This window comes from Lipophrys pholis (assembly GCF_963383615.2).
Source record: "Lipophrys pholis genome assembly, chromosome: 12".
Lineage (NCBI taxonomy): Eukaryota > Metazoa > Chordata > Actinopteri > Blenniiformes > Blenniidae > Lipophrys > Lipophrys pholis.
Genome location: NC_137641.1, coordinates 22,814,404 through 22,886,492, shown reverse-complemented (window position 1 = coordinate 22,886,492; position 72,089 = coordinate 22,814,404). Strand labels below are relative to the sequence as shown.

At 41.0% G+C, this 72,089-nt stretch overlaps 1 protein-coding gene across 1 annotated transcript; it reads left to right on the top strand.

The window, feature by feature from the left end:
• The first annotated feature begins 20,334 nt into the window (after window positions 1-20,334).
• znf462 (zinc finger protein 462) lies at window positions 20,335-70,756 on the top strand. Its single transcript, XM_080476836.1, has 13 exons — window positions 20,335-20,644; window positions 47,076-47,326; window positions 47,518-52,736; window positions 53,252-53,386; window positions 55,720-56,141; window positions 57,845-57,963; window positions 59,146-59,343; window positions 63,686-63,941; window positions 64,027-64,166; window positions 65,199-65,422; window positions 67,277-67,616; window positions 68,668-68,806; window positions 69,551-70,756. The coding sequence occupies exons 2-13, from the start codon at window positions 47,116-47,118 to the stop codon at window positions 69,771-69,773; spliced, it is 7,626 nt and encodes a 2,541-aa protein (XP_080332962.1). The 5' UTR covers window positions 20,335-20,644; window positions 47,076-47,115; the 3' UTR covers window positions 69,774-70,756.
• The last annotated feature ends 1,333 nt before the right edge of the window (window positions 70,757-72,089 follow it).

Genomic DNA, 72,089 nt, shown 5'->3' with positions numbered 1-72,089 from the left:
GGTTTAAGATAAAAACAAGACATACTTTATATTCATTGCTGAGGTCAGCCTCTTAATAAGCCAGTCTTGGACTTGTTACATTAGATTGGATTTGTCAGCTCTTGATGGAAATGTAAAAAAAAAAAAAATGTCTGGGACATATGGCCTTCTTATGGACTGCAAAACAATTTTGTCTTCTCTTAGCAGGAATCTCTATAGATTACTTTATTTACTGTGTATGTATTCAGTATTATTTCTTCCACTTTACGACACATGTCTGACTCTCTTACCTTTTAATACCACAAAAAATATAGCCCCATCTTCGCGGTGACATTCAGCACGACTAGTCATCAAATCAATAACTTCATAATGACGCCCTGCGAGGATTTCGATAGAACAGCAAGAGGATCAGACTTTTGAAAACCTCTGCTTCTGCTCCATCTCACCAACTCACAAGGCAGGGACAAAGGCGGCAGCCATAACCCAGATTCCGGCACTGCAGCCATTCTCACACTTTTTTTTTTTTTCTCAGATAAAAATCTCAACCTTAAAACATACCTGCTGCAAACCCTCCTGTCTTTTTCACCCAGTTACATCAGCAGCTGCATGTGTACAACCTGAAAGAGAGGCTCCTGCCATTTGGTCATGCAAAATTAATGAATGTAAACTTTTTAACTGACAAACCCGGGTGTTTGTTTCTGAGTCTAAAAGGGAATACAGGCCGATGTATGTGTATATTTGCTCAGAGGGAGGATGTGGATTACAGCTCTGCTACCTAGGTCTAATGAGCAGAAACCTTAATCCACACCTACCAGCTGCTAATTCCTGACTCACCTTACACTTGTTTACAAACTAGCACTGAGTCGATGTGTGATGGCAGCATGCAACGGGTTCATGAAGGATGGTATATCCATATATAAAGGTTGGATGAAGCTTAAAGGTTGTTAATATGTTCTAGCTTGTTTACTTTCTTTCCTCCATCCTCTATCCCTTCTTTATCCAGACGAGGATTGCAGGAAAGTTGAGCCGCTCCCTACTGGCATCAGGCAAGAAGCAGATCAGATCAGAACAGATCAACGGTTCATTGATGGACTCGTGCTCGGATTTTGTTCAAATGAAACAAGCAAACCGATTGGACTTCCTACATTATGGTTCTCGGGGGGCGGGCGGCATTAATGTCTGCCTCTGACTGACAATATCGTCACATTAACAGATACATTTTCTTTATTGAGCCCATGAGAGGAACCGTTATGACACACCATCATAATTAAAAACTGATTGGGAATAACAGTGAAATATCAAGCAAGAGTGCAAATGTGTCAAGCAAAACACATAAAATAACAGTAGTAAAAGCAGGGAATTTTTTTTTTTTTATTAAAAATGAGCAATTAGAGCAAAGTGAGAGTGACTAATATACACAACCGGTACATTGATGTGTACAGACAGACAGTGGTGTGTTCACCCATCAGCCATCTCCTGGGTTTTCTTTACATTTAGAAGACCGGTTCACAATGTTCCCTTTGGTCAGACTTCTGCACATCTGTAAAACACCCCATGACCTCAGAGGCATCAGGGAATTTCTGCAGAGGCATAATTCAATGTATTGCTGGACACCTAAAGATGGAGAGAGTGAACAAACACAAAGAAAGAAAGAAAGAAAGAAAGTAGTTTAGTCGTATTAGTCGATATATGATGGTAAAGTCCTTTTACCATCCAGCTGTGTGTGACTGTGCTGCAGCGACAGCTTCAGCTGTACCCATATGAGGCTCATCAGCAAACCAGCCAGTGTCTTCAGGATACAGATATCGGTGAATTGAGCTAAAGGATTGTATTAGTGTCTGTGACTGGTTCCGTGTATAATTCATCTTCTGATACCCGCCTTTAAGCATCCATGCACTCAATCAGCCCTTCAGGTCACGTTGGACTCTCTCCAGTTTGTCCTTGTCACTGGACCTGACGGCAGCCTTCCTCTTATTTCACAGAGACATCAGGCAACTAGCAATCTGAGGCCTATAATTATGAAAAGGCTCAACATGTCTTGGTGGTGTTGTGGAGACAGAATAGGAGGTAGTCAATGTTGCAGTCTATAATGATATTTTCATCATCCTAAAGTGAATTGTAGAGCACATCCCAGTCAGAGTTTCAAAGCCTTTGTGCTGGGCCTCACTGAACTTCAGAGTCCAACTCCTCACAGTCCCTATGGGGGCGGGCTGGCTTCGAACAGCAGGAGGGCGGGAACAAGATGACGCTGATATTTGACTGGTTCTGTTTTTAATGTATCGTAAAAGTCACATAAACGTTTAACCTCTTTTATGGCACCCTGCATGTTTTAGGTTCACAATAATGTATTAGGGTAGTAATAAGGTTACAGCCTAGTGTGACAATCCTGAACAGAAAAGACGTGTAAGAAATCGCAGTTGTTGAGCCTTAATGTTCACGTGGTGATGAGAATAGGGACCCTAACTGGAAGGTGAATAAGCACAACAGGTTTCACACACACTTTTAGCAACATTTGACTCATTCACACACACTGACTGACAAAAGCAACCGAAAAGCCTCATAAAACACAGAAAAACCAGACAAACTACAAATTACATGCTCTCAACTCCAAATGTGTACAGTAAGGCGACTCGGATTCTGCTTGTCAATAATTGTCTCTGACGGTGAACAATCAACTTTCTGTATATAGCTTTTCTTCTTTAAAGCTCGGTAGCTTTGCTCTCTCGTCTTCCACCTCTCCTTTGAAATGCAACGTTACCAGCTTGTGTGGGCAGGGGAGAAATCACATTAACAGATAATAGAAATTAAGATGTGGGCCACATTTCGAAGCTTCTCCTGTCAGGTACATTAGCACGGCGGTGTTGATGGGACAACTAAGCAACACCCACAATTTGTTTTCACAGACGTGGTTAAAAAAATGTTTTAAATTTTTTTTTAAAAATACCACCACAATACTTTATTTTTCATTGAAATGAAACAAAGAGAAGTAAAAATTTTAGGTAAAAAAAAAAAAGATTGGCATTTGCAAAGCATCATACAATTGCATGTCAAAGCAATGCCATATTGATACGGAGATCGCCACACTTTCCCTCACAAACTTTCCTTCACATCCACTCGTATACGTATACGTACATGCGGGTTGTGAGCCTTTGTGAGAAACCCATATAGGTTATCACGTTACCAGTCAGATGGACGTCGTCGTTGAAGAGCCCTGCTCACAGACACACCATTTTATTTGTCCTTATAATTTCGGCTTACTGCGCCTGACAAGTGTGATGTCCTTTTACACACCGGCTGAGGGGGGAGAAAGTGCTGACATGGACACTTGTCCCATGAATTTTGTGCCAGCGACAGGAATGTGCTGACACCACCAACTGTCTCAGGAAGAAATCTCAACAAAGAAGTGAAATTAAATGCCGACAACTTCTTCTGTGCTTCCTGGAGTTACAGACCCGCTTTAATATTTCATACCTGCTTTTTAGTCAGGTCTTTTTTTATTCATGTCTGACCTGATGAGAACTGGGTTCAAGGGATGAAGGAAGAGGAAAACGAACGACATTGTTTGCATTCTCGCCACACAGTTTTCCTTACCAATATCAAGAATTGCTTGATTATCATTAACTATCACTTGTATTTTCTTGTCGTTCATGAAACAAGCATTTGGAATGATTCATAATCGCAAGTTGTATGTCCAAAAACAATTAGACTAAAAAATTAAAAATTATTGACAATCCAATAATACCAATGTGTACCAGTCATATCGGTTTCATTCAATTCCAATACCAAAAAGGTTGAGATCATATTTAAAACTACCACAAAAAATATATTTATTTTTGCCACAAACCCCTTGGGTCATTAAACAAAAGGTCAACAACATTATTAGAGATTTAAAAAAAAACAAAAAAAACCCCAGCAATAACAAGATTTAAAATATCGAAGAATTAAAAACAGTTAGTGATAAACTACAACATATTGTAACAATGAAGGAGAAATGTTCCACAGTGGATTATTCCATGTATCCTGAAGCAGCCGTCGTTTTTTTTTTTTTTTTCCAGAAATATAAGCAACATGCAGCTGGTGGTGAGGGAACACTATCTTCTCTCAGAGACTTTAAAAATTAACCAACCACAAAAGAAGGTGAATCCACCAAAGGATTGAACATCAACCCTGAACATCACCTGTTTACCAGCGGCCCTTTGCATACATAACTAGCATAATGTCAACGCTCATTGAGGCAAATTTTCTGGTGATCAAATGAACATTAAACAGTTTCTATGGTGTGTAGACTGACGAGGAGAGAGCCTGTTCAGCTTGTTATCTGTGCAGAGTTCACAAGCCTCTATCTCTGATGGTATGGGTTTACATTTGTGCCTATAGTGTGGGTATCTTACAAGTCTGGAAAGGCAGCATCTGCTGAAATATTTAATGAATAGAAATAAATACAGTATATGCTGAAAAGTATTCAGAGGTTCCATAACATCACCGCGATGTCTGTTGCAGTGATGATGTCTCACCAGACTGGCTGTACTGTACATACTGCTGAGAGAAAGAAATATACAACACATTTAAACTTTGAAAAAGAAGGAAATGTTGATTGAGAGGTTGAATATTTGTGATGATGAGTGAAGTAAAACAACAAAGCAATGTGAGAGGAATGGCCACACACAGGAAAAAAAAATAAAAATGTAGGTCACTATGTGGCCTGGAGTCTTGGATTAGATTTCAAAGATTCGACCTGAGGGAAAAATTCACCCCAATATGGATATCACAAATACTTGGGCTCTCATCTCAAACTGACATGGACATTTGCGAACATGATTGACAGTTATCTTTCTGGGAATAGAAACCCAGTGGTACAAAATCTAAATGTACATGAATGCTATTCTGATTCTCCTACACTAATAGAGAGAAATTTCAAGATCCCCATAGAAGACTTCAGCCCGGTGTTTGGTGTGGTTCCCCCCACTCAGGATGCCGCATGCTTTTCATTTATTTCTCGTGATTGCATGACATCCTTGGTGGAGGGATGTGACCTTGGAGAGACTGTCGCATCTTGTAGCACTGTGGGCGCATCACAGCTATCCTCCTTCCGTGCCGTATCCCCTCAGATGAGGGTGCTACAATACAAAGGCATTTCAAAATGGGAACGTACAATGTTATTCTCCCAGTGCCTTCATATTTGTTTACTGACAGCTGGCTGTAATAAAATAGAATTGAAGGGAATAACTCATCTGGAATCCCACCAAAACAAAACCCCTCAGAGGCTTTTTGAGAAGACAGTAAGTCAATCTGTCAGTCAGCTCAGTAGTGAATATCCTGTGGATATCAGTGTCTGTAGTGTATTCATACCAATACCACAGATTTGGACCTATACAATCTTTATGTTCACCTGTGTACTTAAATTGGTAGAACAAAAATATTTAGTTACACTCAGGGTGTCTTCAAGGAAGCCCAAAACATGTGTTGTTGCATGTTGCGCCAAGAGGCTGAATCAAAATTAATTTGGCAATCATGTGATTTCCATAGCACACCAGCAGATATGTTTTCATTTCTGAAAAATGTCAACATCCATAATTATGGAAAGACATGTTCTATTTTAAAATATAATGTGTCCGAATTATTTTTGTTTTTAAATACTATTAAATTGCAAATGGCATCATAATGACATTTATTTAGTACAAATATCTCCTCGTAATTCAACATATACAAGAGCACAGTAATTACTGCTGGATGGACACACTCTTTCAGTTGATCAGGTAAAAAGCATGAATATTACTAACTACTACTAACTACTTTTGGTATTTAACTGTACCTGTTCCTGTGGTTACTTGGTTGGGTTGTAAAATGCTTGACTATTATAGGCTTTTGTTTAGAGTGTTGCAGTCGATATTATATTTAAAATCGCAAACAGTCCAGTTGACCTTGGTTCTGTAATACCGTCACATTACACTGTGGATAAGTTATACGAGCTTCAAATAATGCCAAGGCCTCAACAAACAGTGCAGTAATTTAGTACATTTATGTTTAAAATTGCATTTTTAGGATTCAGATTTTCTAAAGTGGTTGTTCACCATCTGATAAGCCTTTAATTGCACCAATCCGCAACCCAAAATTATATTCCTTAATCACCAATGCACTTGCTCTGTTTTAATAGAGGATTGTTTTGGTCTAAATCCCCACTAAGTGCAGTCTTACACTTAAAGGAGTCTGACTGGCGGTATTTATCATTTTGATCTGTTTTTATTTACAGTTGTAGAAAAACACTAGAACTTGAAATTATCCATACAGAATTTGTGCTATATAATCCATCAAAGTTTTATATATAAGCTGGGCCTCTTCAAAGATCAGGACACCGCAAAATATATTGCAGCTGCTTCTTTATATAGACACGAGCAGTGTTTTGCCAAATCTACAAAAACATATTGGATCCAGTTCTTTTTTATGAATGAGATAAGCGCTGGATGCACAACCAGTTAACATAAAATTTAATAAGGTGAAAAACAAACAACATTGGAATTATGTATGATGGTTCCAGGAGGAATTTAAAGAAATAATCAGGTACTGAATAAGGAACCAGATGCAGAAAGGTTGGTGATGGCATGAGAATTGTGTTTCATCTATTAAAACACCAATATAGAAAGAGACAAGACAATGTTGAATCATTTCCTATTCCAAATATCCAGTATATTCAGTATATTACCTTTTTCTATAATGATCACACAAATTATGCACAAAAAGTAAAGGAAATAGTTTTTCGTGAATAATTTCTATAACAATTAGTGCTTCTTGACAAAATATTGTACAACATTGGAAATCCTATTTCAAATGGTGCCATATTTGCAAGGAACAAGAGGGATGAGCATCTGAGTCTGTAGATTGCGCCCCAGTGCTCTCTGGCAAAGCCAAACAGCTTTACTTTGCTGATGCTTCTTGATTGGTGTTGTTTGGTGGATTGTGTGATTAAAGTATGAAGAAACAATTCATATAGGAAATCTATCAATTTATTCATTTCTCAAACTTTGTAGCGTTTGGAAGATCCACAACAGCCCAGCGCCTCCTCATCATGGTGGTCACCAGCCTGGTGACACACTCAACCAACCAGCATTTGTCACATGATTGTGTTGGACACAAACACACACACACACACACACACACACACACACACACACACACACACACACACACACACACACACACACACACAAAACCCAGCAGTGTTTCACCACATTATCGATCTGCATTCAGCTTGTTCCCAATGAATGAAAGCCTCGTTTCTCCAGTGACGGAGATGCTGATCACACTACCTCCACCATTGATGAGATAACCCTCTGTTGGTCAACTCTTCAACATAGTGTTTTCAGTGTCCTGTCCACACTAGATCTGGACTCATCGTTGAACATAAAATTCTACCACATGTTTAAGTTCCAGTGCTGACACGACCACTGCAGTGGTTTGATGATGAATAGCAGTCATGGCAGGCCTCCCAGCAGCCCTAAGAGACTGGGGACTGACTCCATTAACTCTGTTCTGGACTGAGCATGAAGCCATGTTCAATATCTTCCTGCGAGCTGTGACTCAGAATCTCTCTCCAGGCCTGCCTACAGAGTGCAGACAGGATGTGGAAAAAAGTTGTCTTGGGACATTCGCCATGTGGTTTGTCTCCAACATCACATTTCTTATTGAACTTGGCCTTCATTTTACAGATGCTGCAAGGGCCCATCAATCAATCCATCCATCCATCCATCCATCCATCCATCCATCCATCCATCCATCCCACTCCAACAGATTACTATAGCATTATCCAGGCTCACAGCCACTGACAAAGTCAGTCAGGCACCTGATTGGCAGTACATGTGGACTCCAGAAGTACAAAAATCAGCAATGATACCAAACAAAGTTGTTCTTTATTGGCTTTACTTAACTCTGCTTAGCCCACAAATGCATACGTATTACACATTTGGCACTACAGTATTTAAGAAGGAAACAATCAAGCTCTGGTATGTTATAAGACATATATTGTATGTAAAGAAGAAATATTCCTATAACAACAACAACAACAACAACAACATCAATCTACAACACATAAATGTCATCATTTTTCGTGCTTAATTTATTCACAGCACATGTTGATTAAGTGATTCATATCGAGTATGTTCTGAAAGCACATCAAGTAGAAACCTTCTCTTCAGCTGCCAAAAGTGTTTGAGTCTCTGTGCTATTAGTCTATGGAGGTATTCCCTGGAAAGTCAGCTCTTCACACAACAGTACGAATCTCTGCAAGACAAAGATGGCGAATTTGAAGAGAATTGGTCGGCGAAAGCCAAGTGAAAAACATAAAGATGAATATATCAAATGTTTGTAAGTGATTGGGCTGTGAGCGTTAGATATTCCTGTTGCCATCTTGTTTGTCTCTCTCCTGCACTCTCAACTCTCCTTATATTAACTGAGATGCTTTTAAGGGGGACTGACAGCAAAATGGATTAAATGGGTTTGCTGACGGAATACATATCAAATCTGAGGGCATGCAATTGTGGGCTGCAGCATTTGCAAGGCTTATGGCTTCTGCTGAGGCTATGGATCCATCATGCCTTGCCTGCTCTCCTTCTCTCCTTCCTATTCAGATGTGGAAGAAGAGGGAAGGAGAAGAGTGAGAGGCAAAAGGAAAGAGCTCTTGATCACCTGCTTTGTCTGAAGTGAGTCACCTTGCAAATATATGAATAGCAAATGCAGGAAAAGTAATCTGGTGGCGCGTTGGTACACCCTCCCATTTGCATACCTGCCAGCCCCTGTAGTTAGCGCCTGCATTTCAGGACTTGGCACCTCAAATACGCAAAGGTATGCATATATTTTCTTCTTTTTTTTCCCTCAACTATGTTGTTTTCTTTTTCTATCTTGCATTTCCTTTGTCTACTTCACAATCCTGTCCATCTTTCCCCTCCTCTATTTGCTTCCCCTTTTCTAAGCCTACCCCCCTCCCACCTCACTCATCCCTTTTCCTTCTGTCTCCCTCAGACATCAGGGTGTATTTCCCCCCCGGCAGGATGCATGACAGGGGAGCAGGTGGAGCAGAGAGCAAATGACAAATCTCTCTCTTTCTCTCTCTCTGCATCTCTCGCTCTCCCAGTGTCCTGCCAGGGGCCCTCCACTACCTTCCGTCCTCCCTCCTTCTAGCACCTTCCCATCCTATCTGACCACATTGATATTCAAATCTACCCAGGCTGCATTCCTCCTCCTCCTCTCACCAACAGGGTCTCGCCAAATATCAGTATCACCAGGGATCCTTCGTCCCGGGGTGGACATGTAGAAAAGGAAGAGCATGTGTTGCGAGTTCTCCTCTGAAGACTCGTCCAGATCGTTCACCTGCAATCTGTTTTCAAAAATGCTAAGGTGGTCAAGATAGTTAAACTGAGGACATCCTCCACCCTAAAGGAGAATTAATTCCACTTCCTTGCCTTAAAGTTCTGTGTATATGATGTGCTCTTATACGTGACTGCATCTTGCGTCTTCTACAGAAACAATCCCCAAAAGAGAGATGACAGAGGAAAGTGAGAAAACACTGTTTGTCTGTTTGTTGTTGTTACTGTCATGGTCCCACATGACATGCGAGTGGAGCCAGCATCTCACATCTGGCCATGAGCAATCATTATCTTTGCCTTCTTCTCTCTGATGAATCTGCCCCAGCTCCTTGCTGAGGAGCTGGGCTTTATTTAATGGGCTCTTTCAGCTGTGGTTTGCTAGGCGGAAGCCTCTTACAAACCCATTTAAAGAAGGGTCTATGGATTTCATGGCTCCCCGGGCGCTCTCTCCTTCTTTCAATAAGGTGAAGTCCAAGGCTTTATCCATCCGTCAATGGACCAGGGGAACAGTGGATGCAGCAGTTTTTAATCCCAGAGATGCCACTGTCCACTGTATGCTTGGCTGTACTCTGATATGAGGGCCTCTTTGCGCTGCTCTCACCTGGGGACTTTAAAGTTCCTGTGGCAGAGCAGATTTATTGTTGCATAGATGGGGATAAAGACTGTGCACCTTGGACCTGCAGACAGAAACACAGATAAAAGGGCTGAAACACACATACAGGTTTAAGATGAGAGCATGTCTAAGCAGTTCTGACGTGTTTTACACAGTATTGAAATGTATTCATGGTTGTAAACTTTTTTTTTTTTCCGCAACTAATTTACTTTCAAGAAAGTTATGAGATGGATGGAACAGATGGAAATCAGCCTTGTGCTAAACCTGGCATATTTACGGTAGCCTCATGAAGAGATTGGTTGTTCATTAATATGCACTGTCTTGTCCAAATAAACAAAGAAATGAAATGAGATGAATGAAATATGTATAAGTGCATTATAGCCCGGTCATGTCTTAATGGTCGCAACAAAATGCGTGAGTGAAAAACTAAAGGAACCAGATGCACCGCAAAGTGATTTGCATAAAAGTACAACAAATTACATAAATAAGATGAATGATCAAACACAAGCATGGCATATATTAAATCTTGCTTCATAGCATTTAAAACAATGAAACATGCTCATTTTGAGATTTTTTTTTTCTTCTTAAAAGTCCCAGACAGGACATGTCGAAAAAATGTTGAGGATGTGAAGTGAAAATATCTATATATAAATAAATAAAATACATTTTTAAAAATCTTTCACACCACATTTCTGACAACTTTAGGAATTTGATGGCAACAAACTCAAAGTGTTGCTGCCGTCAACTATTCAGGTCTGGTGTTATGTCCTCTACAACTACTGAAGCAGGAGCGAACGCCACTGGACAAATTAACAGCATCAAGTATGTTTGAATGAAAAATGGCAATGAAAGCCAAAGTCAACCCGCTGACTGGATTGCCATCGCTAAAGCACTGGTTTTGATCTACGGGCTGTTTGATACAGTGCAAAGACAAACCATTCATGGAGCTTGTTCAAAACCATCTCACCAGTAATTAAAATTATAAAAAAAATAAAACACCATCTATACAGCTGTAATATGATGACAGCATGCCAGATATAACAATGAAAACCACATATATCTTCAGGATAGAAATAATAAGTCAGTGAAAGATGACTTATCTCCAGTCTATGTGCTTTATTTGCATTTTTTTTGTTACATTCTGGAAGACAACCGTGATTGATTTGACTGTTATGGTTTTCGACTGAACAATAACAATAAAGATGAACATTGATGATCAGAGTTATTGCAATCCAGTCAATGGGAGGCTCTCTGCATCAAAAGTTTTCCATTCACTTGGTTTATATATTTAAATTTTGATTTTTTTTTTTTTTAAAAGGGGGAGGTTGACATTCCACAATCTACTGTTGTTTGTAGCAATAAATAAAAATAATAAAGACCCTTAGTATTTTGTTTCATTTGCTAACACTTGTTCCTTTACCTTTTTTTTTTTTTTTTATTCTGTTTCTGTCGGGCACATACATGCCTTAGTAGGTAGGGACCAATCAATGTATAATTCAGTTAGTTAGTTAGACTCAGATAAAATATGTGGGTCTTTCATGAATCAAAAGCTCGAAACATTCACACCTCTTATAGAAATAAAATTATTTTCTATTCTCGGTCTCTTGATTGTGCCCCAGGGAATTGCAGGGCAGAAGTTAATGGTATTATCAGAGGCAATCACTTCACTGAGGTCAAAGAACGAGGACTTGAAAGCAATAAATCTCCCCCCTCAATGAGAAAATATCCATCAACACTCACATGAAAGTACATGCCACATACCCAAAACTGAATGACATTTGTGTAAAAAAAATTAAATAAAAAAGAAAGAAAAATGGAAACAAAAAGAAGTGTGCAAAACATTTCTGCAGAGAATTGCATCTTTGCAGAGCTGAAATGCCAAGATATCCATCTGTGGAAAATTGAATACAGCTGTGTAGTTGCATGCCTTTACAGATGGCATCGTCAGCAGGTTGATCCAGACAGAAATATCTCATCAACTTGTTGATGGATTTCCAAGAAATGCCGCAATGGCTCTCGTGATACCCAGAGAATAAATAATACTTCAATATCGCTCCGACTATCACTTCATTTCTTTCTAATTCTGTGAACTAGTGACTAGGTTTGGCGAAGACGAATCCAACAGTTTCATAGATACCTTGAGTATTGGTTAATTCTATTGTTTATTTCTGGTAAGTCATGATTTCAAGTGCCATAGCTCAGGGTTTTTTTTGTGTTTTTTTTGTGTTTTTTTTTTTTGTGGGAGAATAAGACCTCTTTTCATAAAGCTGGAACCGCATTGTACCCCAGAAACTCTCACGCTGCATGTCCCTCACATAAATCAGACAATTTCACTTGAATTTCCTAATTAATAACTTTCACAGCAAACCATATTATAGCTAATTCCTACTGGGATGCATAGGAAATAAAGAAATATAATTTTTTTTTTTTTTTAGTTCATTTCTATTTCACTTACAATCAATTCAACCATAATTCAATACAAAACGAGTCAAAGTCTTTTCCTCCAGTTTTGATTTTGGCACAAATAGTCCAAAGAAAGAATCCCACTGGAGAAGTTATGCCACTGACAACTATGTTTTCCTGCTGACGGGCACCTCCTAATGATCTCTGGTGCCCCACACTTTCAAATCCACTGGTAAATCTAATGAACTGAAGATGACTGAGGTGATTATTTCTATTTAAGGTGATCATTAACTGTTAGAGCTCAGTCCCCCCCGATGAACAATTTAACTAAATCTTGACCTTGAGTGTGGGTGTCCCATGACATCTAGTATTAAAACTGATATAAAATCTTGCCGTGTTGTTAGATTTAACTTTTCCAAAATGTCTGTTTATGATAACGCTTTCAGATACAAATTGAGCCAAATCTGCGGCCAAGTTTTCTTTGTTCCCCCACTCGCCTCTCGTCATTCCGAGCATTTTTGTCTTACAATTCCAGTCAAAGCACTCCTCCGCCAAGGTACAGCTTCACAGAGTCTTGTTTAAATAAATACCAGTACATAAATATTAATGCATGTTTTAGTGAGATGTGGGCAAAATATGCCCTTGCGTGCTATAATTACACTGAAAGAAGCTGTAATATTAGCTTTTATTGCAGTTATTTATTCAATCCTAAATTAATAATCGCAGAGGTGACTTGATGGAGGATGTAAAACAGAGTTTAGCACCCTAGCAGCGAGGAATAATACTCGGGATGTAGATGTACTTATTTGTTTGCATCCAATCCACAGATCAGTCCTCATTTCAGAGCCATCAGCAGCAGAGGAGCCGTCAGAGCCAGCCAGCCGTGAGGGAGACGAGGGAGAAGCCGGGCTGGCAGAGCCATCCTTCAGCCCTTCAGAAAGGTGATACATCCACTGATAGCATCTGCAGATGAGAAGATCATAGCCAAATGAGCTGTGGAAGGGTACGTAAATGACGGGGCAGCCGTTTGCTGACGTGCAGCTTCTGCACCGTCTAAACCATGTCACTGAAAAATATATTTTATTCCAACGTTTTCACACTTACAAATTGCACGATGCTGGTAAAAAGGTTGGAAAATGTGTCTATTTCGATGCGTATGAATAAATGGCTTTACATTTGTTATGTGCTGATTGAAGTAAGTGGAAATGCATATTTTGTCTGGTTCACTTTAACCATTTGATTGTTATTTGCTGAAGGACTGTGGAAATAAATAAAAAGCAAAGGTGTTATGCCATAAGATGTTCCTAACTTGTCCACCAATCCAAGAAAACATGAAACTGTATGCTGTTTTTTTTGATTTGGTAAAAATGTTGTTTGAATATTAAATTCAATTCAATTCTACTTATTTACATAAAACCAAATGCAACACAGTCATTTCTAGGTGCTATTTACAGAGACAAACCCAGCAAGTATGTTCATAAGGGAGCATTTTCAGCTTTCATATTGTAAGTAACACGAGAATGTTTTGTTTTGTTTTTTTTGTTTTCTTTTGTTTTCTTTTGTTTCATCTCAAAAGAATAAAATGAAATAGGTGCTCTCAGTCTGTTACTTTTTTTTTTTTTTTTTTACACCAAAAAACTGTTGTGTAGCACCAAATATATTAAATGCTCTTTTTCAACGGAATAGTTTGAGTTTGGACTGTTGAAAATTGCATTCAGATTACACAGTCAGTATATCCATTGTTCATTGTGCGATTTTGAAACGCTACTGTAAGTGCGGCGTAACTATTGTACTGCCTGTTCCCTTTTGATTCAGAAGAAAATTTGACATAAAACTGCACAAGGTAAAATAATAAAAGACCAGATAAAAGCTCAGGCACCTGAAAGACTGAAAAGTCTATTTATACCTTGAAATACTGTTTATATGTCTTGTCATTCTTATTCAGGGCCATGTGGAGATCGACATGCACTATGGAGACAGCAAGGAATTGACACAGTCACAAGCAAGCATTGAAAACAGACAAAACCATGCACTGCACTGTCTTTGGAAAGTGTTTATCTTGTAAAAGGTGCATTTTGATTCTTTCATTTTGCATAGTCAACATCAGAAATAGGTTGGACATGTCTTTTTGGTTACAGTTTGTAAGCTATTCAGAATCCTAAGAAGCTTCTCCTTTGTCTTTTGGTTAAACCCCTCAGGGGAGGGGATCATCCACATCCATCTCACCCAATGCCCTGACTTTTCTATTATTAAAACAACTATCCCCATGTCTTCCTTTAATACATCCATGAATCTTCTCCGAGGTTCAACATCCTTTGTCGATTATATCTACGATGTCTCCTCAGCACATGTCCAAAACATCTCAACTCGGCCTCTCCAGCTTGACCTCAATAGGATTCAGCCTTAGCTGTCCTTCTTCATCCATCCTGGTCACTGTTAAAATAAATCACTGCATTTATTTTTTTTCAATGCCACCTCTTTCAGCTTTCTCCTTCTTACACAGTGCCATGTTGTAGCAGGCCTCAAGACTGTTTTGAAAAGCTTCCTTTCAGGTTTTGCTTCTCTCCCAGCCATACATATCCTCTGGACCAGCTGCATTTCCTCTCTTCCTCCCCTTCACAGCTGACCTCACTTCCTCCTAGTTCACTACACTCCCTGATCTTCCATCTGTGCTCCAGCTTCGCTCATTTTCCTAATGCGTGAGATCTCTGAGGTACTCCTCCCTTCTACTCAACACACTGTTCCTTCATCACAAGTCTTCACCTCTGTCATTGCCGCTGTTTCCTTTGCTGAGCCTCCTACCTAGTTCCTTCACCTCCCTTGTGGTCCCACTTGGTCTTAAGAGTCTTCTTCCTCTGAATAGTCTGTTGAACTTCCTCATTCCAACACCAGCTTCCCTTGTCTTCTTTCATCGGGCATGTTCCTGCCAGTTTCCTCTCGCAATCTCAGCTGTAATGCCCTCAGTTAGCTTCAGAGGACCGAGACTCCATCTTTAGTTTCCACCATTTAATCTTTGGCTCTGGCTTCACTCGCTTCTTGTATTTGTAATCTCATTTGACAAACTATAATCCCAGGCTGCCTTGTTACATTCTCCTCTGGTACCTTGTAATAGTCACAGATCACTTTCAGGTGGCATCTTCTGCAAATTATGGAATAAACCCTCAACTTTCAACTTCAAGCTCTCGTTTTTTCTTATCCAATACCTTAACATAACCTACAAACTCCTGCCATCCAATTTCCACTTGCACTCTGTGGCTCAACCGCATCAGAGGCGGTTGTTCTTAGCCTCGGCCATGACCAATCCTGTATGAATGTCATAGTCAGGATTTGCATTTTTATTTTAATTTTTGTTCACCACACGTTTTCCTGATGTAACCCTGACAACACAGGAAGTGGCCCTCCGGTTTGGACAAGAGCGCTACTTTAGTATTTTCAGTGTGAGTGTAATTTTTAGATTGTTTGTTCCAGTGAAAAACATTAGGTAAATAACCCCAGAATAAACTCAAGGACACACAAAGTCTAATTATACTTTTCGTAGTGAAATCACTCTCAAGTTTGAGTTTTATTTCTATTTCCATTTTGGTGGTTAGTTTATACAATGGTGAACATAACTTTTCTTTCTTTCTTTTTTTTCATAGTGGTGGTTGCTATTGAGCAACCAGATCATGGTGTGGGTTGGGGTTATAATATCTCCATGAAAGCAATTGTTGCAATGATACAAAAAAGTCATCCCAAACAAATTCAAGCATTTTAACCGCTTTACTGACTATTTAAAAGGCTTAACTGAATAACACATTAATTGAAAGGTTAATAATTCATCAGCATTTCTTCAGTTAGACACATGTTATTGAAATTTGTTTGGATGTAACATCACTGTCAAAAATAAAATCCCTGCAGGCAAAATGCAGCTGTTTTATTTTCAATTCATGCACATTGTTTCAGTTTTGTTTCATGATTTAAGTCTATCTGTCAAAGCAGAAGTGTCTTCTTTTTTTTTTTCAGAGACACAGACATTGTGAGTAACCAGTCATTGTCGACTGGATTGAATGGAAAATGATCAGAACTGAAGTGACTGCAGTAGTTCTTGAATAGTTACCTGTTTATACTGTGTGTGTGCAGTGTTTGCCTGTGTTTTTCAAGGGAGAGGAGTTAGAGAGACAAGCTGCAGTGTGATAAGGCTTTAGGTTGAAAGCAGTTATCCATGAAAACCCACACTATCGCCACAGCAGTCATTTTATCTCCTTGTATCTCCTCTGTCCCCTCTGCACAGGCACATAGGTCAGACACCCTGCAGTGTTTGCTGACCCACACAGGACTCCACCGTGTCTCAATCTTGGAAAATGTTCAACAGACTGCTTCCCATATTTCAACATTTTGAAAGTTTATGAATAAAAACAAATAGCTAAATTGAATATCCTTAAAGATATTACTTTTAATACAAAAAAAATCAATGCTTTTCTGCCATCTATAAGATTTTCCAGTTAAACGTTGATTTACCCATATGTACCAAAAAAAGTCTCTCTCCTTCTAATTCTGTCCAGCCCCCCCCCCCATCTTCTCCTTCTCTCCCACCGCTCAGACCATCTGAATCCCTGGCGACGTGTCTGTTTTTAGCTGTGCTGGGTGGAGGCCTGACACGGTGCGAGGGGGAGGCCGGAGCAGTGGGGATGTCCTGGTGCAGTCTGTCCTACGCTGTACGCTGGACTCCTGGCCATCCCATATTAATCAGATTTGCCGCAGCAGCCATATGTCCAAGCAGCATGATAAACCCCGGCTGCTACCTGGCACTCGCAGGGCGCGCTGTCAACACAGTGTGTCTGTGTGTGTGTGTGTGTGTGTCTACAGCGATGTGTGCATTTCACACGTTGTTCCTCCAGAGACATTCCTTCAAAGATCTGTTGAGACGTCAACATTTCTTGACATGAAAATATCTGGCTGTCTTTATGTTTCCTATAATTATCAATTCAAGATGCTGTGAGAATTTATAAAAAAACCAACAACAACAACAACAGGGCACTGAAGGTAATTCTGAAGGAAGAGGAAGTCATTTTGGGGCCAATTGATAAGTTGCCACAGTGTTTGGGAAATACATGGGGCTGTGGACGTCACTGCGACAGGAGAACTGGCACTAATGGAAAAGCATTAACAACGGCTGATTCCTGTTTCCATCTGTCACCTTATGCTTAACAGTATATTATATCTTTCATGTTCGTGCATGATTCATTTTGCAAAGGTGTGACATTTTAGACACTGCTTATATCACACTTTTTATCAGCATTGTGGAGAATATCCACTCCACTATTAGCACCGGAGAAATGGATTGCAGGTTGATAACACAAAGACTGACTGAATTTAATTTCCTATCTGAAGTTTTCTATTAAATTCCACCCAAAAAAACAAAAAAAAGTGCATCCCACGATCCATAATTCATAAGTGAGCCACGCAAAAGGCAACATCAACACTTGTCAAACATGATTAACTACGTCTGAATCTTACACAGATTTAATTCCTCTGTGTCTCTGCCTGTATATCAGAAAACCATCATGAGCGGTGTGTGCAAGATTTGTGGCTTGGATTTCTTTCATGTGTTTGAATGTCATACTAACATTAAAAAAAAAAAAAAAAAAAAAAAAAAAGCACCTTACACAACCACTTTTTCCCTTAAATTAAAATAAACTAAACTTAAGGGACACAGAAGAGTTCATGTCCCTGTTTGAATAATCTGAGCAGATGTTATTGTTGCCATCTACTGTCTACTTAAGACAAGAACTGCATCTGACAATCACATCATTCAGACAAAGTAATATTTCATTACGTGAATAATGAGAAATGATAATAAACTTTATTCACAATATTTCACAGGAATGATCATATACATACAAAATATATCTTCAGCTACAAGAAGAACATGAGGTCTTGCAACAGATGGCACTGCCTCCCACCCTGTCACAATCCCCTCCAGGGCATTGATGGAGTCTTGTTGTTAATGTTCATTGGATTACATAAAAATACAGAAGCAAATGAGAGCTTAAGTCCTTGAAGATGCTTAGATTAACTAACCTACTGAGAAGGCTTGGGGAAGAGAGCACAGTCTTAAATGCAAAAAGCTGCAGTATCAAATACTGACCTGGATTTGTTTGTTTTGTGTGTGTGTGTGTGTGTGTGTGTGTGTCACTCGAGTGTAATTTTTTGATACAACGATATCAAAGGGGAAAGATTCTATCATGCAATACTTTAAAAACTAAATATATGTCTGATATATTATCAAATGGCATGCACATATATAATGTAGCATATTTTGCTGATCAATAAACATCAATAGAACTAAAACATACTCAGATGCTCATATTACTTTAATTAAGCGGTACTTGTACTTTCATTAAGTTTTTTTTTTTTGAGAATCTAATTTAAGTCATATTTACATATTTAGGTAAAATTAGTCCATGTCAGTTACAACCCTTTGAAAACAGTTTATCCTGATGGGTGTTATATAATGCTAATTATCCATCATGTAACAGAAATACATCTGATTGGTTCCAAATCGAATGCACAGAAAAGAAAAACAAACCCAAACACACACCAAGTCCAATAAAAAAAAATAAAAATCTAATGCGAAGGCGAACAAGGGGAAGTAATGGTGTGACCCCCTACAGTGTGTCTTATATATGTTCTGAAACGTCTGTGTCACTTTCTTCAAAAACAGTGTTTGAGTGTGCTGAGAAGAACGCATGCTGCTTTAAATTTAAAGGGTTGTGACGGCAAACACTGATTTCTCCAGTGCTGATTCACTGCTCAATTTACATGGGGTGATAAACAGTCATTTTTGAAAGTACTCATGCTGCAACACACACCCAGAACAAGAAAAGCACACAGTTACACACACTGCACTTTGCTGGTTTTAGAATGACATGTTACTACTGAGTCCACATTTTGTATTATTTTATTCATTGTTTTTTTAAGATTGGGGTGGGGGAGGTGATATATATATATATATATATATATAGATATATATATATATATATATATATAGATATATATATATATATATATATATATAGATATATATATATATATATATATATATAGATATATATCTATAGATATAATTGTTCAAATGTTAATAACTAATACATTTAAGCCCTGTACAAATTTCCAGCTCTCCTTCCACCTCCAGCCATAACAATAACCAAACTATCACATGCTAATTCTTCTAAGCAAACAAATAATTTTATTTGATACATTATAATCGCTCAGTCATGCAAGGTACATATACTCTCCTTCTGACTGCCCTGCAGACACCCACCCTCCCATACACCCTCCCACCCAGCGTGTGCCCCCTTCCTGCCGCTCCGCCCCCACCCTGCCACCCACCCATCCTTCAGCCACCCCTGACATACATCTGAGCAGGACCCTGCACCTTTTGTCTTGGGCTCCCTCTTTGTTAGCAGCTGGTGGACAGAGCAGAGCAGTGAGATGCATGCATGCATACAGTAACAGTTTAAGGATCAGCACAATGCACCACAACAGGGATGTTCCCCATTTATTTATTTGAATGTAAAGTAATCAAGTGAGAATAATTTAAAAATATAATAATAATAATAATAATAATAATAATAATAATAATAATAATAATTTATGCTTTTTGAGTTTATTTGAATGAAGATGGGAAACCCTTATGAGAGGTGGGTTGGTTCATTTAAAACACATATTTTGGGAAATGGGATGATGGGTATAAAGTCAATATCTATCTATCTATCTATCTATCTATCTATCTATCTATCTATCTATCTATCTATCTATGTTTGTATGTGGCGGTGTGTTTGGTGGAGAAGCAGCATCACCATCACCAAAGTGAACTGCAGATAACCTCATGACGTGGCAGACATACTATGCACGCCTATATAAAATTCACGGTGGCCGCATGTGTCTGCTGGTGGTCTGAGCCGCTGATAAGGGCTTTGCGGACTATCTGACTTCAGTCTTAGATGAAGGATGAGCTTCTCAGGCATAGACGTTGTCCATCCTGCTGATGCTCCCTCGCCTCATCGTAAACTCTTGTGCACCCTCTGGTGCTTGCTAGTCTCCCAAACTTCTTTGTGTAGCCTGCTTTGCAGATTGTCTTCCTTGTCTGTGTGGTTGCTCATTATTCAGAGACAGACGGATCTCAGGTCATCTGCAGCTGCAGCAAAGGAGAAGCAGGAAAGATGGCGATCATCCATTAGACCGACCGGGCGCACGCATGAAATACGAGGACAACTTTTGGGAGGATCGCTTGAGGAGAAGATTGTACCCAGTGAGTTTTTTCTCTCTCCATCTTGCACTATATTTCCAGTTTCGTCAAGATTTCGGCTGGGGCTCTCAAGGTCTGCGAGAACGTCGGTATGGTAGATCATGGGATATAATGGAGCGAGCGCCTCGTGAGTGACCTGGAAAGAGCTGATCTCCCCGTTTCACCCTTTTTTTTTTCTTTTTTTTTTAGTCCAGGTCCAGACGAGTCGGCAGTGGAAGTCGAGGGGAAGATATATATTTTCTTTTTCTTTTCTTTTTTTTTTTTAGTCGGGTGGGCGCTCCGTGCCGTGGCAACCCCAATGCAGCCAAAGTCAAGTGGGTCTTCTCGCTTCCCAGTTAAATATCCATAAACCAAACGCAGCGCGTCCTCGCTTATGTCGCCTTTCGGTTTGTTGTCAAAAGTGACACAAGGAAATGGACGCGGCGGCGTAAGAGAGAGGCTCGCCTGCGTGTTCCTGGCGGAGTGTTTTGCTATTCTGACATGTCTGGTCAGGGGAATTACTGGCCCCGGCTGTGCGTCCCCTCTCCGGCCGCGCGTGCTGCTGCTGCGCTCGCTTCATGGAAGAAGCCATTGCACGGATTGCTTCTCCTCTCTCCTCTCCTCTCTTCTCCCAACCAGCCTCCATTAGCGACACACAGGAGCTGGCATAGCCGCTGGTCCTCTCTCTCTCACACACACACACACTCACACACACACACACACACACACACAGGCACACACACACACACACAGACACACACTCATGAAAGCCATGTCCAGTGTGAGGAGGCTAAATGTGCCCCCCCCCCCCCCCCCCCCCTCCTCCCCTGCTCCTCTCTCTCTCTCTTTTTTGAAGAAAAAAGGACAGGATCTGGTGGTTTCTGGCTCGGTTGTCCAGTGTTGGAGATAGACATGTTGATGTTCGTGAAATGAATCCCCCCCCCCCAAAAAAAGCGCAGGGTGGCGTTTATAATTTCATTGTAACGTTTTTGCTTTTGTTCCTTATTGCTACATTGTTGCCCCCCCCACCACCACCACCACCCCACCCCCTGCACTGTTGTGGATGCCTTTTGCTGTCACTGGTCTCCAGTCAGGTATGTCATTACTTGTAGGGCTTCACCATAAAATGGAGGAAAGCAGATGAGTCTCCAAGGAGAGCCCTGGAGTCAGACAGTCAGGATCCCTCACGCCAGAACAAAGGTTGTGTTGAGAAATGATCCGGCCACCTCCTCCTCCTCCTCCTTCTCCTTCTCCTTCTCCCCTTCTTCTTCTCCTGCTCCTTTCTTTTCTTCTTCTTGCCTTTTTCTTCTCAACTTGGAAGTTTTAGTCTTGCAGAGGAAGCAGAGGAACTCTGAAAAGTGAGGTTGGATCTTTAAGTGGGGCTTTCAAGGTTAACTTCTCTGTTTTTAGCTCCTCCAACTCGCTGCTGGAACAACATTCAAACAGTGACCTGTGTCCTATGTGGGGTTTTCTAAGGCTGGGAATGGAATATGCGTTTGTGATTGTGACGGCTGACACATGGATGAGATGTGCATTTTAATGCTGAATAATGCAGTATTTTGACCATGCGGCTAGTTAATGTTCAACAGCTCTCTGGTCTCTCTTCGGTCCGAGCGTATCATTGTGAAGTAGTAACTGTGGCAGGTTTTAAAAGAAGTTCTCCAGATGATGCTCCTTTTTTTTTTGTTTGTTTGTTGTGGTCATATGTGATATTGAACGATTGGCGTCTTTATAACTTTATATTCGATAGCAAACTTGTCTCTCACCGGGACGGCACATGTGCTTGTTAGTGCGAGGTCATACTCTTTGGTGGTTTGAGTCCTTTTAAAAGTTCCTGAAACTACTGGATTAACTGGCTTGACGTCGCAATGCACTCCGGGTCCTCTGCACAACCTTTGGATGACTTTTTGCACAAATATCCTAAAGGTGTCTGTTGACCAGCATGTCAGGAGAGTGAAGGAGGTGTGTTAGCAAGCTGTGGTGTGTTTGGTGACTGGTGTGTGTGTGTGTGTGTGTTTATGTGTGTGTAAGAGAGAGAGAGAGATGGAGTGTGTGTGTGTGTGTGTGTGTGTGTGAATGTGTGTGTGTGTGGTTGTGCTACGCTCTGCAGTTCCCCTGGCCACTGTGTGAAATCTTGCTGACAAGGAGACTGTGAGCTTGACACACTGTGCTGCGACAATGCTGGGGCTGAGAAGAGCAATCAAAATGGTGGCGATGCTCCTTCTCCCTGGCGTGGCAGGGCAAACAGGTTCTCAAGGAGGAGCCGATAGAGGACAGCCGGGGCGGGAATCTGCTGTGGTCGACACATTTCCCTCGCAGACGGAAGGCGAAACAAATATAGTCTGCCCGGATGTTCCGCAAATGAGCGACATGATTTAAACCCGGAGGTGGTTGTGATGTTTGATATTGATGAAGGCTCAGAGTCTGCAGGGGTTTGCCCGCCGTGTGACACTCTCGCTGCAGTTCCTGTAGTAACTTTCACAAGTCTTCAACACATTCTTGACCTGTTCATGCGACACCAACAAGTAGTTCGTTTGCGTCTGACAAGTGGCCCCAGACCCTCTGAGTCTCCAGGTTCTCATGCATGTCACGGTTTTATTTGACAAACCTTATGTTTTTGGCGGTAATGACGGCCATCGGTATGAGAGTTAGACAAAAAAAAATCACACAGCCCGAACAAGTATGCTGCAATTTTTACACTCAAGGTTCTGCATTGTCAGTGTAAAGATGATTGTTCTATTAATGCTTTTCTCCATTGAATGTCCTTGGATTGTAAACTGTTCATCAGACTCAACTTCGTATTTGATAATATTACCTTGGACTAACAGAAAGTGCTATGATCTCGTTTTACGGCGTGTTTAATTGATGAAGGATATAATCTGTATTTTTGAAGCTGAGGTTTTTAGGTTTTTATTTAAAAAACAAAGCAGTGTGTTAATTAATTAAACAAGCTGCACTGACATGCAGAAAACCTACGAGGAAGAACTACAGCTCACGTGGTCGCCCTCGGTGTAACTGTGTGATACATGTTTCTAAACATGCTTAAGATAATGCAATATTTATGACATGTTTTACAGTGCACTGCATTATTCAGATCGTCCTGGACACAGGCTGCAAGAGTGTCATGTCATACTAGAGTACAACTAATGATTTTGTCTCTCCGAGTGGAGCGGCAGGTGAACCTTGTGTGTGGGGGCGCGAGTTTGAATCCCAGTTATGTCAGAAAAGGCATCAGACCTCAGAACTACACAAGTCTATGGTGCAAGTTGCAATGACTTTTATATGTTTGACTTGAACGTCCAGAATCAGTGACTGCAGAGACGTTAGAATGTTACCCGTGCATAAAACATTTAGTACAAATTGCTGCTGCAATTCATCTTTATGGCGACGGGTCACAACCGAACTGTGGCAGATAGAGAAATAGAAATTACGTAACTGGATTTTTGCAAGGAATTTTGGGATTACGCTAAAAAGCTTGACAGGGAATATGAGGGATCAAACCAGAGAGACTTCTGTGATGGTTTGAATACTGGAAGGAAGTGCTCGTGAAGCTCTCTCTCTCTCTCTCTCTCTCTCTCTCTCTCTCTCTCTCTCTCTCTCTCTCTCTCTCTCTCAGTCACATTGGGTGATGCACTCCTCCATTCTTCTCTACCTGGGGCAGTGAAGAAGGCTGGGGAGACGCACAAAAGCAAATTGAAATGCTCCAGTGAGTGCTTTCTTGACATGATGCATGGCTCATAAGATGCAGCCTGGCCCGGCTGCTACACTTGCAAGTGCACTGAAATACACAGACCCAGATCCAAAACACCGTAGTCATTAGAGTACAGCAGAAAAACAAAACAAACCTTACTCCTTTTCCTTGCGCAAATCATTATTCCCTCTTAAACCTGCTCTCTTCCAAGGAATTGCTCTATGACTGTAGCTTGTTTTGGGTTTTTTCTAATCTGACAAAACCCACCAAACAACATCAGGTCAGGGTTTGTGTCGAACAAGGAAGTGGCTTGGTCGAGGTGTCTTTCCAGTTTCTGTTGTGAGTTGCCACGTTACACTGCTGCATAACTGGTTCCTCCTCTCTGCTTTCCATCAGAACATCAACACTTCAATGCTGCCTTTCCCCTCCTGGAAAAAAAAAACAAAAAAAAAAAAACCTGCTTGTAGCTGAGAGAAGCTCACGGAGGTGCATGTCTTTATCTGTCGGTGCCAGTCCTGTTGGCTTACATAAGCATATAGGGGACTAGTTTTGTCAAAGTTGGAGGCATAAAGCGGCTGTGCTGTATACAAGGTGTCCTCAGGGTTCCAGCTTAAAGTCAGGATTTATGTGCTTCTGTAATAAGACACAGTGAACCAACTCTGTCAGCCTCTCGCTGACTGTGGGGGAAAAAAAAAAAAAATCCTGAATTCTTTGGAGACGCCCGTTCCTTGGGCTGTGTGGTGCCACTGGACAAGGCCTTCATTGAGCAGGAACAGGAGTGGTCTTGTAGAAGGGATCCACACTGGCTCAGCCTCCGAAGCAACAGAGCTGTCCAAGGACGGTTAAATATTTAAGAACTTGGAAAGGAGGTCTCAGTGGTAAGTTAATATTGATGGGTCTCTCATCTTTCCCTTCTCAAACTTGTTGAGTTGCCTCAAGAGTCTGGTTTGGTGGACCTGGGAGGAGAACATCACGTCTGCCGTTTCCTTTCACAACTTCTCTGTAGCTTTAAACGATCACAATCTTGTGTTTTCTCTCCAACATTTCTGCGAGCAAAGCAGGTTTGAATGTGCCTTCTTTGCCTCTTTTTTTTTTTTCCCCCCACCGCTTCTCGTGTCCTCCTCTGGTCACTCTGAAATACTCCATCCTGACTAGCTTGTAACCTCACCCACTCTCTGTAACTGTAGTAACTGCCATGTCAGGCTTACAAGGAAGTCAGCATTGCAGTGTTTTCTGGCAGTTGTCCACTGAGCACCACTTACAAGAAACCCTTCAGTGAATCCTGCAGTCTTTTCATGTAATGTTTTTTTTTTTTCCCCCTTCTTTTTTTGAGGGATTACAATCGCCTAAAGGCACTTGGTTAAAAAAAAAAAAGAAAAAAAAAGAAAGGCGAAGTAAAATCAAGGTGTTAGACTATTGTTTGAAATGTGACGAGAGCTTTCAGTGGAAGATACTGTTATTGACAGTGAGGAGGAAGGTATACGATCATCACATTGTCCATGCAATAACCTTTGTCTGTCGTTGGTTGAGTTTGTTTGTATTTACTGACATAAGTTCAGTCTCAATATGGAGAATGTGAGACAGAAGCAGATTGATTCATGTCAGGAAATGGTTTCCTCAGAAAGATGGACTACAAGACTGCATGGAATGTAAGGTTTCCTGGACTTATTGTCCTTGTGGAAAAACACTTCCTGGTTTCTATCCAAGATCTGTCCTTGGACATCCTTCACTGGCCCGACTCAGCGGAGTGTGTTTAGCACACGAATCTGTGAGTTTCAGTTTTGACTGATCTGACTGAGGACATATATCGTTAAAACCAGATAGCGATTGTTTTTAGTGTAGCCTACTTGTGTACACAATTTAGTCGAATTCTTTTCCTGCAAATGTTTCTCTTTATGCTCCAGGGAAGAAACCTCTTGGGGGAAACCAAATATATCTACCTATTCGTCTCCATATAAAATTGTAAAAATAATCACGCCTCAGGCTATTAATTAAATAGTTCACTTAATCATTTTTGGATGGAATATTTAATCATGTTTCTGAGGGTTGCCCCAAGTTTTATCTTTGATGCTTTTCAGTGTGAAAATATATATATATATATATATATATTACACTCTAAAAACATGATTAGAACATGTCGGGTCACCCATATTTGATTTTGTTATCCAGACAAGGTTGCGCACACCTACATTTTTTTTTTTGTCTGAGGTGACTGAGAACTCTTTTTTTTTTTAAATGGTCTGCAAGTGGAAGTGGTCTCCAGCTTGTGAAGGACAACAGAGCCACGCTCTTGGGGTGGCCATCTTTGCAGTGAGCGAAACCACACATCTCTCATCTCGCTTCTGCTATTTCTGCTGACTCCCATGACAATCTGCAGAGGAACCGACAGGAGGGGAAGCTGCTCGCTCAGGTCTGTGCTCTTAAAGCTAAACGCTTCCATCTGTGTAACCAGATAGCAGAGCGAGCAGAGGCAGCTCCACTCAGCTGAGCAGGACAAGTCAAAGACCTTGAGGAGCACAAAATGGTGGATGGCCATGCCACTGATACTCCAGCGTGATTGGCTGTGTCTCCTTGGCCACTGTGGGGCTGGCTGTGTGAAATGGAGTCCTCTGTGTGGAGCGTTGGCCCAGCCTCAGCTCTGATGCAGAAGATAATTCTGTCAGCCCCGAGAGAGAGAGAGAAAGAGACGAGAGAGCAGCCCAGTGAGGTGACTATGCTGAAAGAAGGCTGAGCAGAAGACTTTCAGAGGACTCAGACCTTGCCCGTCTGCTTGCGTCCATCTTGTATCCTCACTCGGCTACCTGATTCCTCTCATTAGCAGCCTTGTTTTCACTTGCTGGTTTTTGCATGTGAAAGACATTGAAGAATGATCAGCTTAGTATGAAAAGGTTCATTTTCGGTTTTGTTAACAGAGATGAAGAGAGTGACTATGTATGGGTATTCATTATCTAACCTTCACACCCAGCAGGCTCTCGCTGAGGGATTTACCAGCCCCCTGTTTTGTGGCTTTGTGGAAATTTCAGCCTTGAAGGTCACATAAATATCTTTGAGGCTCATGATTACAACGTAAATGCAGGAGATGTAAAAACACTGTTAGAGCTACCTCTTCAATGCACTAGTATTTTTCTTTTATTTTTTGGGGCGTTTTCACCATGACAACCTGAAGATGGTAGCACCAAGAAGATGGCTATTAATGCTTGTCTACCCCCTTAATCTGCTTGGTCATTATCATCTGTGCAAAAGAGGCCAAATGTTACTTCTGAGTGCTCTCTGTTGCAGCCGTTTCCCTTTTCAGAAGGAACAATCTGAGCCCTTTCCTCAGCATAAAGGCTACCCTTGGAGCAAGGTTACTTGTATGACGATGGCCAGTGTCTTTCTTTTTTTTCTTTTTTTTCTTTTTTTCCTGTGCAGCTTCAGAGAAAAACAAACAAACATTGGAATCAGTGACTTGGATTTCTTTGATTGAGAAAAGGAAGTGTCTTGGTTTGCAATGCAAGAGTACAAAGAGGACAGCGAGTGCAGTGATATTAAGTATTAAAGGCTGTCTGACTGGGTGGGTGATGTCAGGTAACCATCTGTCAGAGAGAGACAGGCTGACACAGGCGCTGGCTGACCTTGCAGTATAGATGACCCAGACATAAAATAGAAAATTATCATCTCTTCTTAGCACAGGATTCCAACTAGGAGCCATGCGAAAGGCATTTCTGCCTCCCCGGTATAGCTCGCCTGTGTTTTTTGAAGTGAGGCCTTGTTTGAAGGCCTCAGTCAGCAGAATACTTTGAGGTCCAAAGATCAAAATCTTGCCTGCCATCTATTCTGTGCTTGTTTCCTTTATGACCGAGGCAGCATATGTGCTTACAGTGAGCTGCATGAACACTGAAGTTGAAGCAGTTGATTACTGAGTAAATCAGTTATGCAAATCCATTTTATGCAAATCCAGTAATGTTGTGCTCTTCATTGTGTTCCATTAAACCAGCATTCAGTCAGACTAATGGTGTGGTTGTAGACCCACATGATCTCCTGCTTCGCTCAGAATCTTTAAGGGTCACCAGAGCCTGTTGCAATGAGTTGTTTCTTTTTCACACCCTCTGAATGTGACACCAGTGAAGGTCAGGCTGCAGACAGATCAGCAAAGCTTGCTGGCTTGAAACGTCTGAAAGGCTCTGCACCTGAATTTACCATTCCTCCGAGACAATGTGGGATTACTGCGCTGGGTTCCTGAATGTTCACAAGAAAACAAACTTTTTAAAAAATGTATTCAGTTATTCAGAACCCTTGTAGAAAGTTAAACACTGTCAAAAACTCATGCAGGACTTTCTGTTTTGTAAATCAAGTCATGGAGTCCGACTTGTAGTTAGATAATTCTGTCTGCGCCTAATTATATATCTAATTCTATGGCATGAATTAATCACAGAGAAAATCTAGAAGTGGTCTATTTTTGTTGAATCTGCTTCTATTTAAATCAAACTAATTGAGTATATATCTATTTTTTTTTTTTTTTATGTCAGAGAGCACAGTAAACACAGGAGCCTGTATAACATTTTTAAGATACAGAGTTTAAGTTTGAAGATGGGTATTAAATCAGATTTAAAGACCCTTAATTTTTTTGTCTTTCCTGAAGCACAGTGAAGACAAGACGTCTAAGGGGGAATTATGGCACCATTAGGACCATATCTAGATCAGGTCATCTTCCTGTGATGAATGGTCAAATAAAGAGGAAGCTCTCAAGGAAAAACTACCGAGAGGCCAACAGCATGCTAAAAATAAAAGCACTGTATAGTAGAGCCTGTCCACTACATGCACTTAGCCAGAGTTTTACATGTTCTGCACAGTTTGTAGCTCTCCTCGGGACATACAAATCTCCTCTTTCCAAAAGCTACATATTCGTCTTGCAATTTCCCGGAATAGCGGATGCAGCTCTAAGCCTGGATATTTTGATGTTACTCCTCAAATAAATCGAAAAGGCGCATAAAATCTACACTTAATTGCACTACCATCAAGGAGAGAATATTACAGTGATATTAAAAGTTATTGTGGCTGGAGAGTTGCACTCTCAGTCCAAATTATTGGCTTTTGAAAGCTGTTTCAGCGATCTAAAAAATGAAACATACCTCTTCTGCTTCTTGTACTAATTTGAGAATTTGTAACAGAAATGTATAAACACATGTGTGATTTTCTTTTTCTATACAAAAACACTGCAGTTATTTTATCAGTCCTATTCATAGCCATAGTAGTTCAGACTTTATTGATCCTGTGAAACTTACAGCAGCGTTCACACACACACAAAAAAAAAGAAACAGTAAATGAAAAAAATGTTATAGAAAACAAGTATACATTGTGATTGCCCCTACATTCAACATTGGATGATAATATAAGCTGCTTTTCAAATAAGAAAACGTAAAGCATCACACCAAAACAAATGGATGTTCTGACTCTTCAGACATTGTCAATTCACATCAATTCATCGTTTTTTTTATAGAGGGAAGGATATTTTGTTATTTTAATGATGAGAACTATCTTGTGTTATTCATAAGCATTTTGCTCAATATAAGACATTTCCAATGGATTTAAAGTGAAGATGAAGGATGTCCCTTGTCAACGCCATGTTAGCTGGCCAGCTAGTGGTTGACCTACTTTTTCGAATGCCATATGCCTCCTGAAACCGATTTGTTGTCGGATTAATGCCAGTGTTTGGACTAAGGTGGCTCATTACAACTTGTGAAAATGTTTGTTAATGTATCCATCACAAATATTTGGGACTTGCAGATGAACTGGCTTTGATTGATTATGAGCATGACGCATCTCTAGTATTGCTGTGGTTTGGACCTCCGTAGTCAGTTTCTCACCTTGTGGTTGAATGAATGAAATCCACAATATTAAATATTAGCCAAGTTTTGGGAACTTGTGAAGTCAAACAGTATGCTGTCATTCAACAAGGGAGACATGGGAAGGTGTTGCTGCTGTGTTTCCATCTTTGTTCTCTTCTCTTCTGCTGCATTTCATGTCATTTCAGTATCTTTCATTCAATTCCAGCAGATGTCTGATGAATGTTATGACAAAGCGTTCATACTGAACATTATTGATTCCTCACATCTCCTGTGAAAAGGCCTGCTTCATTGATCGGGCAGGTGGGATCGATGTTTCATCTCTGTATTCAGACTTCCTCAAATGAGCAGCACCATGTGATCACATCGTTTTAAGGAAGCTGGGCGCTCTGATCACAGGCAGAGAGGAATGAGGTCAGCGTCCAGCAAATTGTTTTCACACAAGGGCTGCTGGGATGAGATTGATATGCATATTAAGGATAAAGTAAAGAGAAATATCTTGTCAGGTTCTAATACAGATAAAGTGTTACAAATTAATTCCTGTGTGTGAACGACTTGCATCGCAGTGAGTTAGTACCACACTGGTTTGTCCCTGTGAAATATTAGAGGCCAAAAGTTAACGCCGACCAAGCCTTGCCAGGTTTGGTGCATGTATTATTTTGACATTACTCTTCAGGTACTTTGTGCCAACGTTTTGTGCACATTAATTTTTGAAATCTTATGCATCATGTAGTACCAAATTTTCTTTGGAAAGCAACCATAGAGCCAGAGTCTCACAGAATAATCTTGAGCAGTGAAAAAGAGGCAGGACTCCTCCAACAGATGGTATTGCGCATCCTAACCCCCCCCAGAGTCCAAACATCAGCAACATTGATTAAATCACTCTGGAATAGCTTGAAGAGCGAGACAGAGAGAGAGAGAGAGACTTCTACAGAACAGTTTGAAGATCTCCTACCGATCCAAAACACTAAAGCAGATATCAAGCTGGTCAAACCCACTATTCATAGACTTAGGGTTGGGTTTTTTTTTTTGGGGAGGTTTATTTGGGGAATCAGAATTTATGGAGTCACCCAATATTTATAAAATCATACATAAATATTTTTGGGACCATCTAAACCTTATACATAGTACTTCATGAGCTGAATTTTAACACCAGGAAGTACTAAAGTTCTAAAGGCCATTACAGGAACCTTGTGCATTTTGACCCTGGAACATGGCTCTAAAGTTGTGGTACCGTTTCAGTACCCTGAAAGAAAAAGCCCTGCCCATGCAGTGATACTTTCAAAAAGGTTCAGGAACTTTATTTGGTTGGGGTGGGGGTGGGGGGGTCTACAGCGCTGAATGAATCTGATTGGATGAGTACTTGCAGTGTCACGATCACAATGGATTACAGACGAGGAAGCTACTGTCCCACAGTCCAAGACTCCCTGTTCAAACTCAAATACAGAGTTCATAGAAGTTCTTTCCGGCTTGTTTTTTTAGCACATTCAACAGATGCGGGTGATTGGTGTGAGGAAGAAGGATACAGAAAACGAAGGGTAATGAGAGGATATGATCGAACAAAGAGGGATATAATGGATGACACGAATGTCTCAAGGAAAACTGACTTCTTCTCTCAACGTAGCATTTCCCGTTGTGCATCCCGGTGTTGTGTCTTCTTGCCTTCCCAAGTTAAATGACTTGCGTATCTGTTTTGGTTGCCCTGTGGTCAGGTTTTGATGCTCACTCAGCAGTGGAGATCGGCCAGCAGGGCCCCATACACAACAGTTGTGTTGCACTGTGTGTTCTCACTACGTCCGATTCACTGCAGACCTGGAAGGCACAGAGCTGCAGTTTTGGAGTTGTTGTGCTTGATCATTTGCCCAGTTTCTCTCCTCAAACATTAGATTTGAGTCTTGACATGATGCGTGATATACCCAGTTCTTCTCAAAGTGTAACTATAACGAAATGATCAAAGTTCTTCACCCCAGTGGTTGTGTGGTTGTGGCCGGGTGATGAATCTCTTTGTGATCACTATACAGTGTTGTGGTTGTAATTGTCAGTAGGTTATTCTTCTGTTAGGGGAAGAGACACCATATTGGAAAATGAAGGTCAGTCAGGTCAAACCAGCTTTTCTGTTGTTGTCTGCTCCAGTGCTGACAGATAAAACCCGAACAGAGAGCCGGCGAGTGTAAGCTGCACACAGGCCCAAGAATCACGACAACACTGTTATTTTAGCTGGCCGGCAGTTTTACTGCACCATTCCTGTTCTGAACAGAACTGTGCATGTTTTAAGAAAGTCTTGACAAATCCTTTTAAAGGAATAATGCTCTGTGACACCTTCAGACCCCGGGGCTCTGTTGAGACCTTCAGGTGAGGCTAAGCCATAAAAAAAATCCAAGACAAGTTGACACCGAAGCGCCGCTCTGTGGGTATTTGAAGTTGCGACGGTGCTCAGTGACTGTGTGTGTAATCTTTCTCTACTGATCGATATATGTGTGCAACGCAGTGAATCCAGCCACACGTGGATGTATGTTCACCAACAGTATAAATGGTAATTACACTGTTGCCTTTAGCCGGGGTTTCAGGGCCTCTAAGCACACTATGACTGTTCAGCATAAGACACAGCATTGTTTATCATGGATTAGCAGCCTCATGATGATATCAAGCGATGATATTACAATATAGTGTTGTATTATTTTACTTTGTTATTTTTAAAACTTGCTTTCTGTTTACACAATGCTGTTATATCGCCACATTTTAAGCTGGTTTAACAAGCTGCTTGAAAACGGTTACTTATTTGTATATCCAGCAGTTACAGAACAATGTTATCATTGATTTTCAAATCATATTTCTGGCCAGCTGGCAAATTTAAGCCCATTAGCCACTCTGGTTTTCATCTCTATGAATTGATAATGAAAATTGACTATTGTTTTTTTTCTTCTAAAAGTGCAAAATAATACTCCTCAATGTTCGCTGGCTGGTTATTAACACAATGTGATTGCTACTGAATTTTGAGGATTAGGTGCACAGTGAGACTTTATTACAGTTGATATCCTGAAAAGTGTTTTGCCTCAGTAAAACAATTATATAATAATACTGTGTAACAACAGAGAAGAATCGATTATAAGTTGATTATTTGTGACACTAATAGGACTTCCTCACAAATAACTCTTATTCATTTATTACCCCAACTTCCCATCCAGATTGATAAGACAGAACATTTATGCTTTAAAATGATGTACTTATATTTGAATTTCTGAAAAAAAAACATGTTCTGTTGTGAAATATTGACGCAGACATTCATGTGGATGTTATTTTCATACAAACTAGCTGTCTAAAACAATATCACATGGTTACCTGTGGGCCGTGGCCACAGTCGGCAGGATAATTGTTCAGAAATTGATTGACTGAACTGAGATCGAGAGAATTTTTAAGGCCAAACATGTCCGAGTCACGAAGGCCACAACTCAGTCCGTCTGAGACATAAAGGATTGGTTGCTTCTGACATGGCGTCTGATACCACACAACACCTTCAAAGATCTGTACTCTTCAGACTTTAAAAGATGATATCAAGAGAAAGTAGGAAGACACAATATGGTCCTAGTGGCATGGCTCATCAACGGGCTAAACAAGCTGTTTTGGTAATTTTTCAGACAAATCAAATATTTTCCTGTTTCAGCCTTTCAGAGGTTAAAAAGAATTACTTATAATGATGATTGTGAGGTAAAGCAGCCGTATGATTCTGAAAAGATGTTAGGTGCAAAGTCACCAAATTGTGATAAATATTTAGAGTTCTTGCAGTCACAGCCCAATATTGGATGTGACTTTGACCAATGTGGTGCAGTTTTATGGAGCTGCCGCAAATGTTTACGAAAAACGTTATGTGGAAAACTGTCATTTATTGATGTGGCTGTTTATGAACTCTGTGTATAATCGTTTAATAGCAGAAAGCTGTTGTGGGAGAAGAGACGGCAGTAATCAATGACCAGACCTTTTGTGGGCTAAGGTTTAGCGCGTTTGCTACGGCGCAAACAGAAATAGCGTGTTAAGATTTCCCACAGATGTGGAAGGAGTGACTCAGTTGTCCTGACTCTCCAGTCAATGTCTGTGGTGGCTCTATTTGCAACTCGGGGCAGCAGCAATGTCAGTGGCAGTCACCTCGTCTGAACTGCTTTTGGTGTTTCAACTGACAAAGTCTTATTTGAAAATGCTCAATATTATTCCAGTCTTGGTGAGCATAGCTACATATATTGTCCATTTAAGAGATGTATCTTTTTAATATATTTTAAAAAACCAATGAGAAGAGAAATGAGCTCATTCTCCTGCATCCTTTTTGGTTGTGTGACATAATATGAGATGTAATTAGAGATTAAATGTAACACATGATTTGAAATATTCCAGTCAATTTGTTCTTGGTCATCGCCATGCGTCCCACTCTCCTGTCAATTAATACTTTTGCTGAGCCAATTCATTCTGAACACCATTTGGTCCCTTTGGGTGTCGCCAAGAGCACTCCGACCACACAAATGGCACGGACTCTCCAGGACCTGAAGGTGCCCTGTGGTATCTGGCACCGGGACGTTACCAGCAGATCCTTTAAGTCCTTTAAGTTGTCATTCAGTGCGGCAGTGGATCAGACTAGTGAATCCCTGTTCCTGGTTCCTGGTTTGTCCCTTCTTTAGTGGTTTTTATCAAAAGCCACTTTGCAAAACCCATTTTCCATCACATCATGAGCCGGCATTTGTGCTTTAAATGAACTATTATCAGCTATTTGGTATTTAAATTAGTGGGTGATAATGTTCTGTAAGGGTGTTTCAGTCTAATTATTAGATTTGAAGAAGGGTAGAAGTAATGTATGGTTCATTTTCATCAATGTTCAAAACTTAATTCGATCAGCAATCATGTTTGAATAGATACTGAAAGAATAAATCATCTTATGACAAATAACCCGTCTCTTTTCAAGACAATTATTGACAGGCTCCCAATCTCTATTGCCAACACTCACCTAATGATGTAGTCACCAGGTGTAGTACGAGAAGAAAGAAAGGTACGACTTTGAAACCAAAGCCTTACATCAGTTTTTTCTGTTTTCAAAGTCTCTCAGTTGTAACGGGTGAAAAGAATGATTAAAGGTATGGTGCCAAAATAAATACTTCTTGCCGCTGCATGACTTGGCCCATACTTGCATCAGCAGATGCTGGATTTCAGAGCAAAGATTTCATCTTTCACATGGAAAGGGTGAGTAAAGCTTGTCAATCTGTGATAAAGACAAGTATTCCTGACTGTTCTTATAGAAGTCTTTTATTTAAGCCGAGGGACAGAAAATCGGCAATTTCTTTCTACCAGATATTTTGAAGTCCGCATGGCGAATAACTGTACTTTTGAAAACGTTTATGACCAAAAAGACCTCATAACTTAATAATGATGAAAAACTTTCATTGGAAACACAGGTTATCGTTGTTAATTGTTTTAATTGTATTTACTTTATAGGGAGAGAAAGGCGTGTTTTGCACTTCCAGATAAACACGTTGTGCAGTTCAGTCTTTTCCAGACACGAAACAAAGAATGTTTCAAAAAGAGTGGGTGTTAAAGGCTTGCACACCGCAAGGAAAGACGCTATCCTGGTCAAAAAGACCACCTTCCTTTTCTACGGGTACTCCCATTTCCAAAAACATGCTTGTGGGGTTAATTGGTGACTCTATTGATGGATCGATGAAACTGCTTTGGTTGTAACCTTTTTTTTTTTTTTTTTTGTTCATCGTCAAGTTTGGGCTCCATGTCCCTGAATGGTTAGATAAAAAATTGTCCGTCTTCCAAGTGTTCTGCTATCCTAATTTGTGAGTTTAGAAATCTGCATAGCTTTCCCTCACTGATTGCGCTGTAATTAACTCATCAGGGCTTTTAGGAGCAAGGTCAAAAATTGCCACTCCAAATTATCAACTGGTGACAGTCTGAATGAAAAGCCGTCTTAATCTTCGACGCGTCTTTGAGCGAGGAAACGAAGAATCCCCACAAAGCAGGTGGAGATCACGGCAGCGTATGAAAACGTGCCCAATTGTCACTTTCCACTATCTGAGTTGTCCTCACGAGCGGACAGTTTAGGGGGAACTGTGGATGCAAGACAACCTCTGAAAGACCAAGAAAACTGCAAAGGCAAAGCTGAATCAGTAAAGGACCAGCATGCAGGATGGTTTAGCTGACACAGGAGTGGAGCGGCACTGTTCCACTTGCACAGCGTTGCTTGCAAAAACAAGGCTTACATGGAAGGCTCATCAGGAAACCTCACGTGCAAACTCATCAGAAAAAGTCAACATTTGAAACATACAAAGCAACATCTGCATAAGTCAGTCAGTTTTGGCGGAAAATTGTGGTCGGGCAATGTTCAAATTCCAATAATCAAATATGTGTTTCAAGGAGAAAAGAGCAGCATTTCATAAAAGAGCAGCGTTTAAGCATTAGAATGTTCATTACTATGGTGTATAAGCCACGCAGACAGCAAACACAGTTTGGAGGAATTCACAAATATCTGCAGTTTTGAGTTGCAAATGGAAGCTGTCAGTCGTCAAGAAAGTCAGTATTCAAAGTATACACGCCACGATTCACAGTGACCTACTTAAAGCATTTCAAACTGAAGCATTTGAAGTGGTCCTCACAATCCCCACACTTGAAAATCATTGAAAACTGGTGGATGGATCTTGAAAAAGCTGTGTAATGAATCCCTAAAGGTCAACGCTTAACCAGATGTGTCTTACTACCTTTACTACCAGTTGTAAATCCAAAATCGAGTTCATACAAATTAGTCTAGCTTTTAACTTCCTTTTTAATAGTTTTTTTGACACGCGATTAATATGCATCGCCAAGTCACATTTTCCATCACGCTGTTTTGCGGCCGACGAGCTATCAAATGTTTCTTTGGTCAGATTTTTCTTCTTTAGCTTGTATGTATGCCTTCATTTTGTCCGATGGGTTATGGGTGAGTTATATTTTTTTGGTTTCTGATGCCAAAAAAATCTGTGCAAACATGCACGAAACTGTTGTGCTGACTGACATGATTATAACATGAGCTGATTGACACTGTTGAGCAAACAAGATGGATGAGATGGACAATTTAATTTTTTATATATTTTACATACAAAACAATCAAGCAGTACAGAAAACTATATGGCCTTTGTTTCAGAGGTTTAAATTTTTTTTTTTAAATTGTGCTGTCTTATTGATTTTCTCATACAAGAAGTAAAACATTCATCATATAGTTTTTTTCATAGACATAATGGGTTTTTTTTCACTCACTCACTTTGACCCAAAGTATCATCGTTAAATACAGTTGAATGTTTGTTGTTGTTGCAGGATCTTGTCACAGGTTGGCATTTGATATCTACGTGGCTATATGTGCTTTGCAGGCAGTTGCACAGACACACTAGAAAAATATGTTATAGGAATTTTTTAAGAAAAAAAAAAAAAGTCAGATTTTCTGACCTTATAAAAACCTTCCAGTGACACGATCTTGATATTAGTTATTTACACAGTCGCCAACTGTGTGTCAGCACACCTTTTTAGTCTGTAGTGGCGTGCAGCAAACATTTTGTCTTATGAGGCTGCAACAAATTTATCATAAAATAAAAACAAATACCTGGAGAATCTTAAATCTATGTAAAGAAATCTCACTTTCACCATCACTACAATCTACTGTTCAGATTTCACAACTGGTTTGTAAGAAGTTGAGGCCCAGTCTGGCTGGTTTGACTGTTTAATTTGAAAGTTTACAATCTGTCTGAGGACAAATTACTTGAAGGGTTGGTAGTTTTGTGTGATAAATCATTTTTCTCAGCTCGGCTCAAATGTAGTGATTTGATTGGATGTTAAAAGATTATCTGTTTCACGTCTTGCTGGTTTAAAATGCATCTATGACTGTTTAGGTAAAGGTGGGCAGACATTGTGTGATTTTAGGCAGAAGATGAGCAGTTTTCACATGACATGGTCCATGAATAGGGGTCTTTTATTGAAATTTGTTTGAAGATGGTTGTTATTGCTGGGCATGAATGGGAATTTGCCTGAGATATCTTCTGTCTGATAGAAATTCCAGCCATTTATTAAGCTGTACAGTATACATATCTGTCCACGACAAAAGAAATGATCAACACCTGTAATACGCCAAAGTCAATAGTTGGCTTTGTCCTAACTTGGGGAAATGCTACTCCAGGTCTACATTGTTCATCTGCTTCTATAGTGAGCATTCGCCCTGTACAACCACGCTCCAGATTCAGTTGACATTGTGCAAACTGTCGTAGCCATGCTTACGGAGTACATGTCACACAGTGTAGTCTGTAGAAAAATGATCCCTAACTCGTTTTGAGGGAGAAGCGAACGCTCATTAGATGTCATGTTAACTGGTTTTGTCTTGTTTCCCATCATGCAATCACAGTAGCCATTGAACTGTATGTGGCTGCCGGCTTGTTGTTAGGTGAACTAAATATATGCTAAGTGAAGGTAGGCTGAAATATCTACAAGACGCCTGCAGGACGTGCCCCAGTTAAACCTGTCATGGTGGTGCCACAGCTCAGCAACAAGTTACTTCGGGCTGCTTCAAGTCTTTTGTAATGGTAGGCTGTAGTCCTTGTTATTGTTATTAATGTATAAAAATAATAATAATGGCACTGTGCATTGTGCCATTTCGTGTGTGGTAAACCTCTAAAGCACACCGTCTGATCCGGTGGTGTTGAGTTCTCCAGGGCTGCTGACATCAGGATGGGAGTAGCCATCTTGATCTCCTGCTCTCTTGTTTGTGCAAGAGGCCAAATTCTCACAGGTCCTGTGACGCAATGTTTTCTGCTCCTCTGCAGACACAGTGAGATCTTTCTGTGCCCTCTGTTCCTGTCCTTCTGGTTACACCTGGTGAGCACGGAGCTAAAGTGATCAGTTGCATTGTGTGGTTATCTATTCACTCCTCTGTCTTTCCCTCTCTGTCCCTCTTTTATTGTAACTTTCTTGAAACTAAGAATCTATTGATTTTTCTCTGATGTTGTCATCTTATCTCTGCAAAAAAAATCAATTTCCATGATTCTGGCTACCTACTGCTCTTATTGCCAAAGCATTTCTTTTTTTCCTTTAGAAAGCTGCCTGTCATTGCTAATCAATAGGTCATGAATTATTGAGGCTGTGCAGGTTGACAAGACTCACATCCGGCCCTGTTTGCCAGATGAATTATCTGTATCCACCATGCGTGGCCTGTGATAATGTAACTCATTCATAGACCCGTCTCCTCCAGAAGGCATGAGATGGTAGCACTAACCAACAGTTAAGGACAAAACCCCTGTACTCCTAATCAGCTTAATGCTGGCTTATTCAAAGGCCCTCTTTCAGATAGAGCAGCTGCTGCCAGCCAGTTTGAGTAGAGGGTGTGACTGCTGGCAGTGCTCGTCGATGCAGAGAGACCGGTTGGTGATTAACAAACGTCTGTAGACTTTGGAATCTGGGGAGCCCAGTCAGATGGCTTTGTCCTGTGTTGCTCACCACTGAAGGTCTTCCAGGTGGCCTCGTCATGCTCCTTTCTTTCTCCTCCCACTGTTCCCTTTCCTTCAGACCTGCTCTCTGCATTCTCTCTCTCTCTCTCTCTCTCTCTCTCTCTCTCTCTCTCTCTCTCTCTCTCTCTCTCTCTCTCTCTCTCTCTCTCTCTCTCTCTCTCTCTCTCTCTCTCTCTCTCTCTCTCTCTCTGTGTCTCTCCCTCGTCTTCTCCTCTCCTCGGGGCTCAGGGTTGCACAGCTCTGAGATAAAGAAGTTCAAACATGCCTCACATTTTTAGACCCCCTTGTGGAACGTAGTTGGCAGCTTCCACAGAATGCGTTTTGCTATTTTTCTCTGCCACTTGCTCTGACCTATCCCTCCTTTCTTTGGAGAGAGGGTCCCAGCGTTTCTCTGAAAATCTCTCGATGTGTGTGAGATAATGTCCCTGAGAAATGAAAGGGCCGAGCAAAGTCAGGCTGGCAAGGGTGCGAGGTGTTTTCTGCTGAGCTGTGTGGGCAGAGGGCTTGGGTACACTACTGTACATCTGGCAGATAGATTTCTGTCAGCGGCTCTCCAGCGACAGGCCGCCTGCCTTTGAGGAAGAGGATCAGATCTGTGGGTCCATGTTGTGTGCTGGCTGAACACCTAAGCGCACATAGTCAGCTCCTAAAATGGCTGCCCTTGAAGCTCAGCTCAGAGGAGGATCTGAGCAGCTCAGTCGCTGTCTGTTAGAGCCCCAGCTGACTAGATGAAAGCAGTTACACAATCTCACCCATTAACTTGGTGTGGCGCAGGGACGGACTAGCTGAAAAGACACAGACATCTCTGAGGCAGATGGTGGTTGTGTAGGAGGTTTTTTTTTTTGTTTTTTTTTTCCTCTCCCTTTTTCACTGGGCAATCCTCTCCCCTCTTAGGATTCTCTTGATATCCATGTCAAGGAACCTGGCATTAGCAGGCAACTTTGTTCAAAACAGCATTGAACTGCCAAGGGAGCAGGGTGGGGCCACGTGGTGAGGCTGTAACCTGACCCTCAACAACAATGGATCCCCTGGTTGCCGAGGGACGCACTGGCTGTTTGGCTGCCTCACATGGAGCTCTTCACTGGCCGGCCAGTTGGGTGTGGGGCGCAGGGTGGGATTCCCAACGGTCTCTGGCTGGATCTCAGTGGAAGTTTCAGGAAAAAGTGAGCGCAGCAGATTGAAATTGATAGTGATATTAAAGCCATAGCTCACTGGTATCTGTTCAAATTAAAGTTGACACTGTAAATGGCACAGCAACTCATTTTTGTTTGAGTTATTTTTTTGTGCATCACGTATTTAATTACCTTTGTTTGTGAAGTTAGATTACACTTGGCCTGTTTTCTTCTGCAATGACTTTATTTTATTTTAACTCTTTACCAGCTGAAGTTTTAATTGGATGAATGTATCTCGCCTATGAAGCAACTTTCCCAACAATGCATTTTATTGTTATTCTTGATAACCCCTGTAAAGAAGTCTTTAATCGATGTTTGTTCAAAGTGTGGGAGAACGAGGCCCCATAATGGCTCCAACTCTCATGCCTCACCTGCTTTGTCTCACATTGTGACAATTACATTTTTATTAAATCCCAAACCTAACGTTTTTCTGCACACTATAGATATTAGTGTTTCCAACCATCGGGAGTCTTTGGTAATAAAACTATTCTCATGCTATCTTTAGCCTGTGAATTTTAAATATCTCATGCATGTTTATGTGTAGTGTATGACTGGTACGCTGTAATTTAACTCCTCTCCATTACACGCATAATAGATTAGGTTCTAAAACATCTCAAGAAAAATGACCTAATAAGAAATCCATACAACTTCATGTGAGGGCAGAACCCGTGGCTGGTTCATATACCCTTGAAGTTCTTTACATTATAACTGACAAATGTAAATTATTTTATTGGGATTCAATGTTATAGACCAGCATAACAGTGTAAAGGTGAATTGGAAGGAAATGATACATGGTTTTCTTTTTCTTTTCTTATTTTTTTCCAAATAAAAAACTCAAAATTGTGGCAAAGTATTCATGCCCCCTTACATTGTAGAGCCACCTTGAGCTGGAATAACAGCTGCAAGTTTTTTAGGGGTATTTGGTCAACTTTGCACATGCAGTGACTAAAATACTTGCCCATTCTTCTTTACGGATGATCTCAAGCTCAGTCATATTGGATGGAGAACGTCTGTAAATAACAATTTTCAAGTCATGCCCGACATTTTCAGTTGGATTAAGGTCTGGACTTTGACTCAACCATTCTTACACATGAATGTGTTTGACCTAAATCATTTCATTATTCTTCTGGCTCTATGTGTCGTTAACCTGCTGGAAGGTGAACCGCCACCTCAATCTCAAGACTTTTGCAAACTCAAAGATTGTCCTGTATTTGGCTCTGTCCATCCTCCCATCAACTCAGAGCAGCCTCCCTGTGCCTCCTGAAGAAAAGCATCCTAACAGCATGATGCTGCCACCACCATATTTCACAGTGGAGATGGTGTGTTCAGGGTGATATGCACTGCTAGTTTTTTCACTAAAAAAACATTGCATTTTGGATGTAGTCCAAAATATAAATGTTTGGTTTCATCTGACCAGAGCACCTTCCACCACATGTTTACTGTGTCCCCCAACATGGCTGGTGGCAAATGGGATTTCTTCTGGATTTGTTTTAACAATGGCTTTCTTCTTGCCACTCTTCCATAAAGACCTGATTTGTGGAGTGTCCCGGGGGGACCGGCCTAAGCAGTGGATTCCTCAAAAGCAGTTCCTCAAAAGTTACCATGGCCATCTCGGCTGCTTCTCTGATCAATGCTCTCCTTGCCAGGCCTGTCACTTCAGGTGTCTTGGTAGCTTTGCAGTTGTGCCATGCTCTTTCTATTTTCAGATGGTGGATTGCACAGTGCAACTTTCTCCCTGACCCCTCTGGTGTGTTTCTTGCTCCTCCTGATGCTGTTTGTTCACAGAACAGCTGGATTTATATGTTTGCGAGCCACTGTATTTCAGTTTGTCGTCTATTGAGCCCAACTCCCTGTTTTAATTTGGTTTAACTTTTTATTTAAAGACACCGCCACTTGACATCTCAATATTAAATTTCAGTGTAACAAGTCATCTTCATTAGTGAGTCTACCTATCTGAGAGAAGTGCACTAATAGAGCAATTCATCACTTTCTAAACTATCGGGCCTTTTTCATTTAGAGCGAATGATCAAGAAAGTGTCACACTTGCCATGCAAAACATTAATATTCTTCCAATGCATGTAAAATGTTTGGAGATTTGCCTAATAGCTTACACAAATAAATAGGTCTGGCAAGGCTGACTGAGCAAGTGTTCAATGTGTCGGGTTGGAAAGTTTAAGAGTAAAGGCAGACGCTTATTTCAGTGTAATACCTGTTTACAATCTATCCTGACCCTGACATCTTCAGTTTGAGTCTAACCAGGTAATAGTGTGTGCTTTTTGTCACTCCCCACACCATCGCGCTGTGAAGGTTAGTGAGAACAGCCAAAAATGTGACAATGGCAAAAAACAAGACAGTTGTTACATGCTACACTCTTCTGTCCTTCTGGTTTTTACCAGATACACAACTGCTGTGTGTGTGTGTGTATCTGTGTGTGAGAGTTTATTCATGTGCACGCCACCAGTGTGTGCACAGTTTTCCTTGTGCTCACTACTTTGTTGTTTCAGATTTTTTTTTTTTGTAATGTTACTGAAATTGATAGTCAGTGCTGCACAAAATGAAGAAAACAGTTTGCAAATCATCTACAGAGGAAAAGAAGCGAAGAGGGGCCACCTGTTTATGCCTGAAGTCCATCTCGAAGAAATTCTGATTAAAATCTGTTCAGATCTGGAAGGTGTCCATACCGAAACCAGTGTAATTGTTTGATTTTGGTAGAATCATCCTGAAATAGGAAAAGAGAGAGAAAAAAAAGCAGAGAGAGTTTGGACACCTAGTTCTTTTTAAGTTACTTTATACTGTGTATCTACCCTGAGTAATAAGCAGACACATTGGTAATAAATGAATCTACACAGAATATTTGGCACACACTTTTTGGTTTTTAAATTACTTTTGGTTTAAAAAGTTTGGATATGAGTGCGGAAATATATGTTGTGTCATGTCAGAAATTTATATTAGATATTTGTATTTTTTTAATTGACTTAAAAATACTAAATAATTTTCTTGGAAAAGCACAATTAATTATCTGATGCCTGTTTTGTATGGGATGTGTTTGTTAAGGGTTTTAATGCACTATTACCTTTCCCTTTAGATATCTTTGAAAATATTAAAAAAAATATTCAAAATATGTTAAATTTACAGAAATATTATCACAAACTGCAATCCATTTCCATAATCTTGTAAAAAAACAACTACTACTATCGTTTGTCTTTGAACACAAGTTAATGGTGAATGATCCCCTGTTGACATCACGTTGAAATCATAGTTCGACTCAATTAACGGTGTTTTAGAATCTGTCCCCAGCATGCTTTAAAATCACCTGGGCTTATCCTTGTGTTGTCTTTTGTGTTGAGGTTGCAGGTCTGGCTTTCCTGTGATGACTCTTCCATATTGACCCTGCTTGTGTATCAGTGTTGTGCAGTGGAACGTCGTACCAGCGCTCCTGTGTCAGCTAAAACCCGCAGCTCTTTTGGGGCTTTGCTGGTCTGTTCAGCAGATGTGCAGGTTTCCCTGTCTTGATTTCTACGGATCCCCCTAACTGCCATTTCTGAAAGACATTTCACACAGTGGAAATTGCAACTTGGAAGCACGTTGACATCTTTTCAGAGCCTCCCTTCTGCTTTGCAGGCAATATTTGGTTTCCGTTATTGGTCTTCAGACCACGATTGTTGAGCCTAGAGTTCAGCGTTGAGACAGTTCCCTTTCCAAAAGAATAAACACACACAGAATTTATTTGTAAATGTGTGTTTTAAAGCTCTGTCAAATGGTTATGATAAATTTTTGAATGCAACAATACGTATTTATAGAATTTCATAATGTAGTTGGACGGAGCTGTTGGTGGTGTAGTGGTTTGGGCTCGGGGGTGGTGCGTTAGCATGTTCTCCCTGTGCTTGTGTTTTTTTTTTTTGTTTATTTAGAATGCATTTGAGGCGAATTGGTATGTCAATATGTGCCCTTTTGAGTGCGTGCGTGCATGTGTGTGACAGACTGGCAACCTCTCCAGGGTTTACCTACCTTCCCCTACAATCAGGTGGATTGACCCCAGCAAATCTAAATATATATATTTCATCTATCTAACTGTGCTTGTCAATTTTGTTGTGTGCATTTATTCAGACGCTATGGTTCAGTTAATATTCATTTCCTGAAAAAAACTGAATAGCAGTCCAATCATGAGCCATCCAATTCAGCAATTAAAATTTAAACAGCATACAGGTATACTTAATTTGACCATTTATTGAACAAAAAGTACCCATGTGTACAGACTATGTTGGTGATGCATCTTGCATCTCATATGCTGTACATCCATATTCAGATGATTTTGAAATGAGCATATATTAAGAAATATCTGGCGCATCAGGTCAAGTCTTGACCTCGACTGTGGGGGCCGAGTTTAAATTCTGATTGTGAAAAGTGAAAACTCGACAATTCGATAATGCAATTTGCAATGTTTTCCTCTGTCGACCCATGTTTAAAAGAAATACAGAATACACATACAAAATGTCTCAAATCCTACATGAATGCATACATAAATATAATACATTCTTCAGATACTACCTGCCATCCTATTCAAAAGAAAGTCAAAGAAATCCTGACTGAATGGCTTGTGATTCAATAGTCAAGGTTGTAAACTGTGCCCTTTAACTGCCTATTTAATATCAGTGTGAGCCACAAGACCACAAGTTTGTGGTTTTTATATGGTTTCAACACCAGATGACTGATGATTAGAAAGCCATGATGAAAGAGGTCTGAAATGATGGCCACACCATCAGCCTCCATTTTCTTTCTGGCTTCAAGTCGAACCTACGAAAAAAAAAAAAAAAAAGCCTTAAAGACGTAAAGCTTTCATTTCGTGGTTGATTCATTCAATCTTTTTTTTTCTCAGAACAGTTGATACAATCTGATGGAATAGTCTGCTCTTAATACGGAGCTGTGGAGCTGCTCTCCAGCTGTTGCTTATCCCAAGGTAATAAAAAGGGGTCAAATCAGCCTGTAATCCCTCCTCAGTCCCTCCATTGTTCTTAGAATGAGATCTATGTTGAAAAAATGGGGCCTTCTTGGTATTCTGAGTGATATTGTGAGTAGCATTTTGGATGAAATCAGCTCACTGTCTGGTTTCTGGTCGAGTTTCCATCAATTTTTTAGAGGTACAAAATCTTTGTGTAGGAATCTGTGAAGCTTGATATTTGACGTATTGTTTTGAAAATTAGAATCTCTTAGTTGCTTGTGCCATCTGTCCATCTTCTATACATCTTCATTCAGTTCAGTGTTACAGATCCCAGCTAGTAAAATGGTAAAAGATTATTTAATAAAGTTTTGTTATACTTCAAATTTCAGTGTTTTTTTTTTTAATCAAATGTCAAGTCCAAGAAAACTATACAGTGACTGTTTGTGCGAGATAAATGTTGAAAGCATCAGATGAAAATAAAACATTTGAAAACAATTATAAGAATTTTAACACTATGTAATAAGTAGGTATATGGGTACTTTATATTGGCAAGTAACTAAAAGTTAGTACTTGTAGTCAACCTTTAAAAAAATGGGTACCGTGCTTTCCTATTTTTTTCATTTCTCAATGTTTGTAGCATTTTCCCACAGCTTTTAAAATAATAACAGCCAATGAGTCCATATTTTTTTTAGCATATTTGGATTGTTTTGCACCCACATTTCATTTTGGTGTTAGGAGTTGTGTTACGACAGTGTTTTTATAATTGTGTAATTTTATTTTTCATTTTTTTTTGCAAGCTTTTCCAATCTTAAAATCCAAGTAAAACTGACACAACAAGTCATACACATTTTCTGCTCACATGGTTAAATTATGCAGCACCTTTTTTTAGCACCTTGCAAATTGAAGAAGCTCTAAAAAGGCAAATGAGGCTTATTTTTTTATATTATATCTGAGAGCACAATCATACACATTAGAAAGCACCCCCCCCCCCCCCCCCCATTGTCTTACTTGTTCTGTGGAAGAAAAAAAAAAAGGTGTGTCTTTCATCCTGCACCTGATTATTCTTTGTTCACAGCAGGAATCACCAGTAGTAATCATCTAACATCATCACCAGCTCATTCTGACGGAAGGGCACATTAAATACACCGAATATAGTGGCAGTGTAGCATCATATAACGCAGAAGCATTGGACCGACTCCAGTTTACACATTTTAACATACATCATTTGATGCTTCTATTTGTTCTGTAAAATATTTCAGCCTGTGCCTCTTCCGAACGTTTAAATTCAACTCTCCGCATGCTTTGTTCTTTTTCCGTCTTTATAGGTTTCCCTGATTTTCCAGGGACTTCTACCCCGTTATAGTGATGGAGGTATTGCAGTGTGATGGCTGTGACTTCCGCGCCGACTCCTACGACGACTTGAAGACCCACATACAGGAAGTGCACACTGTTTTCCTGCAACCTGCAGATGCAGATGGGTCTGACTCTCTGAAAGATGAGGATGAAGACGAGGAGGAAGAAAGGGAACTTGAAGATAAGAATAACAAGGATTTTACACCTCCTCAAGCCGGAACAAGTATGCCGACCACTTCGATACACATGTCGTTCATTTATTGAGGATTAGGTAACATTGTTAGTATACAATGTAGTATGAGCTGTGGCTGTTTTTATAAACACAAGCAGCACAAAGTCTAAATAGTAAATGCAAAATATTATTGTGCTGTTTTTTTTTTTTTTTAACATGTCTCACGTATTTTCTCCTTCTAGGCCCCGATCCTGCTGACAGTCCTAACCAAACATCACAGAAGCAGACAGCTGAAACACATCTGCAGTTTTACCAGTGCAAATTCTGCGTCCGTTACTTCAGATCGAAGGCATTCTTGAGGAATCACACCAAAAAGGTGCATAATGTCGGGGAGGAAGATTCAGATGCAAGCGTTTCCTCACCAACAGCTAAGCAGCCCAGCTACACCGTTATAAGGCACAATGACCATTCAAAGGTGTATTCCTGTCAGTATTGCACATACAAGTCTCCACGGAAAGCAAGGATAATAAAACACCAACTTATGTATCATAATAAAGGTCCTTCGGCTACTGCTGGAGATCCTCCTGAGTACGTGGAGACTGGGGAGGAATCTAACTCGGCCAGTGGGCTCACGACAGGAACATTTGCCTGCGAATGGTGTGACTATCAGACTGACCAGAAGGACAGCTGGACTAGCCACGTGGTTAAGGAACACAGCGACAAGGTCAAGATAGTTTCCTGCATTGCAGATGTAGAAGGGGAGGCGAGCGCAAGCTCACCCAAGCCAGATTCTCCCGCCTCTTCCCTCAGCCCTACGAGATCAAAGATGAGTTCTGATGATATTAGTGGAAAAGACGGGTCAGGAGCAAAGACACCTGAAAATGCAGTGGCAAAGACAGTCGCCTTTCAATACGCACAGATCAGTGCAATCACACCCAACAGCACAGGTTCCTCCATATTGTCGAAGAGGTTTGCGTCCTCAGACGTCTCCAACAGTGTCACAGAGATGGACGCGAGCTTAATCAATGAGGAGCACTCCAGGAGCAGCTTAGAGGATGACGATGATGATGAAGAGTTGGGCGACATGGATGATCCCAGCTATACAGGAACCTTGTCTGCAGATGCAAAGCAGCTATTAACAGATGAGGATAATAAATTACTGGAGACTAAAGGAATTCCTTTCAGAAAATACATGAACCGTTTCCAGTGTCCCTTCTGCTCCTTCCTCACCATGCACAGGCGGAGCATCTCTCGTCACATTGAAAACATCCACCTTTCCGGCAAGACCACAGTGTATAAATGTGACGAATGCCCGTTTATTTGCACCACCGCTCTGAAACTCGGCGCGCACAAACAGAGCCACAACTCCTCAGATTTAGAGACAATGGATCTAACCAGTGATAGCCCAGAACCTCAGAATGACAATGCAGCGGAGCCCGTTAATGGGGGGAATGTATGTTCCAAAGTCAATGGAAAAAAGACAACCAGCACATCAAACGACCAGCAGAACCCTCACCGCTGCACACTGTGCAGCTTCTCAACCACCACTCTGAAAGGTCTGAGGGTGCACCAGCAGCATAAGCATTCCTACTGTGATGACCTAGATTCTACTGTCTTTGAAAACCAGCTGACAGACCAGCCCGATTCTGAAGTGGATGCCTCTCCAATCTTGCTGCAAAAAACCCAGACATCCATTTTAGGCCTCGCCACCAAAAAGTCCCTAGTAACAGGGAAAAGAGCCAGGAAGTCCATTAATGACTTGCCTTTGGATTTGTCCTCAGTCAAAAAGAGAACTAGAATTGATGAGATTGCCAGTAACCTTCAAAGTAAGATAAGCCAAAGCCAGCAGGACATGATCATAAATCTGGATGACATGGATGATGAAGATGTAGGAGAAAATGTCAGTGCTGATGAGAGTGGAAATTTTGACAACACAAACCCAATCTTTGCCTACAGCACACAACTTCATGGAAGAGAATCGGTGCTCACTCATGACGGAGGCAGAATAGGAAAACGAAAAAGCAATCCCAAGTCCAAACCTAGAAACATTCCTTTATCACTGATTCTCTCGGATGATAGTGAAAATGTCTCTGTTGATCCCAACGACGGCACTATTCAAGAGAGCATTGAATATTCGGAAGAAGCTGGAACCGCACGTTTCTACTGTAAACACTGTGACTATCACAACAAATCAGCTCGTAGCGTCAGCACCCATTACCAGAGGATGCACCCATACATCAAATTCAGCTTTAAGTATATCCTGGACCCAGAAGACCAGAGTGCAGTCTTTCGCTGCTTGGAGTGCTACATCGAATACACAAGTTACAATGACCTGCACCAACACTACATGGATCATCACCCTGAAGCGAGCAATGTGCTCAATTTCAACCAACCACATCTATTGTACATGTGCCGTTTCTGTTCCTACACGAGCCCCAATGTCAGGAGCCTAATGCCTCATTACCAAAGAATGCATCCCACAGTGAAGATTAACAACGCTATGATCTTCTCCAGCTATATTGTGGAACAGACCCCCAAAACGGCTGAATCACAAACTCTGAGGGAAATACTGAACTCTGGCCCCAAGAATTTTAATTCGGCAACATCGATGCCCAGGTCGAGTGGTTCAAGTCCAGTACTAAAAGCTGCTTCCAAATCCCCCGAAGCTAGTGCTGAAGCAGAACCTCTCAAAGAAGCTATGGGTGGTAATGTAGTTGTGTATGACTGTGATGTGTGTACCTTTGCTAGCCCCAATATGCACTCAGTATTGGTCCACTACCAGAAGAAACACCCGGAACAAAAGGCGTCTTATTTTCGTATCCAGAAAACCATGAAGGTCATCTCAGTGGATCAGTCACAGCCGGTTGCCAACTCTTCATTCAGCCCCAGCATGTCTACAACTCCAAAACATTCAAGTGCAGCACTGTATGGAACAGATGATGAAATGTACTACTGTAAACACTGCGTCTACAGCAACAGGTCTGTCGTTGGGGTGTTGGTTCATTATCAAAAACGACACCCAGAAGTGAAAGTGACGGCTAAATATATCAAACATGGCGCTCCAACTCCTGGTTTGATGAAGCTAATGGATGAATTGCAGATTGCAACTCCTAAACAGTTTTTGAAGCAGTTTCAAAATAATGGCCACAGCGGATCGAATAACTCAAGTCCCAAACCTGGCAGTGTTGAGAAAGGTGAGGATGAGCTGTTCTTTTGCCAGCACTGTGATTATGGCAACCGTACTGTAAAAGGGGTGCTTATTCACTACCAGAAAAAGCACAGAGAAACCAAGGCCAATGCCGATCTTGTACGCCGTCACACTGCAGTTGTGCGGAGTCAACGCGAGCATGCGCAGATGGTTCAGTCAAGTAGCATCTCTTCTGCGATGAACGCGGCTCCTCCAGACCCAGAAGACGCCACACCTTTGCGTTCCCTTAAGTGCAGACACTGTTCCTACACATCACCCTACGTCTATGCCCTGAAAAAACACCTGAAGAAAGAGCACCCCACTGTGAAAGCCACCGCCATGACCATTTTACACTGGGCCTACCAAGATGGTATTCTGGAAGCTGGGTACCATTGTGAGTGGTGCATTTACTCCCATGCTGAACCCCAAGGCCTGTTGCTCCATTACCAAAGACGTCACCCCGAGCATAATGTTGATTACGCCTACATGGCTAGCAAGCTATGGGCTGGTCCTGAGACCACCCATCAAGGGGGCAATCTGGAAACGAAGCATTACAAATGTAAAGACTGTGCCTTTGAGGCCTGTTCAATATGGGACATCACCAGTCACTATCAGGCAGTTCACCCATGGGCTATCAAAGGGGATGAGTCTGTGCTCCTCGACATCATCAAAGGGAATGGCCCAGCTGAAAAGATCCACCAGCAGGTTGCCACAAATTTTGCGCCTTTGAATTGCCAGTCTGTTGAGGATGATGGAGCACTGGTCATTGCCACTCCACCTCAAGAAAGCAACCCTCATCCTCCCCACCCACGCCTTTCCATCTCAAATAATGCTTATCAGTGCACCGTTTGTCTGTCGGAGTATAACAGTCTCCACGGCCTCCTCACTCACTATGGGAAGAAGCACCCAGGCATGAAAGTAAAAGCTGCAGATTTTGCCCAGGAGGCAGACATCAACCCCAGTTCTGTGTATAAGTGTCGCCACTGTCCATATGTAAACTCCCGCATTCACGGTGTGCTAACTCATTACCAGAAACGACACCCATTAGTGAAAGTCACCGCAGAAGACTTTGCAGATGACATAGAGCATATCGCTGACGTACAAGAAGGAGATGACAAGTTTAAAACGCAAAGGCAGGGCTATGGGGCGTACAGATGTAAAATGTGTCCATACACACATGGGACACTAGAGAAACTCAAAATCCACTATGAGAAATATCACAATCAGTCTGCCTCTGATATGTTCACTCCCTCTCTGACACATTTCTCTTCCGGTAAAGAAATGGAGCCAGTAGCTGAATGCAGTGTTAGCAATCTATCAAGTGCAGGAAAAGTCCAGGAGGTCAGTGAGTTGGACCTTGCTCTCTCTCAGTTACCCATCAATAAGACGGAGAAACATGCAGTATTCAAGTGTCAGCTCTGCAAATACTTTTGCTCAACCAGGAAAGGCATCGCTCGCCACTATCGTATCAAACACAACAATGTCCGTGCTCAGCCAGAGGGGAAAAACAACGTCTTCAAATGCGCTCTGTGTTCATACACAAACCCCATACGCAAAGGTCTGGCAGCGCACTACCAGAAGCGTCACGACATCGACGCCTATTATACTCACTGTCTTGCAGCTTCCAAGACTTTGACCGACAAACCGAACAAAGTGATTGCTGCCCCCACATCTGACACAGAAAATACAGAAATGACTGAAGAGCTACGCTTGGCTGTGGAGAGAAGGAGGTGCTCTCTTTGTGGCTTCCAGGCCTTCAGCAGGAAGAGCATTGTCTCGCACTACATTAAACGCCACCCAGGTGTCTTCCCCAAGAAGCAGCATTCAAGCAAGCTCGGCCGCTACTTTACTGTTATTTATGCCAAAGAACCTGAGAAGATTGCTGACGATGCAGAGGTAGAGGACAACAAGGAACTACTGGAGGTCCCTCTTCAACCCGAGCAAGACGCAGATGCTGGATGGCTGCCTTTCAAGTGTCTAAAATGCTTCCAGTTGTCCTTTAGCACGGGCCAGCTGCTCTCTATGCACTACAATGACCACCACACCATTGACTTAATGAGGGACTTTGTGGTGTCCCCTCTTCCTGAGGATGAGGAGTCCGAGCTGTACCAGTGTTCTCACTGTGAGCTGAAGTTTCTGGACCTCCCTGTTCTGGCTAACCATCTGCTGAATCACAATGAGGAGTTTCACAAAAGAGCCATGAGGATGGAGAAGAGAAAACAGACTCTCAGCAAACAGAAAACTGCAGATCTACCTGAGACCAAATTTGACAAGGTAAGAAAATGTGTGCACTCACTATGAGAAGTTCGCCATTGTTGTGTTTTTTTCAAACATCAAGATACTTTAAAAACCCTAATTTACTGCTATGTCTGCTGTAGTAATATTCAACCAAAGCTAAAGTGTGGAGATATTTAAAGTGATAATTATACATTAAAACATTTTTTCCTACAGTGTGAGTATATGTGACAGTGCACATTAATGAAAAATGATAATTAGTTTTATAATAAGTTCATCAAAACCACCATACCTAATTTAGTATTGAATAATTGAATAATAAATGTAAGATTTGAGTCACTTTGCAGCTTCTATTAGAGAAATTAAAGAAATATGAAATGGTGATTTCACATTATGGAAAATACAGCAGGTGGGCAGTATTAATAAAGATTACAAAGACCTGCCTGTATGAATTGCATAAATATTGTTAAAAAAATGTATCTTGTAAAGTGATTTTATGACCATAAAAGTGTTAAATGAAAAATGATTTATTGCTTGTTTTCGTCTGTTTTCAGGAAAATCCTGTAAATAAAGTTCCTATAGGATTCAGGTGCAACTTCTGTGTAGAGATACATCCAACCCTCCGCGCTATCTGCAACCACCTGAGGAAGCACGTCCAGTATGGAGAGGCCAAAGAAGGACATGTCAAAGTAAGTAACTTTTAATTATCATCATCTCCATGTGAAAGCCCGAATGCAAAATTTGGATAAAACTGCTGGCAGGTGCATCTTAAAAACGATTACAATGGGAAAGCAGATGTTTCTTTAATTTCATTTTAATATTCATACGTCCAGCTATTCTATATTTATTAAGCACAAACTGATATAGGTCAAGCCTTCAACATCAACAATAATGTAACTCAGTATTTCAGAGCAGTTTTTCCTATTTTATGAAAAGGAAAAATAATCATCGAAATGCTTGAAATGTTTTACTTGATGTTATGAGTGTAGAAAAAAACAACGACCATTTCACAGATAATAACAGTCTCTGAGATATCGGTGCACTTAAATATTTACCAAATAATATTCCTTATTTGCAGCCAAGTTAAAAAAGTGCTATTCTACATTTTGGCATGTGCTGAACATTTATTTGCAAATTATATACAAAGGGAAACAATTACGCGTTTTGGTGAGTCACAACAAATTGTGGATGCACTGAATCATAAAGTCTGTTAATGTAGTGAATATGTCAGTCGTGTCCCTGCGCTGTAGAGATTTCGACACATGTTGAGAAACAGAAGACTATTTTTCTGTTATCCTCCGTTCATCACGGTGATCTGTTTTACTGCACTTGTTTTTTTTTTTTTTTTTTCAGTTTTGTTTATTAACTGCCCGGGGCTTCAAAATAGTCCGTCAGTTTCCTCCAGTCAATACAATCCCTACTGTCCCTTTGCTGTGGACGGGGACTGGATTCGTGAGCCATAACTTTCAGGGCAGCGGCGGGTAGCCACTCGAACATTAGTATTCCACTGAGGCTGCCAGTGAGGGGAAGAGGCCCAAGGATCCAACGCCTCACCCAAATGTAGGCCTGGTTCTCCCATCAGACAGCCTGTCTTAATGTATCTAAGATGAGATGGTTTGAGGCCAGGCAGAATCCTGCATTCACTTTGAAGGAAGAAAGAAAAAAAAAAAAAAAACTTCAAATTAGACCCGATTTGGCTTAAATTTGAGTTTTAGATGTATTTTTAAAAAGTCTGCCATGGTGATGTGTGTGACTGACTGACAATTTGCGAGATGGGGCTTTGTCCATGCACGGCATTCCTAGCACATGGCTTAAACTGTGTTTTTTCATCCATGCGCAGGGCAACAAAAAATGTCACAAATAGAAGTTTTAATTCAAAAGCTCCATCGGCTGCTTATACAGAGTGATGAAGTACAGGCTCGGAGTGCATTCAGGGACTGGATGGCAAGGTTCGGCCAGTGGATGCCACATCTTATTTATGGCTGCATGAAGTGCAGGGTCAGGTCCTTCCACAGAAGAATGAGTTTCCTCCAGGCAGTAAAGAAGTCATGGTGATTGTCTGTCTGCTTGTGATGGCTGCAGTAAGCGGCTTGCACTCCGGCAGACGGAGGAAGTGAAAGGAGATGGAGGAGTTTTACTTCTCAGTTTGTGTAATTGTATAAGTACTTGTTTAAAATAAGTGGGGGCTGCACATTGATGTAATGGTTAACATGTACAGTATGATATGACACAGTGTGCGGGGACTTCTTTGTGTGTGTGTATTTTCTCCTGATACTAATATTTCCTCCCACAGTCAAACCACGCATTTGCAGCTGGTCACTGTAAATTACCTGTAAATGTAAATGTGTTTGTATGACGGTGTCAGTCTGGATTTGCCCCGTGATGGACTCGGGACCTGTACAGGGTGTACTCTTCCATTACCGGCAGTCAGCTGGGATTGGCTCCGGTCCCATGTGACCCGGCATTGGCTAAAGCAGTATTGAAGATGCATAGGTTGAAAAGTGCTTATATGGGGTTGTGGTGATAGGAGTTGGTTATCACTGTGCCAAACTTAAACAAGAAATCAATTTGTTGTATTAAGATTTAAGATCTGCCAAATTGTAGCAGTTCTAGTGATCTTTCTTTTTTCTCATCAAAACATTTATTATTGTCAGTGCACTGGAAAACCAGAGGTCTTATTTTAGGTCAGGGTTAAAGTTGGCCTTAGGTAATCGTTACCTCATACTCTTGAGTCGATCATGCAACATAAAAAGCGAAGGCACAGATTGAGAGAAGGCTGTAACTAAAGCTTAATTGACAGTGATTGCAGGGATACAAAAGACAAAACGGGAGGTGTTTAGACAGATGCTTAACTGTGGCTCATGTGCTATTACACAATGTATCTCAGGGCGACAAATTCCAGACTCTAAGCGATGAATAAAAAGCCTATTTTTCCTTTTGTTTCAGTACTTGGATTCCCTCTGACTAACTATTTTAAAGGTACAGACGAGTGGCTGACCACCTTATAAACTTTGTTTTGCAGCAGGAAGCCACTGAGGTTCCACTGACTCTGCCCACGGAGACTCTGACCAACGGGAACCTCGAGGAGAACGAAGCGCCCGAGGTGGATGGCTTCGATGAGTCTGTGGCCGTAACGATGAGCCCATCCTACTCCGCGGCTTCTGGGGGCATTGCCGTTGCCGTGGAGACCCTGGATCCCGAACCGGATGTCGCTGAGGGACGTGCGGCCGCGCTCGTGGCCGCTGCCCGCGCAGTGGTGTCAGGGGGACAGCTGAACCAGCGCTTAGCCACAAGGGGTCACCCGTGTGCCCAATGCGACAGAGTCTTCATGTCCATGCAGGGACTGAGGTCCCACGAGAGGAGCCACTCTGCCATGGCGCTGTTCAGCAGAGAGGACAAATACAGCTGCCAGTACTGCCAGTTCGTCTCACCCTTCAGACACAAGTGAGTAGAAAGATGCGCGGCATGCGAATGGGGGCACCTTTCAAACTGCCGTCACCCGATGAGTAGATTAGATTAGATCATGGAAATTTGTGTTGAAAATGCTCCATTTATCTGGAGCTGACACAGCAGTGGTGGGAGCTCCCGGTCCTGGTGGGCCACAGTCCTGCATCTTTTTAATGTCTTTCTTCTCCAACACACCTGCATTTATTGAATGTGTCATCCCGAAGCTGTTCAGAAAACCTGATAACGCAGCACTCATTATGATCACGTGAATTGAAGCGGTGACATGTTTAAGACATGCAGGATTCTGACACTCCAGGACCGGGAGTATGCACTGATGGCACAAAGTATTCGTTTTTCCATGTCACATTTACCAATTTAGAAAATGAGCTTGAACTATTGAATGTCCTTTTACTTTGGCTTTTATTCATGGATATATGTTGTAAGTTCATTCTGTAATCTGTGCATACCCCCTCCACTCTGCTACTATATTTGCGTATATCCTTCTTCTCTTTTGTTCTTTTTTTATTCTCTTAACATTATTTTTTGGGGGAAATCACATGAGGCCAACAGTGTAGAGTAATTTTGAATGTCTGGTCTGTGACTTTAAAGGACCTTTAACACCTCAGTCCTGCTTGATCAGTGGCTTTCACTTTTTAAAATGTTTACTGTGCAGCTTTGCATTGTATCGTTCATTGAAAATAATGAGAAAGAAAAGAGATTATTTAGCTAAATCATGATATTACCGACCGTGAGAAACTCTGACAAACACACTCCCTCACTGTGGTATTTAAACACAACATGTGTAAAGTAGCACCTCTTGGACATCTTTTCTTTGCATGAACTTATCAGCGAGCAGTGACTCTGATATTAATATTAACAAGTTACAGTCAAAAAAAAAATAAAGCGTGTTTACAAAAAGTATCCTTAGTGTTGGTGCATTTTAAACGTTTACCCCTCTATACGTTACCAGTCCTTCGCCAGCTGTGCCTCAAATCATCTGGATGTTATACTCATTTTGTCCAGAGCACCGTTTTACACCTTATTCTGTTTACCGTGTCGCAATCCCTTTGAATCTCCAATCTTCTCTCAGAGTCCCTGCCTCCTAGGAGAGTAAGACAAACATTATAGCAAGACAGACATTTTGGTAGTGTGATTTGTTTTATCCATCACAGAGACACACAGAGCGAGTGGGAAAGAGAGAGTCCTCATCTCCTCTGAGCTCCCAGGTGTAATCCCTCTGTACTGTATGTGCCCTGACCCAGAAAGAAGCCGCATTCCCATGCCACCTAGGAGGCTGGCATTAAAAACACAGCTATCGTCCCCACAGGCACTCACACACTCATTCCCACCAGGGGATTGTGGGTAGATGAGTTCACCCCACGGCTCCTTGTTCTGTAGTCATTGGAAATGTGTGGCTGTTGTTTGTGAGGTAAACAGAATTGAGCGCTTTAGATGCTGCCGAAAAAACCCTGCTGTTGAAATCATCAAAGTGGAAGCTGTAGAGAAGAGCTCGCTCTCTCTCTTTCTGTCTCTCTCTCTCTTTCTCCCCTGTACACTATTCTTTTCACTTTCTCTCTTTATCTGCTATCCTTTTTCCCCCTCATTTCATCCATTTTTTTCCTTCTTTTATCCTCTTATCTCATATCCTCCTGTCTGTTTTTTATTTATTTTTTTATTTTTTTATTTCCTCTCACCGCCAGTCTGGACAGACATGTGCAGTCTCACCACGGGCACCACAAGCCCTTCAAGTGCAAGCTCTGCCCCTTTAAATCTGCCTACGTGAGTCGCTTGAAGAGCCACCTGCATAAGGCACACACGGGTAAGAACAGACGCACACCTAACTTACATCACATCTTACTGCTGTCTCCATGACTAACAAGGTATTCCCAAACAGCAACCTCTTGTGATCTTCTTTCACATTAAAAAAAAATAAAATATGCAGCCCCTGATGTTTCCTCTTCAAAGTAAAGCAACTAGTGGATTAACTTTAGCAGCATCTTAGCCTTTCACTCCATACACTTGTAAATTGAGAATATTGAGCAGAACAAAATTCAAATACAGATTCTTAGGCTGCCAGAATGAATATGTAAAGCAAAAGGAATTCGAAAGTTCTACAGATCAGGCAAACACAGAGAGGCAGTCACAAAGGTTAGATTCATCATTAAACTTTAAACACAAATGTAAAGAAATGGGAGAAAATCAACACCCAGAGGAATATCAGTCACCATACAGAAGGTCTCAACCTGTATATATTCAATATCTAAACAAGAAGCATCAGTAAGTCAGTAGTACTTATTATTTCTAAAAGATTTACTTCCAGCTATCATGACTGATAAAAAGTGTGATTTCAAGGAAATTTGCACACTACTAAAACTATTACGGAACTGTCGCATTAAAGATAATTTTGACAGACAATGTTGTCTGATATGAACAAAACCCTCCGCAGAGCCAGTTCTCTGAGGAAGCGACTCCCATTATTCAAGCACTTCTGGTAAGTTCCTTGTTACGGTCAGATCAGATTTGCGTGCAGTGGCTCTGCTTCTCAGGATGCTGTATGAACAAGGATGTTTGCCAAATCCATTGAGCAGAAACAGGAAGCGCGATGCTAAAAATTCCTCTTGGGAGCATTCAAAACACCCAAGCGTCTGAATAACACACAGCAGCAACACCGTAATCAGTCTCATTCCGTATAGGAAATTCGGGCCATAAATTAGTGAGAACATCAGTGGGATTTTAATCAACATGCATTGATTGTCAACCCCTTTTTTAAAGTGTTTCAGCACGTTGTAGTACTTTGAAGGTATTTCACTTTTAGTAATTGTTGCACTTCATTTATGTTAACACCATAACAGAACACGCATTGCAAGTGAAGAGTTGTACTCATTGAAATGCGTTTACTCATGGTGGAAGATGAATCTTTAATTGTCGCAGTTTTGCCATTCGTGCGTTGATAAATTAACGGTTTAAGCCGGGTTACTCATGTTTCCTCATTTCCCTCCAGGTGAGCAGCACACCTATAGGTGCTTGTCGTGTCCCTTCTCCTCCATGACCATCAGCCAGCTGAAGGAGCACTCCCTCCGAGACCACGGCGAGGTCTTGACCCTCCCCAAACTTCGAGCTGCTACCCAGGCTGCACACGCTGCCCTCAGGCCCTCCCGGCTGACCACTAACACAGAGCAGACTTCCTTGGCCCCGGATGGTATGAAATCATCCTCTCTTTTTTTTTCTTTTTTTAATAGATGGGAGTTTGTACGATAAGCTTGCCAGGCCAGATTTGGCAAATCCTGATTACTGTATTAAAGTTGCAGTTTGAGGTTCTTGGAGACAGACTGACTGACTGACTGACTGACTGACTACCTACAGTCAGATGAATGAGAGGACTGCAGTGAACGCCAGGGAGATATCCTCAGTCTGACGGGGAGATTTGTGTGCACGGGTTGAATAAATTAGGCTCTGGCTGTTCAGACTGCACCACCTAAGCCTTCGGTGTTGATTATGACACCCATCCTTGCAGAATATGTTCAGTCGGTGAGGTAGCTTCTCCCTACATTCATGTAGCAGTAAACTCCTTGATGTGATGCCATGTTTTAGGTGTTTTCGTGGCTTTGCAGCGGCAGCTTTAGCTTGTAGACGGTTCTTGGCAGCAGCTGTCACCTTGCTGCTGGAGCTGTGGAATCTTCCCTGGAGCTGAAGCAGGGCAGCATTCCTCATTGCACCATCTACCACTGTCAGCTGTGCCCCACCAAGACAAATGAAGCATTGAGAAAGAGCAGAGTTGACATATTGAATGTCTCTCCACTGTGCCAAACTAGCTACCTTCAACTGAAACGTCTGAAATTTTGGACAGAGGCAGTTTGTGTTTTTCTGGCAGTGGGTTTTGAAAATATTACTATTTGCTTGCTTCTTTTTAGATTTATTTATATTTTTGAGGGGATTTTCTGTGATATTTGTACTGGGCTCCTGCACAAAGCAAAACAAAAAAAAGTTCTTGGAAATGCAACCGCATTTCTACTTGGAGCAAAAAAAAAGAGAATGTCAGTCTCTTGGTTTGAATATTAAAGAATTATCATTGAATAGTGTAGAACTATGCATCAAGTTAAAACATAATTTTGTCCGATTTGTTCCAAGAACAAATGGTAATCAGGGAAAATAATTGGCTTTTCCAAAAACAAATGCATTTTCTGATAAAATATGATGTACACAAAAAGTTAACTTTGGGCTGCCAAGGTTTGACTTAGTTGTGGTGTGAGATTAGTTTTGGGCTTAGGTTATTCCAAAAGAGATATGCAATAAGTACATATACTAATCCCAGAAATAATCCAGTAAGCCATTGCAAGGTACTAAAAGCCATATTGCCACATTAAGAAAAAAAAACCTTCAGACTCTAATGAACATACTTTTCTTGCTTAAAGCCATTGAGAGAAAAAAAAACATTTTTATTGTATTTGCAGTCAAACTTAAACAGCGAGTGCAGTGAATGGACAATGGGAAGATGAGGGTAATTAATTGGACGAACTTATTTTCCTGCAGGGTTTGTCATTTTCATTTTATGAAAGCAAACCAGAATAAAAAAGCAATAAACGGGGGGTTATTATTTTGGAGCTGAAACGTAATATGAAATGTTGTTGGAGAGCTAACTGCTTTCTATGAGTTTATGCATTTCTTCAAAGTAGAGGTGTGTTCAAAATGTACGTTCAACACTCTTCATACAAAGCCAGTGCTCCAGTAGTGCAGAGAAGAGCTTCTATTAGATGAAATGTCAGAGAACATCAGATTATACACAGAGAAACCCAGATAAGTGCCTCGTTGTAAAATGAATACAGATATGGATGCACAATGACTTTTACCATTGTAAATCTTTACATTGCCATTTTATTCTAGTCCCTCTCTGCTTGTTAATATGCATTGTTAACTTTAGTCTTCTTGAAACATAGCCGGCCTCATACAGGCACCATCATATTCTGGTTCTCTCACAAGAGAGTCACCTCTCTCTCTCATACACTTTGGCGTTTAACACATTTAAAAAGACACATCACCACCTGACGACAGAGTGCGCCTTCCGTCTGCTGCCTCATCTCCATGCATCTCCTCAAAGCAGAGGATATTAAAAGCATGAATCAGCTGTGGCATTGTTTGATTCATATGAATTCCTCTGCCTTTTCTGCAAAAGTCAGAAATTAGATCTCAAGAATTTTACAGAGTGAAAGTATAAAAGTTTTTTTTCTCCCTTCTTCTTCTTCTTCTTCTTCTTCTTCTTCTTCTCCTTCCATGCTCCCACGTCTTCCGAGTGCTGAATGAGGCATTTTTCAAACGGATAGATATTCTATTAGTGTCACTGCGGTTTATTTATTGATGTGTCGGAGCCTTAAAGTAGGACGAGAATATGAGCTTCCTCACTGATATTATAGACTCTTGAAAATAGGGAATGGGGGGGGGGGGGGGAGTGGTGTGGGACAAATGATGACAGTTACACTTCTGCATCTGTGAAGAGGGCAGGAATCGGGGATGGATATTTTATGTAAGCTCATTTGAATTTCTCTCGTAGTTTCTTAACGGCTGTATATTGTATTTGACCACAAATTACTTGATAGGAAGCCCAGTTTATTCCTGCATATATCCTGTGAGTCGGTCAGTTGGTGAAATACTGCATTAGATGTTTAAATATCTGTATCGGGGCTAAATTGTGTTCACAGTAGTTTGCGACCATGGTGTGATTGTTAGTGCCAGACAGGCTGGTTTTCTGACTATTTCTGAACCTGGTGATTGCCCGGGGATTTTTCCACACGTGCACATCGTCCAGTGGTGTTGACTCAGAATGACGCAACACTCGCAAAACATCCAGTGGGTGGCGTCTCTTGTGAACTGAAATTCCTTGTTGATGAGAGAGGTCAGAGGAGAAAGGTCGGACTGGTTGGAGCTCACAGACAGGCTCGGACAACTTGCTCTGTACAACTTCAGCGAGCAGAAAAGTCTCTTAGTATGCGCAACCCGTCGAGCCTTGAGGCAGATGGGCAACAACAGCAGAGGACCACATTGGGTTCCACTCTGTCAGCCAAAGAAAAGAAATCCGAGGCTACAGTGGGCACAGACTCACCAGAACCGGACAGTTGACGATTGGAAAAACATGGAATGGTCCGATGAATCTTGACTTCTAGTGAGCCTGCAGATGGTGGGCTCAGAATGTTGGCATCGATAGCATTACAGCATTAATCCACGGACCCAACCATGCCTTGCATCAACAGTCCAAGCTGATAGTGATGGTGGTTTAATAGTGTGGGGAATGTTTTCTGACACACATTGCACCACTTTGAACCACTTCAATGCCACAGTGTATTGTCGGTGACTTGCATGTGTTTTTAAATGCTAATTTCAACAGAATAATTCATCAAATTCACTTGTCTCATCAACACAATAGTGTTATCTTGAGTGGTTGTGTGTTTTCTCAATGCAGTCTGACTTCCTCCAACAGTACAAAGCCTTGCTTTAATATGTTCCAGCCCCCCCACCCCAAGACTGAAGTCTGATTCAAGTAGCTTTATTTAAAAATAAAATGAAATTCTTCAGAAATAGCATGAAACAAACATGTCAACCTGAAGGATATTCTCAAATGGAAGTTTGAAGGAATAGCTGTGCACAGTGTTACCTATAGGTTTCTTAATAAAGTCCTTGGTGAGTTTCCTCTGTTTTAAGGAACAACTAGACATCTAACAACAGCAGAGATGCGCGAATTGATCTGGATAGAATATATAAAGTAGGTTAAACTCCTTCCTGTTGTGCAAAAATGTCACCAGCTTGACAACTTCACTGTGCATCAGAGTCGCTCTTCGATGGCTCCGGTGGGATGAAAGTTAGTGTCTGAATCTTCTTGATATGAACCAATAATAAGAAATATTTTACCTTCAGCACATGTATGTTTAGTTTAGTGTCGTAACTGCATGAAAGAAAAACAGAATCAAACACTCGCCAGCCTGTAAAAATCTGTTTTTGCTCCGAAGAAAAATAGCAACAAACCAATGGATCGTATGTTTTGTTAATTGACATGTTATGAAATTAGTAATACATCTTTGTGAAATAAAGCCCTTAAATTATTCAAACCAGTAAACATGTACACACCCCAGAAATGATTCTAAATAAGTTGTTTGAAAAAGATTTAACTTTTTTACCTTCCACACATTTTTTTTTTTTTGATAATTATTTCTTCCATTTGGTTAAAAGGAAGAAAAAAGAACATTCTGGGAGAAGAAATTACCCCCTGGCCACCTCACATTTTGAAAATCACTTGCCAAACTTTGATAGTTCATAATTATCCATCTTCAATATTAATACTGTGTCACTTTTTGTGGGGGATATATCTGTTTTTCAATGTCGGAACGTGTGGCTTAAATTGGAAAAGATTTTCAGTGAATATAAATACCTTATTGGTCAATACCACCGGGGAAAACTCCAATTTGTATGTATTACACCTCCATCCTGTATATCTACCCTCTGTGTTACATTTCAATGGACACCAAATTCTTCTAACTTCCTCTTCTCTCTCTCAGATCCATCGTACCTGGAGCCTGCGGATGTTCGTCAGCAGCTTAGTCATTACCAGCTGGCCTCCCGCAGTCAAATGTCTTCCAACTCGACATCTGGTGGCTCAACAGTGGCTGACAATCGTCCAGACGGCATCCTGACGTGCGAGTTCTGTGAGTTCAGCTCTGGATACATGCAGAGTCTGCGCCGGCACTACAGGGACCGCCATGGCGGCAAGAAACTCTTCAAGTGCAAAGATTGTTCATTCTTCACCTGCTACAAGTAAGAAAAATACTTCTATAATTAGAGCGACGCGTGCTACAACACATGTGCATTAGTTCAACGGTTTGTTGTTTGTCCTTGTCAGGAATAACTTCACCATGCATGTGGAGGCGGGTCACAACAACAATGCATCCGAGGACCTCCCTAAAGACCTGCGCTGCCCCCTCTGCCTCTACCACACCAAACACAAGAGCAACATGATCGACCACATTGTTCTGCACAGAGGTGCGTTTCATGGAGCCAGGCACATAGAAATCCGCTTTTTTTAACAAAGTAGTGAAACATTGTGGGAACACCATGTGTGTTTATCAAACAATTTGGCTTGATTGAAGACTAGTGACATGGAGGAGAAGGCTGTTTTTCCTTTTGGTGGTGTGGAGTCACCGCTGGCTGCCTGGCAACCTCATGGTGACATCAAGAATCCAGGAAGTCGGTGTGCTTGGCCAGACTTTAAAAATAACACAGTGGTGCATTTAAAATGCTGGTAAAAACAGAAAGAAAAGAGAAAATGCTCCTCAGAAAGCCACTTCACACGTCGTTGTAGGATGGATACACCAGGTGCCAGAAGGACAGTGGCCTCCGAGACATTTGCAGCTGATTAACAAGTGGCGCGAGCGACAGGCATGCTTGGATGGTGTTGATTTTGGATTTGATTTTGATGTAACAGTCCATTGATGTTGGCTCTGTGTCGGTGTTGGCAACGGTTTGTCGCTATGAGAGAGGTATCGCTGCTCTTCATTACGCTGTGCAATGAGATGCATTTGCATTTGTCTGCAAGTGCCAAGACATTTTTCTTGATTGTGGTTATAGTTCAGTGAAATCCTCACACTGTACACGTTAACATATTTGACACATTTTGATAAACTGAAAAATATTTCTCCCGTCTACATGAATGTTACAAAATGACATTGAGAAATAAATGAATGTATGGACTGTTTTCCCTGTTCATGGAGCTTTTCAAATTGAAGTCATTGCTGGCTTTATATGGAAACATTGTCTGGAACTCAAAAGAAAAAAAGATCCTTTCTAAGCAATGAGAAGTTAAAAAAAAGATATTGTTTGTGTGTTCAAGAGGTTTTTCTTTAGTTATCTGGAGAATTGTGTTTGTGTTGAAACTGGAAAAAAATAAAAAATACAAAGCCACCCAAAGGTAGCAGCCACTGTGATTAGTTTTTTATGTGCTTGCCCTTTTTTGGTTTTCTCCCCTCTCGTCGTTCTCCAACCTGACCGTCCACTCTGCTTTCTTCCCTCCACCAGAAGAACGAGTGGCTCCGCTGGAGGTGAGCCGCTCCAAGCTGTCGCGCCACCTTCAGGGCCTGGTGTTCCGCTGCCACAAATGCACCTTCACGTGCTCCAGTGACCAGGCCCTGCAGCTACACCTGCAGAAGCACGATGAGATCAAGCCCTACCAGTGCCAGCTCTGCTACTACGACAGCAGCCGACGGAGGCAGCTGGAGGAGCACCTCCGCCTCGAGCACAAGGTCAGTCGGACTCCGTATAGTATCTCCATGTCCATGGTTTATTGTAACCATGATGACTACAATAACTACCACGACTATGACATATTATAGCTAAGAATGGGTTTTTATAATAATTATCTTCAATAGCTGGACTGAACGTTATCTTAACTCCAATAAAAAAGATTTCTCTATATTATCAAGTAAGTGACCTATTCTTAGTCATGTTACATGTTAAAATGTATTTAATGCTAGTCGCCGTCGTACCATTAGTATTATTAATAGTACAGTATACCTTTATCATTCTGCTACTTTTCATAGCAAATCATTACAACTTGCCCCCTTTGACACGTCCTTCAAGAGGAACTTACCCAATACAGTATTTTCTATCATTTTAAATGAATGTATTTAATCAAGTAGAATATTTTTGCCACACTGAAAAACTGATACCCAGGAATTAAGTTTTACTCAAACAGTGCAGGAAATGAAATAGCAGTTGACTGACGACTTGTAATAAGATGAGTGGGTGTATATACAGATGCAATATATATGAAATCACTACACATTTAGTGGATTCCCACCACGTCGAGCAGGAACTTATCTCATCTCTCTGTGTCACTTAATGTAGATTTTTGAGTAAGACGATATGAGAAGGCACGTGGGTTCATTGAGCAGTTTAGAGAACAATTAACCTGATCTCACATCTAGATACGAGCCTCCAATCTCCACATGACTGGATTTTATCACACGCTTAATAGAATCAAAGTTCCGGCCCAACTGTTTCAAATCAAGAACAGTTTATATCCATCATGGACTAAGTTATAATTATCACAGTAATTTGCTGCTCAGAAGAAAAAAAAAAGAATCTATTCATACGCGGATTGTGAGCTGTGGCAAATTTAAGGAATCCTTTACACATGGAGTTTAGTGACAGGTATTAGATTATCAGCGGTAGAACTTGTCTTTGGAAATTCTGGTAAATGTGGTGAAGCTGCGGGGAATCGTGAATCCATCCAAATATCCATTCATCTTCCATACCACTTCATTTGATTTAAGGTCACATCCTTATATTTTTGGATGAACATGATACATAGGCATGATATTTTAGGCAAATCTTTCTCTTCCTCCTCAAATAATATATAAGTTTGTGTCTCCAAACGATTAACAGGAAAAAGTGAGAGAGCAGGGATCCTCCTGGGTTTAGCAGCGCTGAAGCTTATTCATGCTAAGAAAAGCAGAAGAACAGGCGTTGTTGATGCTGCGGAGAGTTTTGGGGAGCTGCAATTCTGAGCCTTTAGGGAGGAAGTTACTCAGAGACAGTGACTGGATGCATGAGAGATTAGATGATTCAGCCTTCCATTTCCACTGTCGAAACTCTTCTCGGTCAAATTATTGCAGTTCATCATTTAATGCTGCTCTCTCGCTTTACTCCCAGTTCGTGCAAATTCGGTAGATTCGATGCCTGAGAACATTGTCAATGAGGAGGAGGAGGAGGAGAAGAAAACTCTGGCTGCATACGAAGAAAATCAATCATCCAGAAAGTCCCTAGAAAATCCCCCGAAACTTACTCTGCCTCAAATATCAAATAAAGAGCTAGAGCTGCTCAAACACATTTTCTGCAATGACTTTTAGATTATGTTAAGTAAGAAAGACAACTTTTCAAGGTTTGTATATACATTTTACAACGGAATAATTTTCCAGTTGTTCGGAATGAATGCATCTCATTCTTTGATTCAAATTCTGTAGGAAATACCAGTTGTTCTCAAATATTGACTGCACAAAATACAAATTAAGAAACTGAGAATGTAGAACCCGGGACGCTGCAGCTGGAAAATGAAAAAAAAAAAAAAATCTAACTATATGAAACTGTCTCATCAGGTCATCCGCAACTTTGAACTGATGGGTCGAGTCAAACTGGACCAGCTGGAAATGATGCAGGAGCACGGGAGCAGCGCGGAGGAGGAAGAGGACAGAGAAATGGTAGAAATGGTAGAAATGGTAGAAGATGGAAAGATGGCGCTGGAGGAAGACTACGACGACGAAGAAATGGACATCACAGACAATATGGTGGGGGACCAGACGGAGCTGGACGATGAGGAGATGGAGGACATCATCAAAGATGAGGGGGAGGGGGAGGAGGAAGACTTGGAGGAGGAGGAGGAGGAAGAGGAGGAGCAAGAAGTCAAGGAGGTGGAGGAGGACAAGCCTTCCTCACAAGGTAACGTAGCATTGTAACATCTCTGCAGTTGTGTAATAGCTGTGGTTTTATTGTTCAATAATGATGTTCTGATTGTTCCGATTATTTTTTTGTTTGAATGCTTGAATGCACCGAGTGGAGAATGGGGGCGGGTCAGGCGTGACGAGGCGGCCTCTGTGCGAGAGGAGTTGGGGATAAATGAATTAACCGAGCAGCCCGATCAGTTTGTGTCTGTTGTTTTGTTGTGTTGACGTGGTTACGGCCCATGGTAACCGTGTTCTGTTCGATAATAAAGCAACTTTGCAGTCAAGAAGGTCACCGTTCTTCCCATAATCTTGCGGGACGTTTAAGTATTTTACTGCATAAATAGACAGTGTCTCAATTTAAAGGACACATGTTCATAATAAAAACATGTATCGGAAAATGATTACAACAAGCTGTAAAATAAACTGCAGTCTAAATATAATGGGCAAAGCATGTGACCACAAGAGCAGATATCATTCAGCAGTAACCGTGAAACCCGATATTATTTGTCAATAAAGATCTGAGCCAAGCGGAAAAATAATGTGAAAATTTCTTCCCTTTCGCATCAGCCTGTCAAACCACTGATGTTTGCTGAACAAGAACAAATGTAGACTTCACACCTGGCTGGTCAAATGTAAAACAGGGCCGGATGATATTTAACTGGTATATATGAGCAGAGCAGATTTCTCTCACAAAGCCTGATGGGATTTGACTGTGAATGATGATCTGCTGAAAGTCATTTTCTCTCAGTATCCCGAGTTATTTTATTTCAAACTGTGATATACAGGATCAACTGTGTCTTTGTAAGGAAAATAAATATGACGTAAGACATAAATCATACTTTTAGAATATCGTTTATTCTTGTTCCTGTAACATGAATACCTGTATGTGGGCTTTTTGTTGTGGCTCACTGTTTTCCCTTTTTAATTTGTATTCCATTGTCCCATAAACTCTGAATGATTTGACCTGACATGTCGACTGAGAGGAATCTGTTTCGAATATCACCTGTGAAATGACTGACCGGTTGTTTTAAACTCCCATTTCCCAGAGGTCCTTTCGTCTCCCATCAGCAGCAGCAGCAGCAACTCCGGGCCGGGCAGTATCGAGAAGCGTCTTCCCTGCGAGTTCTGTGGCCGCTGCTTTACTAACAGCCTCGAATGGGAGCGGCACGTCCTTCGACATGGCATGTTAGTACATTTTTCCTCTCTCTCTCTCTCACTCTCTCTCTCTCGCTCTCTCTCTCTCTCTCTCTCTCTCTCTCTCTCGTTGCCGTCTTCTTGCATGTGTCTGTTGTCCTGCATTCTTTCCTTTCATCTCCTCCACAACCCCCTCTACCTGCGTCTCTGCTCATTAAGGGCAATTACTTGGGTCCGCACGTTTTAAATGCCAGCGTTTATGCATTTAGACTTCAGGATTACACATGATGGGGACATTATCCCTCTTAATGCTGCTCTACGAGCCCCAGATTTTATCCATGCAAGTGGCAGTCTTGAGCAAATCTCTCAGTAATGGGCATTTCTAAAGACTGCAGCTGGCCAGTTCATTACTGCGGCGCTCTTTACTCCTTTTTGATTACTGGCTGCAGAAAGGTGCAAATGTTTTAGGTTGATGGGGGGGGGGGGGGGGGGGGGGGGGGGGGGGGCTGCAAGATTGTTTAAAAAAAAAAAATTACAATAAGAAATATGAATATAAATAAATTGGTATGATCACCTTCAAAGCAAACTTGTATATAGTTTCTTTTTTCTTTCTTTTTTTAAAGAGCTTTGCACAGGTGAAGGTACCTCTTAACATAAACAGGCCATATGTTAGGGGTTTTGTTCCCCACCGCAGGATCAATTTTATCCCATGGGAAAGCTTCCTACTGGGTTTACATGATGGACAAGTAGTCATGCCCTTTCTTACCGTTCGCTGTCCTTCCTTTATCTTCACAGGGTGGTCAGCAACAGTCAGCTGGACACCAGCGCCACTTCAGCAACAGAAACCTCGGCTTCTTCTTCCACGGGCTCCTCTGTGTTCACCGACACAAACATGGACCTGTCCAGCACCGGGAAAGAGGAGGAGGGAACCCCTGCTGATCCGTCACTAACAAGTCAAAGCCAGTATGTGGAAGACAAAGAAATGCTTGACACCAAAAAGGATCAACACTTCGGTTGAACTGATTGTGGCCTCTTGTGGATACTGTGCTAGAAAAAGAAAACATTGGGTGGGATCAGCGCTGAGTGGTCAAGGAAAATAAGATGTCAAAGGAAACGAAAAGTTTGAATCTTATTAAAAGTGACTTTTTATGAGTTGGTGCATTATTAGAATTTAGGTGTTACATATTATAAGTATTAGGTTGTGCTGCATAAAAACGGCTGAGCTCTTTGAACGGGCGGTCCCCTAGGACAGATCTTAATATATTGGTAACCAATAGTGAACAGAACTCTTTATTGCTGACATTCTGGTCAAATCTACAGTGAAAGATCCCACCTAGACAAAACTAAGCTATTTATAAGAATGTTGTCCAAAATGATTAACTAAATTTCTCATTTTATTATTTGAAGCACCTTTTACACTCCTCTCTACTCATCTAAAACAGGGGTACTGTAAATTTACCTGAAACAAACAAGGTATGGAAGCATTTACAACCACGGCCCACTGTAGAGCTATCTTTTCTTATTCCTTGTCAAGACTTTTTTTTTTTTATCATCTTAGCCTTGTGTAAATTGTGTGGAGGTAGTCTATGAGGAAGAGTCGCACCTTATCTGTTCTCGTAAAAACCACAAATCACAATTTCTCCATTTGTAGAAATATTGACAATTTTGCCCTGATGATTGATGTTTGTAGCAAACTGCTGTGATTTAGGCCCCTTGCATTATACTGCGTATAAGCAGCCTGTGGCGTCCTTCCCGTTCTGACTCCGTTCATAATTGTCCGATAACTTTACTGAAGAAATCAAAAAATGCGACGGGGTTACGATTAGGTCTCGATCCGTGTCCGAAATGAACAATAAAACTTCCCTTTTTGCATCCTATACCAATTAGTATAGCAATAGAAATGTGTTTTGATGTGTCACAACTGTAAACGTACTCGTTCAGGATTAGCTTGAAAGATGACTAAAGGTCTTCATGATAATTGTTATATTTAACAAGATATATAAAAAAAAAAAGAAGAAGCTTACACTTGTCTTTTTGAAGCTGAAGTTGTGTTTGGGCCCAGAATCCAGCTCAGTCCACAGTCATCTCACAATCTGAACCGCTGTGTTTGGTGCGGTTCACTGGCGTTTAACTGTGCACAGGATCAAACCAGATTACGTTCAGACCAGTGATTTGAAACCAGTGCAAAAGTGCCTTAAAACATAGTTCCTGGATTAACTATATGGTTTAAAGTAAAGTCAAAATACTTAAAACTTTACTAGGAATAAATGCAATTTCCCTATTAATTGTTTTTTTTTAACAGCAGACTTGTATTAATTCAATGAATTATTTGATTCAAATGTGAGGCGTAGTGGCAATATTTAAAAATTTTAATCAAAATAAATTCCTATTTTTGATTGATAGATTTAACAAGAACTCCCAATACAGCCAGTGGATAATTTTTTTTTTACTGTTTTAGATGACCGGAAACATACAATCTGATTTTATTCTGATTTAGATTTTATTCAAATGCCGAAATTCTGAATTATTTTCTGCCTTCGCCCTGATCCAAAAGTTAGTCATAGTATAAAAATCACACTTTCCCAACTAAATCTAAATGTTTTTGATGGAAGATTCCGCTTTTAATCATGTTGAGCTTTTTCAAATGCAGGTAGCACCACAAATGAAACTCTCCAACTCTTTTCACACTCAGCACCGGGAATGAAATGATCTTAAAGTTCGTCCACACTTTTAATATTTGCACTGGTGTCGATCAAAAACGTTCACGTTTATAGTTCACTTTGCACATAAGGGACATGCTGAAAAGACAAGTGTAAACGGGGAAAATAGAACACATAAATAGAATTTATCTGGCCTCATGGTCAAGACTAACTTTTCCAAGTCATCTCCTCAAATCCTATGAATTTCAAACGGTCCCTTAAGCTCTCATTTTGCATCAATATGTCATCATAGTCTCCATTTCTGTGCTTCTTTATTGAAAAATAAAAAAAATGTTATGTTATTGTTGATATTGACAAAAGGCAGAGATTGTATTTGTCGGAAGTTGCTGCTTGAACGCCCTAAAGCCTTATGAGAAGTGAATAGCAATGAAGTCAAATTTGTATCCAATTCCAATAAGACCAACAAGTCACATTGAACAGCCTGGAAAAAATGGCTCCCACGTACAATTCTAAAGACGAACACGAATAATGTAACTGTGTTCAATGGTACCAAAATATTTACCAAGCCTGCTGTGTTTGCTGCTGTAATCGTCTTTCTTAAGTATTGAACCATTGATGGAAACGGGAAATCTGGGTTTGGACCATAGAATTATTTTAGAGTTCAGCGGGTGGGG

Excerpts from the sequence above, each read along its gene's own strand:
- znf462 (XM_080476836.1), top strand. The coding sequence starts at position 47,116 with ATGGAGGTATTGCAGTGTGATGGCTGTGACTTCCGCGCCGACTCCTAC. Across the intron at positions 52,737-53,251 it reads CTGAGACCAAATTTGACAAG|GAAAATCCTGTAAATAAAGT; the intron begins GTAAGAAAATGT and ends GTCTGTTTTCAG. Across the intron at positions 67,617-68,667 it reads GGACAAGCCTTCCTCACAAG|AGGTCCTTTCGTCTCCCATC; the intron begins GTAACGTAGCAT and ends CCCATTTCCCAG.